Source organism: Engraulis encrasicolus, chromosome 11 (genome assembly GCF_034702125.1).
Source record: "Engraulis encrasicolus isolate BLACKSEA-1 chromosome 11, IST_EnEncr_1.0, whole genome shotgun sequence".
NCBI lineage: Eukaryota > Metazoa > Chordata > Actinopteri > Clupeiformes > Engraulidae > Engraulis > Engraulis encrasicolus.
The window spans coordinates 27378614-27449614 of NC_085867.1; the positions used below are offsets into that span (position 1 = coordinate 27378614).

At 44.4% G+C, this 71001-nt stretch overlaps 5 protein-coding genes and 1 long non-coding RNA gene across 6 annotated transcripts in view; 2 read left to right on the forward strand and 4 right to left on the reverse strand.

The window, feature by feature from the left end:
• Positions 1–3709: 3709 nt before the first annotated feature.
• On the reverse strand, positions 3710–26742 carry surf4 (surfeit 4). The gene is made up of 6 exons (XM_063210325.1): positions 26487–26742; positions 17305–17491; positions 10921–10997; positions 10299–10342; positions 9721–9907; positions 3710–5880 (listed from the first exon to the last, which is right to left on the reverse strand). The coding sequence occupies exons 1-6, from the start codon at positions 26532–26534 to the stop codon at positions 5614–5616; spliced, it is 810 nt and encodes a 269-aa protein (XP_063066395.1). The 5' UTR covers positions 26535–26742; the 3' UTR covers positions 3710–5613.
• A 205-nt stretch (positions 26743–26947) lies between these two features.
• LOC134458168 (protein couch potato-like) lies at positions 26948–34319 on the reverse strand. Its single transcript, XM_063210324.1, has 6 exons — positions 34164–34319; positions 32761–33746; positions 31680–31812; positions 30394–30611; positions 29433–29759; positions 26948–28365 (listed from the first exon to the last, which is right to left on the reverse strand). Exons 2-6 carry the CDS (start codon positions 33682–33684, stop codon positions 27736–27738), a joined length of 2232 nt encoding a protein of 743 aa, XP_063066394.1. The 5' UTR covers positions 33685–33746; positions 34164–34319; the 3' UTR covers positions 26948–27735.
• Positions 34320–34899: 580 nt separating this feature from the next.
• surf2 (surfeit 2) lies at positions 34900–41969 on the reverse strand. The gene is made up of 6 exons (XM_063211280.1): positions 41740–41969; positions 41479–41630; positions 39765–39868; positions 38854–39090; positions 38476–38615; positions 34900–35009 (listed from the first exon to the last, which is right to left on the reverse strand). Exons 1-6 carry the CDS (start codon positions 41812–41814, stop codon positions 34920–34922), a joined length of 798 nt encoding a protein of 265 aa, XP_063067350.1. The 5' UTR covers positions 41815–41969; the 3' UTR covers positions 34900–34919.
• A 214-nt stretch (positions 41970–42183) lies between these two features.
• Positions 42184–58403, forward strand: pcyox1 (prenylcysteine oxidase 1). Its single transcript, XM_063211281.1, has 9 exons — positions 42184–42667; positions 43193–43343; positions 52732–52938; positions 53659–53833; positions 54317–54528; positions 55730–55882; positions 56314–56588; positions 57263–57355; positions 57745–58403. Exons 2-9 carry the CDS (start codon positions 43232–43234, stop codon positions 58045–58047), a joined length of 1530 nt encoding a protein of 509 aa, XP_063067351.1. The 5' UTR covers positions 42184–42667; positions 43193–43231; the 3' UTR covers positions 58048–58403.
• Positions 45275–49361, reverse strand: LOC134458898 (uncharacterized). The gene is made up of 6 exons (XR_010036691.1): positions 49257–49361; positions 48118–48165; positions 47864–47922; positions 47300–47435; positions 46900–47079; positions 45275–46596 (listed from the first exon to the last, which is right to left on the reverse strand). It is a non-coding gene; the product is annotated as an uncharacterized LOC134458898 (long non-coding RNA).
• A 9226-nt stretch (positions 58404–67629) lies between the features above and the next one.
• The window catches only part of si:dkey-200l5.4 (uncharacterized protein LOC795026 homolog), a 16086-nt gene continuing 12714 nt past the window's right edge, over positions 67630–71001 (forward strand). Inside the window, exons 1-4 of the mRNA XM_063211282.1 lie at positions 67630–67787; positions 68729–68809; positions 69921–69950; positions 70424–70555. Of these exons, the coding sequence (XP_063067352.1) occupies positions 67733–67787; positions 68729–68809; positions 69921–69950; positions 70424–70555 (298 nt within the window). The 5' untranslated portion in view covers positions 67630–67732. The remainder of the gene's footprint in view (positions 67788–68728; positions 68810–69920; positions 69951–70423; positions 70556–71001) is intronic.

Sequence of the window (71001 nt, forward strand, 5' to 3'; positions counted from 1 at the left end):
ATTTATGGAAAGTAATGCCAATTTTATGTTGAACTCATTTTACCTAATGTTTATGTTGAGGATGCTACAGTATGTGTGTGTGTTTTACATTTCAATATGATGAAAAGTATTCTGGTAAAATAGAATTTTATACAGAATAGCAGTCTGTCAGTTTAATTAACATTTTTTGTATAACAAACAAAAGACATTTAATTTCACTATCTGTGTAGTTCATGTATGAAATTTGCAGTTCAAATGTTTGCATTAAAGGAATTGAAATTTTGAATACTGTAGGCTATGTATTTGTCATTATTAAAATAGCTAAAAACTTCGTAGTTAGACAATTGGATTGAACACATAGGAAATGCAGAGGATAAGGATAGATTGCATTCTCACAGAAAATGCTGGAAGCGGGCTTGCCTTTTGGGGCAGAGATGAAACAAAGTACTATTGAGAAAACAAAGCTAAAAGAAATGTTGGAAAAAAATCCATCCACCCAGTCAGAAGTTATGGGCCAAACAATTCAGCCATCTTGGATTCAGCCATCTTGAAAGTGTTGTAGCTCTGCGTTTTGGGGATATACTAAATGACATACATGGTATTTGAAGTTGGCTAAGGAACACTGCATATATAATTTTGAAAATCAACATGGGTTCGAGTGGGATTCGAACTCCCAACCTCCATATCTCTAATCCAGCACCTTTGTCATTGATACTAAATGACATACATGGTATTTTTTAAACTGGATAAGGAACACTGCATGATATAATTTTGAAAATCAACATGAGTCCGAGTGGGATTCAAGCTCCCAACCTCCATATTGCAGGACTATTACCATTGGGCCAAGCAGCTGCCTATGAAAAGCATTACAGCAAGACAATATTACATTGCATTGAAGAGCTGAACAATAGACTTCTAGAACTACAGAGCAGTTGCTCGTTAAGAATAGAATGTTGAGAGAAAGTGACAGTTGAGATGGAACCCTATATTGGCTGCACCTGTTCTGATTGACTGAATGGCAGTTAGTATGGTGCTCTAAGGCAGAGGGCAGAATCAGAAACAGTTTTTTTGTCTTTAGCTTGATGTTGCTAAAAAATAAAAGGAATTGGCACGTGTCCTGCTTACTGATCGGAGTCATACGTGTGATCTCTCTAACAGTCTCTGAATGAAGTTTATAGGTTAAACGGTTCAGTCACAAATAGACCTCTTGTGGGACATGCGCTGACCTCTTGAAAAAGGCACTTCAAGCCTCAATGGGAAAACCAATGTAAAAGCCCTGTCGTTTTTACACACCTGCCATTTAAAAAGTAATGGGAGTTGGGAGATAAAACTTGGGAGACATCCCATAGAGCTCGCTAACAATGCGTCAACTAAACTTCTAGGTGAAAGTGTTGATGTTTTATGAACGAAAAAGCCTCCTACACTCTGATCTTTAGAGTGGCGGAACCTTGGTTCATGAAGGTTCTACCATTGTTTTCAATGGGGACCCAAACTTGCACAAAATCGCCAAAAAGCGGAAAAACGACAAGAGACAAGGACACGCTATAGCAGAACAAATGATCTCCAAGCCGAGCCGGTCGTTTTAGTGTTTGAACGGTGTCTCTATCTGGAAAGGCCTAGGAGGAGATCCATTTTCTATTTTTACCGCCCTGCACAAGAGAATAAAGCAAGCAAGCAAGCATAAACTTTACTTAGAGCAGGGTTTCCCAAACTGTGGTGCGTGCACCCCTGGGGGTGCGCGGCCTGTCACCAGGGGGTGCCCGAGCTGAATAGAGCAGGGTGCATATGTGTGTTTTTTATCCAGTATGAATGAACGTCAGGTAGTTTTAATTGGAAGGATCCATCTGAAGTGTAATTTTTAACTCACAGACTTGTCATGCAATAAGTTCTATTTTAATTATGGCAGAAAAAAACATCAGATCGATTGGAAATCAGGATTACCCAAAATGTGCGGTGGTGCAACATTTGCTTAGGGGGTGCGCGAACCACATTGAAATGTGAAAGGGGGTGCGCGGGGAAAAAGGTTTGGGAACCACTGACTTAGAGATTACTAGAATCTGGCCTTGCTCTGCAAGCCCACTTAAATATCCAGTCACTGTTATTTGCTGCAACAATAGAGGTCAGACGAAATATGAACAGTACAATAGTAAAGTGCATTGCAAATACTGAAGTCATCTGTGCGTTACTGCCAGTTATTACGTTATGGGCATCGTTATTACATTATCAAAGCTTTTTTTTAGTGTAAGGCCCATAACGTAATAACATGCCCATAACGTAATAACTTATTACGTTATGGGCAGAACGTTATTACGTTATGGGTAAGGAATTTTTATTACGTTATGGGCAAGTTATTACGTTATGGGTTTTATTACGCCCAAATTATTACGTTATGGGCAGTTATTACGTTATGGGCAGTTATTACGTTTTGGGTTCTTACACACCCTCAAAGGTAGATCACTATTGCCACGATTAAATCACGATTGACATCACAACTTCGATTACACAATTTTATCACGATTTTTGATTATTTTCGATTAATTGTGCAGCCCTAACTGACATTATACTAAATCAAATGCTTTCTTCTAGAGATGCAAACAACTAATCGACTTTAATCTATTAAAAAAAACATCAAACACACCAATTCGACTGACAAGAAACCCAGGTGAAATGGGCACGTGAAGAGTGTGTGTGAAGAGATATAAACATGCCTGCCTATTAAAGGGGTATGCCACTATTTTGGTGCTTAATACGGTTAAAATCGTTGGCTGGGGTTTATAAAGGTGGTAAAGTGTCTTTTTTTCATGTTAAGCATTGTCTTGTTTTAAGACAAGTTAAAAGAGGGAGTATGTCGCTAGGCTAGTGAAATTCAATGGATTCGTGTAGCATGCAATGCAAATCTTCAAATGCTTTCTTCTAGAGATGCAAACAACTAATCGACTTTAATCTATTAAAAAAAACACCAAACACCAATTCGACTGACAAGAAACCCAGGTGAAATGGGCACGTGAAGAGTGTGTGTGAAGAGATATAAACATGCCTGCCTATTAAAGGGGTATGCCACTATTTTGGGGGTTAACACAATTAAAATAGTTGGCTGGGGTTTATAAAGGTGGTAAAGTGTCTTTTTTTCATGTTAAGCGTTGTCTTGCTTTAAGACAAGTTAAAAGAGGGAGTATGTCGCTAAGCTAGTGAAAGTCAATGGATCCGTGTAGCATTGCATGCTACACGGATCCATTGACTTTCACTAGCTTAGCGACATGCTCCCTCTTTTAACTTGTCTTAAAACAAGACAACGGCTTACATGAAAAATAAGACACTTTACCACCTATACAAACCCTGGCCAACTGTATTAAGCCCAAAAATAGTGGCGTACCCCTATTAAGCTAAATTAAATGCTTTCCTCCCATGGCTACACCCTTGCTGTATCACTATGACTTTCAGAACGACAGCAGGATCTTCAACAACATAAGAACCACAATTGAAGTTTGTTTTCTTTTTGCCTTTTTTTTTTTAATTCTCCGCCATGATCACACAAAAAGAAAATCAAAAGTACAATATAAATTTCTGAAAATCAATACAATGAGTACATTTTATCTTCTTGAACAGCAAAAACACTGAGCAACACACAAAAGCGGGTGTGAACTGGTTCTCTTCTCCAGTTTGGCTTGCCTCTGTATTGTCAGGTTCATAAAATATGGCATTTTTCTTTTTTCTTTTTGTTTTGTATTTGTTTGTGTGTGTGTGTGTGTGTGTGTGTTTTTCATTTTTTTTGCAACTGCAATCTCCCGGTTCCTACCTTGATCAGACACAGGCGTACAGAGATGAGGGAATGAACTAGCCCAGAAATGCACAGTACAAACAGTCCAAAGGAGCTGGCATTGGTGGTGGTGGAGGTGGAGGTGGAGGCTGTTTAAACCATGTTGGGGAGTTGAGACGTCGACACCCATGCTGTACCCTGCATCACTGCCACTGTGTTGCCAAAGACTGTACACACCACCAGCCTTCAGACACGCAATGCCCAGTTGACATGTGACAGGAGTCACAGATACGTCAAAAGCATCAAAAGGGGGAGGCATTCATGAAAGAAGGAAATGTGTGTGTGTGTGTGAGTGAGTGAGTGAGAGAGGGAGAGAAAGAGAGACTGACAGAAAAAGAGGAAACAAGAAAGAGGGAGGGAGAGAGGAAGAAATCAATTGAAACAGAAAGAGAAAGTAAAGACAGAAAACTTTAGCACACCATCTCAAAGTGATATATTGTGAGCAACCTCACCGGTCCTCATCTTAAATTATGGAAGAAAAAAAAAATAGAGAGCTGTGCACTTCCTGTCATAGGACGATAAAAACCAATAAACCGACCGAACAACAGCTCACACACACACAACACTCTTCCCCAGCTTGAAATGTATGCAAGTTACACTATGAACATGTACCACCATGTAATTAGCATCCTACACCCCCAACCCCCCTTTGTGTGAGGACAAGCCATTCAAAATCAACAAAAGACTTGACATCGTTAGTCCCAATGCAACTCACAGATTCAACAGCAGGGGGAGTTAGAGAGAACAAATGAAGTGATCACCCTTCACCACCACCCACAAAGCAGAGGGATGTGTGCGAAGCAGAAGGATGCTGCTGCGATCCAGTCTCAAGTCATTTGTCATGTGTCGGCAACGTTGAACAAGGGAGCAACGGGTGTATGATAACGGCTCCATTTCACCTGGCCAATCATGTGATTTAAAAAAAAAAAAAAACTAAAAATGAAAATGAAAATAATGATAAAAAAAATAATGAGAACGCTGGGGAAGTTGGGGGTGAAGGTGAGCTGGGTGCTGTAACTGAAAGTTTCCAGTGTGCAATGTTGTGATTGGTTTGCACCTTGTGGGCAGCAGCAGGGTTATGTGTAGACCAGAGCAGGGCAGAGGGCAGGGGGGCAGGGCAGGGGGGTTTGGGGCTTTGAGGTCCAGGGTGCAGGACTGCAGGGGTCCATGGGGGTTAACCCTTTGAGGAGTGCCATCACAAATGTGATTAGAATTTTGCCCAAATTTTGAGTCCTCATTATGATGTCATGTTATGAGGCCTTTGCAAGATTTTTAATACAGACGTCTATGGGAGCTGTAGAGTGTTCAAGTAAAATTCTAGAAGAACCTGGGGAAAGTCCTTACTCCTCAAAGGGTTTTAAGGGCTTTTAAGGGGTCCATGGGGGTTGAGGGGTTTGAAGGGGTCCATGGTTTCAGTGGTGTGTGTGTGGATGACTGGGGCAGTGGTGTGGTGTACAGACAGGCAGGTGGTGGTGGTGCTGTGGTCGTTGATGGTGTAATTGTTGGTAGGGTTGTAGCAGTTGATGTGGTCATTGAAGAAGCCGGACAAGAGGGACGAGAGAAGAGAAAAGAAAAGAAAAAGAGGGAGAAAAGAGAGCTTCTTTGCGGGTGCTCTCCCTCCCCTCTCTCTTTCGTTCTCTCTCTTACTCTCCTTCAGTCCCTCTCTCTGCTCCTCTCTATCTCTGTCCATCAATCCATCCAAGAGACAGAAAGAAAGTAGAATAGGGGAGGTTCTTCACATGTGCTCCCCAACTCTCTTTCCCTCTCTCTCTCTCTCTCCGTCCATCCATCCATCCATCCCGCCGTCTCTTCCCCTCTCACCACTCCTTCTTCTTCTCGTCCATGGACACCCCGCCGGGCCCCAGGGCCACCACCAGCAGCAGGCCCCCGATGACCGAGGTGGTCTGGAAGAAGTCGTACTTGAGGAAGTCGTGCATGGGCTTGTAGGCCGGCACCGACCAGAAGGCGTTGAAGTAGACGTTGATGGCCAGCAGCCACAGCACCAGAGTCAGCGCCGCCAGCTTGGTCTTGAAGCCGATCGCCACCAGGATGATCAGGGCAGTGCCGACCATGTTCTGAAGGATCTGGAATGGAGAGAGGAGAGGGGGAAAGAGCAGATGAGACATTACATCACATTACACTAGACTACATTACATTACACTACACTAGACTACACCAGGATGATGAGCGCAGTGCCGACCATGTTCTGAAGGATCTACAGTGGACAGAAGAGAGGGGGAAAGAGTAGATATAACATCACATCACATCACATTACACTAGACTACACCAGGATGATGAGCGTGGTGCAGACCATGTTCTGAAGGATCTGGAATGGAGAGAAGAGAGGGGGAAAGAGTAGATGAAACATTACAAATCTGGCCCACAGAGTAATTTTATTTGGCCCGCGACTTTGTTCCAGATTTTGATTTGGGCCCTCTGTCAATTTGAGTTTGACACCCCTGACCTAGACAATACAAATTTTGCACAGGCCAGCCGTTTTCGAAGTGTCAAAATCAGCTGACGTCGCCAGGCAACAGGCATTCTGTCCGTTGCCATAGACAGCGTGCTGCTATAGCCGTGTTGTTATTCCGAAATAGCAGATGTGGGAATGTTGGGGAGCCCCATTCAAGTGAACAGCTCACTCTACAGAATGACCTCGATGTGATAAACTGCATTACACTACACTACACTACATTAAATTATATTGTATGGCAGTGCACACCATGTTCTGAAGGATCTATATTGGAGAGCAGAGCAGATATTACATTACACTACAGTACAACATGAGGGTGATCAGGGCAGTGCCAACCAGCAGCACCTTCAGAGGGGAGAGCTGAGAAGACATTACCCTACACTACAATTACGACAGTGGAGAGAGTGGAGCGGAGCAGAGCAGTTTTTACATTACACCACATTACCTGTTCATGGCATTCAGTATGATAAGGGCAGGGACAGTTACAGGGAAAGGCGTGCTAATCACAGTGGTGCGCAACCTGGATTCAGGAGTAATTCAATCCACAATCCAGTGCAACAATCCACAATCCACAATCCATAATCCACAGCCACATATTCGAAATGGTAACCCAAGTCATTCAGGAGAATTGGCACTGGTTTGTAGCTTCTGGATCCAGGTTGCCCCTAACTGGTTACACGTGATGCTTGAACACTTCAGTAATGCGTGATAGACAGCCCCTTACACACCAGTGCCACCTACTGGCCAGACTTCAAAACACAAGAAATCGCAAGTGTTTCTTTTTCCATTACGTGACATTACACTTAGCTGAAGCTTTTATACAAAGCGACTTACAGTTATTATTTTTCAGGGTATTGGTTACAGTCCCTGGAGCAATGTGGGTTTAGGTGCCTTGCTCAAGGTCACTTCAGCCATGGACAGAGTTGTAGCACAGTGGGTTTACATACAGTGTTGAATCTCGCCCTCAAACCCGTGCCTGCAGTTCACCTAGGGAGCGCTGTCGAGACAGCAGAGCTCATAAGGCTGGCGCTAATAACTGACAATTGTGCTCGCTGTCTGCTGAAACTTGACAATATTACTGTAAGTTCTGAGAAACCAATGTGGATTTCAATGAAATGTACAATAACCTGGGAATTATGTCCTTCTGATTTCCTACAGCGTTGGCATTTATGAGTCAGGCTCCGCTAGCATCTTGCTAACAAAATTGCTTTACGGTCGTCGTGATCACAGCAATGCAGCCGGCCGACCAATCTAAACGCAGTGTGTGAAGCCACTCGTGACGTCATATTGACAATAAAGACGTATTTTACAAAGATCCAGCAAGTTTAAACATTCAAACTAACTGCCGTTTGAAAGGATAATCTATCCTGCCTTTGGGAAAAACAAGTCTGACAGGCGGACAACAGATGCGTCCGTCTATGCCCGTTCTGAACCTTTTTTGCCCAAACGCCCCCTTGGCCTCCTCATAACCTGTCAAGGCAATTTATCAATAAGCCTACCATGTACTGTATAAGCCTGGATTTGAAAAAGTACCATAGGATTTCAACAGTGTTGGGCAATTTACTGAAAAACTGTAATGCATTGCTGATTACATGTTACTGTCTTTTCAAAATAATCCCTTACACTACATTTAGCAATGTGGGGACCTAAGGCGAATTTAGCTTAGGGGGGCCATCGGTCCATCCCATATCACATTTTTTTTAACATAAAATCTCTATTTTTGTTAGGCTATTTTTTTTTTTTTTTAAATCACTTTTTTTTTTTTTTTTTTTTTTTTTTAATTACAAACATAAAAAACAGGCAAACATTACAACCCTTTCTGGACAGATTTCAATGAATAGGCTATTTGCAATTTTGCATAGGCCTACATTAAATAAACTAAAATGTGAAATTCTCTTTTCACTTTAATATGAGAGCAGTGATGTCCCCCCCTCACTGAAGTGTTATTTCATGTGTGAGCATGATGCTGTCACCTATTTGAAGTGACGTTGATGTTGGATTTCATGGAATACTTTTAAATGCCGCTTTGGGAAGAAAACAGAGTAGGCGACAGGTGAACTGTATTTCTGTCAAAACAGTGGTTTGCAGGCGTTTGCGTTTTCACGTGGATATTGTCTTCGTGGACCGTAACAGACAAACCGTAAGTTCCATAAACTAATCAATGAGACATTGGCTACGTGTACATGATGTTTTTAAGTCCGATTTAATAAATGCGATTTAAATAGATCGGATTAAGAGTTATTTTGCGATGTGTATACATGGCACTTTCACTTAAATGCGATTAAACGTCTGGGGAAAATAAAGCATTGCGATTGGACTGAGGACGCACGTGCTGAGCGAGCCAAATAAGGCACGGGGGCGTGGTTCAATGCCACCGAGATGCAGGTCATCTTCCCCACGAAAATCGTTGCCTCAGGCGGACTGAAATCACAACATTTCCCCCTTTCTCCCTGGATCATTTACAATGCTACATTAGCTACCCTGTTAGCATAGAAAAACGAGTGGTCAAATGGTAATGTGGAGTAACTTTGTTGTGCTTCATTACTTCGTGGGGCACTTTTACATCAATATATGGAAGCCACAACATTTATAGTCGCTTAGGGACTTTAAATTAAGCAAAACTTTCATGTGAAAATCAACAGGAAGTGCCGCCATGTTTTTCTCACTGGCAAAGAGCACGGTTGGTTTGCACGCATGAGCTCCAGGCCAAAACTGAGCGACTGCCACCTTGTGGACACAAGAGGGAATCACAGGAGGGAATCACAATTCAGAAACGCATCACGGGAGGGAAACACATCACGGGAGGGCGGACGGACGGACGGAGGGACGGACGGACGGAGGGACGGACGGACGGACGGACACCAAAGCCTCTTATAGAGATGCGTGGGACGCATCTAATAAAATGAAACGATGATACCAATTCTCTCCCAAAGCAATGGCAGCATCGTGTTTGAGCTCCATGGGATCCCATTCATTTCAACAGCCTCTGCGCTCCTTGGCGTTCCTCTGCGCTGTCTGGATGGCGCCACTCAGTGGACAGTACCACCCGGAAAAAGTCGCAAGATTCTTCTCTCGTACTACCCATAAACACTCTCTGGTTGTAGGGAGAGGTAAGGGTGGAATTCACTTTTGTCTCTGGACTTCTTTAAGTCGTGTCTGGTCTATTCGTCTATTCAGAGAAGTTGTTGAGCAGGGTCATCAACAGGAGGACCAGAAGTACACACTGCCCTCCTCCACCATTACATCCCTCCACCCCACCACTCCTCCATCCCTCCTCCCTTCTCCTCTCCTGTTCTCTCCTCTCCTCTCCTCTCCTCTCCTGTTCTCTCCTCTCCTGTTCTGTTCTGTTCTCTCCTCTCCTCTCCTCTCCTCTCCTCTCCTCTCCTCTCCTCTCCTCTCCTCTCCTCTCCTCTCCCTCCATCCAGCCATCCACAGGTGCAGTAGTGCTTACCGAGAAGAAGCTGGAGTCGAAGTGCAGCAGTGTCATGAACATGAGGACGAGCAGCACGCGGCCCCCCAGCTGCATGTACTGCTTAGGGGAGCTCTCCCCCATGGACGGCACCCCCGCAAACATGCTCTTGCCCTCCGACCGAGACTCCGCCAGCAACAGCAGCAGACCCCCACCCAGCGCCAGGTTCCTATAGGGGGGATGGAGGGAGGTAGGGAAGAAAGAAAGAAAGTGGATGGAGGGAAAGAGAGAGAGAGAAAAGAAAGGAAGAAAGAAGAGATGGAGAAAGAGGAAAGAAAGAAAGAAAGAAAGAAAGAAAGAAAGAAAGAAAGAAAGAAAGAAAGAAAGAAAGAAAGAAAGAAAGAAAGAAAGAAAGAAAGAAAGAAAGATAGATAGACAGACAGAAAGAGGTGGATGGAGAGAGAGAGAGAGTAAACTTTGTTAATCCCGTGTGAAATGAATGCGTCCAGCAAAATACACATAACACACATTGCACAAATCTTCACACACATCTGACTATACTATACTGTGTGTGTGTGTGTGTGTGTGTGTGTTGGAGGGGGGGGGGGTATGGTGTTTACCTCATCAGAAACTTCAAGTCCCATAGAATACTGTAGGCAACAGTCTACAGGAGAGCAGAGGACAAGCAAGGGGAAGCATTTCATTAAGAAAAACACTGAAATACATTTATAGATTCTATCCATCTTTTGTAAGCATGTCAAGAAAATTAATCAATTTGACAATACACAGCGGGACCACAACAATTGACTTTCACGAAAGGAGAGAGAGAGAGGCTGGAAAACAAGTTCCTCGCTTGGCGTCTGTATCCCTCTCTCACTCCCCATTCCACTGCTGTCGTGTCTTCTTAGCGCACCAAAGAAGAAGAAACACACAGGTCATAGTTCAGCTTAGTGCTAACTCTTGTCTGAGACAAAATCGGGAGAGATGTCTCCTCCTGGTACAGATGTCACATAATTCACTGGCAAGAGCTCACGCAAGAACACATTTTAACCAGAAACACACAGAACGATTACGGATTATACAGATACTACAGATTATAATTATTCTTGCATCAATACGTTTTGTAAGTGCATCAAGTGTGTTCCCACTCAGATTGAAACTGCTCAGTGTTCTACAGCCATATACAATAGAGAAGGACATTTGTCACTGTTACTATGTTTCTACAACATTCCAAAGCCTCACCTGTAGTGCAATGATGCCAAAGAGGCCGAAGCAAGCGTACTGCACAAAATTTCTACTGAGGATAAGGACACAGCCACCTGTAAGAGAAACACAACAGACACACGAGGACACACGCGCACGCACACACGCACGCACGCACGCACGCACACACACACAGTTAGGAACATACATGCAGACAGAAGAAAAACATCCATCGTCACAGTCACTTGACAACGTGAGATTGTGTGTTTGTATTATGAATTCAATGCTGGCATGCTCATGGAGACCCGGGTTCAAGTCCAGCTGGGCCTTTTCCCAGCCCTGTCCCATCTCTCTCTCCCGCTCGTTTCCTCTCCCATTCTTAACTATCGGTCATAATGACAGCAAAAAGCCCTATACAATGTATTTTTTTTAAAAGTCTGGTTTGTTCTCTAGGCGAGTATGCAGTATGGACAGTCACGTATGCTTTGTTGCAACATTCATACTGCACAGCGCTGCCTGTCAAGACCCAACGTGCTCTTGAAAAATGTCTCTGATGTTATAGACTGATCAACGTTTAGCACAGAGAATGCCAACAACCACAAAAACCTGTATGTGCAGTCATCGGATGGCTGCCAGCAAAAACAACCTGTGAGGACAGTTTTATACTTTATTTCAGTATTAGTTTTGTACTTAATTTGAGTAAAGGTTGGGACACGTTGGAGCCGCCATACCAAGCAGGCTTGTATTTCCAAATGCAGATTGCAGATCAAGAGGACGTATTGATTCCTTGTGTGTGTGTGTGTGTGTGTGTGTGTGTGAGAGTGTGAGAGTGTGAGAGTGTGAGTGTGAGTGTGAGTGTGAGAGAGATAGTGTGTGTGTATGTATATACGCTCAAATCTTCAACAGAACAGAAGGGTTAAACAGAGAAGTAACTAGTCTGCACATGTTCAAATTTTAATGACGCAGACAGCTCAAAATTACATTACACCATGATTACAATCTACGTACGCATTAGGGTACATTACAGAATGACTTGAACAAGAAGACAAAGGGAAGAAACATACTATGAGACAAGCACAGTAAAACGCTGCAACAGTGTAGCCTAAGCCTCCTCTTCCACACCAGTGTCATAAAATAAGCAAATGAGTGAATATGAAATGAAAATTCCATGTTGTTTCACTCGATATCCTTTTTGGTTACTCGCCTTCCTCTCTCCCTCACTGTACTGTACACACATCACATTTTTACATTACACTTAACAGACTCTTTCTTATCCAAACCGACTTACAGATACATATTACAGGCTATTGGTTACAGTCCCTGGAGCGATGTGGGGTTAGGTGCCTTGCAGACCAGCTCCCTAACCATTAGACCACAGCTGCCCACAAAAGAACAAGGAGGACTACACCCTTCTTTATCTTCTCTCTAGTGCCATACGCCCAGTACAGACAGCAATACCTTCTGCAGACAATGGCAGGTCCCATTGCAGACAATGGCGACCTGGCCAGACAATGACTTTGTAACGGTGTGGTGATTGGGGGAACTGCAATCTTTAAAAAAATATTAAATCCCAAAACACCGTCAGCAAAAATATCAGTGAATCAGTCAGTGGAAAGCATGAGACGAGGCAGTTCCTTAACTTTCACAATCTTCATTCATTAAATGTTCATTAATCCAACAAAAAAGGTATATCCAACAAAAAAGGTATTAAATCCAAACGGCATTAATCCAATATGTCCCAAGAACAAAAAATAGTCGTTATCAACTCTCTAAAAAAGGAGAGGAAGAAGATAGAGAAGATGTGTAGTGTAGTGTAGTGTTGTAATGTGTGTGTGTGGAATTGTGTGCGTTTCTGGGCTTGTGGTGGAGTTGCGTTGTAACTTGTCAAGGTGTGTATTGTTTGGGGGTGAAGGGCAAGACGGAGAGAGCAGCCAGCGAAGTTAGTGGCAATATCCAGCCAGTTCATTTACTCACGAGTCTTCTTATTGAAGAGGGAACCACCCAGGTCCTTTTAGACGATGTATTCCATTCTTCTTAGGCAAAGACAATGTCGGCACGCTTACGGCAGTTATTTCGGATATCACGAAGGCTCCGTAGCAATAGTACCAAACGTAACTGTGTTCGATCCAGGCTGGATACTCGGGCTCACAAATGTTACTGTGTTGTGTGCGTGTGTGCGTGTTACTGCTCTCATTTTGGAGTGAGTGAGGGGAGTTTTTGAAACAAGAGGAAACTGGAATGCCACACTGATTGCAATTGCGCTCAGCTGCGCTTAATTGGGACGAGCTCCGAGCTCAGCGCAGGTGAGCGGGGGAGGGGAAGAAGACAGACCGTCACATTCTCCCCCCCATGGAAGAACAACCGTAGGTTGTGAGGGTCAATCTTGGAAGCCAGGGAAGTCTTCTTCATCCGACGATTCCTCGAAGAGTGTCCGAAGACCTTCCCTCTCCCGGGCATCCAGTTCCGCTGCTGTTGGAAAGCATGGCTTAAGGTTGTGTACGTGAATAGTGCAGAGGTCCTCTCCAGTGTCCTCCCGGACCACCTGGAAATTCACAGGACCTAACTGCCGGACAATTCTGTACGGGCCTTTCCATTTTGGAGCCAGCTTGGCCGAGAAGTAGCGTGCTGCAGAAGACTGAGGATGATTGCGCACCCAGACCCTGTCCTTCGGCAGGTAAGTGACATCTCTTCTGTTTTTGTTGTAATTTCGCAGTTGTCTGCGTTTTGCCATCTTACTGCTTTGATCTGCTTTGTTTTGCAGGTCTTTGAGATGTTTTACTACATCGTAGGAAGAATCATCAGGGCACAAACTGTGACTGGACAGGAGTTTGTCCATTGGACTTTGCAGTTTGCGTCCAAGCTGCAGTTCCGCAGGGGTAACTCCTGTTGTCTCGTGGACAAACGAGTTCAAGGCGAACCGAAATTCAGGTAAGTATTGATCCCACCTTCTGTGATTGTCGTCGACAAAAGATGCAATCATGGCCTTGATATTTCTGTTCACACGTTCCGTCATGTTGGTTTGTGGATGGTATGCTGTTGTGAGCTTTGGCGTGACTGCCCAACTGTTGCAGAGCTCTTTAAACAGGGAGGAGACAAACTGAGAGCCTCTATCAGAGACTATGAAGTCAGGGACTCCCCAGCGAGTGAGAATTTCTCTCTTGAAGAGTTTGGCAACAACTGGTGCAGTGGCTGTTCTGGTTGGGAAAAGCTCAACCCACCGGGTGTAGTAATCAACGAAGACGATGAGGTACTCATTTTGTTCTGTGCTTCGAGGAAAAGGGCCCATGATGTCCACTCCCACCATTTCATTGGGTCTCTTCACCTCTGTCTGCTGAATTTTTCCGGCAGGCTTCTTGTTGTCAGCCTTTCTGGTCTGACACCGCTGGCAACAAGCAATCCGATGTTTCACGTCCGTCCACATTCCTGGCCAGTAAGCCCTGTCATAGAGTCTTTTGTAAGTTTTGAATGTTCCGCAGTGTCCACTAATAGGTGACGAATGGTAGGAATGGAAGATCTCGTCCCGCAAGGATGCCGGGATGTACAGGCGGTGGAGTGTCTTGCCGTTGTTGGTGGTCTTTCGATACACCATGTCTTCCATCACAGTGAAGTCTTGCTGCATTTTTGGGTCGTTTTCTGCCAGTGCCTTGAGGATGTTTTGAATGTGTGTGTCATTGTGTTGTTCTGTGTACAGGATGTCAGCAGTCAGAGGGAAACTGTCTACCTTCTGGATCTGAACGGTTGCAATCGACCCAGCTGGAGGTGGAACACGAGAGAGGGCATCGGGGACTACATTTAGTTTTCCCTTGCGATATTCCACAATGAAATCAAACTTCTGCAGTCGCAGAGCCCATCGCAGGAGTCGACTGGATGTTTTCGTAGACGTCAGGACCCATTGGAGTGCAGCATGATCAGTAATAACTGTGAACATTTTTGTCTCAAGATAATACTGCCATTTTTCAAGGGCCCAAATGACTGCTAGGCACTCCTTTTCTGTTGTGGTGTAATTCCGTTCTGCTTTGTTCAGAGTTCTGCTTCCAAACGCAATGACATGCTCGGTCTCAGGGCCTGTGCGTTGTGTGAGCACTGCACCAAGACCAGTATCACTTGCGTCGGTGTGGACAACAAAATGCAGGTCAGGCATGGGGTGACCTAGAACAGGTGGTGATGTGAGACATGCCTTCAGTTTCTCAAATGCCTGTTGGCAAGCTGCAGTCCAGACAAAGCTTTGGTCCTTCTTCTTCAGGTGGTTCAGTGGCTCGGCAATCTGGGAGAAGCCTGGGACAAACCGGTGGTACCAACCGGAGAGTCCCAGAAACCTTTGAACCTCCTTAAGGTTTTGGGGCACCGGGTAATTCATGATTGCGGTCACTTTGTCCGGATCGGCAGTGACACCAGCAGCATTCACGATGTGTCCAAGGAATTTAACCTCAGACAGGCAGAAGTGGCTCTTCTTGAGGTTCACCGTCAGGCCAGCACGGAACAGACAGTTAAAGACATCCTGGAGGTCGGAGAAGTGTTGGGAGACTGAGTTCGAGAAGCATAAAATGTCGTCAAGATAAACGAGGCAGCATTTCCCATTCAGTCTCTCCAATACAGTAGCCATCAACCTTTGGAACGTGGCAGGAGCATTCTTGAGTCCGAAGGGCATCACCTTGAACTCATACAAGCCAGATGGAGTGATGAAAGCAGTCATGGGTTTGCTTTCCTTGCTCATGGCTACTTGCCAGTATCCAGAGTTGAGATCAATGGTAGAGAAGATTGTGGATCCGGCCAAGGACTCCAAAATCTCTGAAATGTTAGGTAGCGGAAAAACATCACTCTCTGTCAACTTATTCAGCCGTCTGTAGTCGACGCAGAATCTATGACCACCATCCTTTTTAGGCACCAGAACAACCGGGGAGGACCAGCCAGAATGTGATGGCTCGATGATGCCTTGTGCCAACATCTCTTGGACATGGTCCTTCACGATGGCCTGTTTGATGGGAGACATGCGGTATGGCTTTTGTTTGACAGCAACGTTGGTGGTAGTGTGGATGACGTGTCTTAGCACCTCTGTTTTCCCAATGCGGTGGGTGCACACATCAGGGTTGCTCAGTAGTAAGTCACACAACTGTTGTTTCCCATCCTCTGGTATTTGAGCGGCTGACACTGCTCGCTCAATGTAGTCCTGTACGCTTAAGCGTTGTGGTTGCAAGGACAGCAGAGGAGGTGGAATGGAACTGATGAGCGACACGTGGTGTGTGTGTAGTGTCCGGTACTGTGGGGACAATGTAGAGATTAGTGCACTTCCGGGTTGGAAGAAGAAGACAGCGGATGGATTGGCTTTGAACGTGAAAGAGTTGTCTGAGACATTCAACTGTATTTGGCTATGGTATATGAAGTCTAGTCCCAGGACAATTCCGTATGCCAGTGCCACAGATGGAAGGACAGCTACTGACAGGTCAGTCACGTTTCCATGAACACCAAGATCTAGATCCATCCAGCCAAGTGGTGTTACAAGCTCTCCATTTGCTAGGTACAAAGAACCCTGTGTCCATGGGTTAAGTGCTTTGGACTTCATCACATCGGACCACAGGTATTCATGTAATAGGGTGCAGCTTGCACCAGTGTCTAGGATAGCCTTCCCATACCAGGAACCTATGTTCACAGGCACGACCAGCTGTTGAGGAGCAAGGGGACCTGGCAAATCCATGGCGGGAGCAGTCGTGGAAGGAGAGGAGGTAAGCGTGTTTTTCTCACTCTTAGATGAAACAGCAGTAAGGGCATTTGCATTGCCCCACAGGGACACATCTCCCATCATGCTCTAGTTCTACTGACCCAGATGATGCAAGACGACATTAGTGATTAATTTACATTTTGGAATGTATATTATTGCTTAACTGGGGTGGGGTGACTGTCAGTTTGAGCCCCACTCTGCCTGACCCCATCTAAGTGTCCTTGAGCAAGATATTTAACCCCAAATTGGTCTTGGTGGCAGGGTGGTACCCTGCATGGTAGCCAGCCACTGCCACTGGTACGTGAGATTGAAGAGACCTTAGCTATCTTGTCCTGAATGAGATTGAAGAGACCTAAGCTATCTTGTCCTGAATGAGATTGAAGAGACCTAAGCTATCTTGTCCTGAATGAGATTGAAGAGACCTAAGCTATCTTGTCCTGAATGATATTGAAGAGACCTAAGCTATCTTGTCCTGAATGATATTGAAGAGACCTAAGCTATCTTGTCCTGAATGATATTGAAGAGACCTAAGCTATCTTGTCCTGAATGAGATTGAAGAGACCTAAGCTATCTTGTCCTGAATGAGATTGAAGAGACCTAAGCTATCTTGTCCTGAATGAGATTGAAGAGACCTAAGCTATCTTGTCCTGAATGAGATTGAAGAGACCTAAGCTATCTTGTCCTGAATGAGATTGAAGAGCGCTTACCCAGCTGTCCAATGAGGTTGATGAGGACGAAGCACGTGGCCAGGAAGTATCCGCAGCCCCAGGTGGCCTCAATGTAGTCCCTCTGCTCGTGCCACTGGAACCACATGCGGATGCCGTCCTCCAGAAACGTGCTGATCAGACACAGGCGCGCCAGGTGAGGCAGGTACTGCTTCGTCACCCGCAGGAACTATAAACACAACAGTCAGCCACATGGCAGGAACCATCAACACAAGAACCACATGGCAGGACAAATAGACACACACGCACACACATACAAACACACAGTCTGACGGACAGACACACAGACAGGTATATTGCAATAGCTGGCCAAACGTCCTCCGGGCGGCCAGGTAACATACTCAGGGATTGACTGTGTGAATGGCTGGAACTACCAAACCAAGAACTCCAGGAATTACTTTCGATTAAAGGTAGTGGTGGCAGGTCACTTGTGGGTACCGCTGAGTAAGAGCTCTCACCACAATGACACAGCTGTAGGGGTCATCGAGTCAGGAGACCTACCAGGAACTATCAGCCCAAGAACCACAAACCAAGTGATTCATCACCCACAGCTAGCTTTGAGCACACAGGAACCACAAGTTCTCCTTTACAGCAGGGACACAATCAGGCGAAAGGAGCGAAGCGAAGAGAGAATGCACTCCTCATTTGCATAATGTTTACTTTCGCTTCACTTCACCCCTGTTTGCTTGCCTTCGCCCCATTTCGCTTCCCTTATAGGAATGAATGGCAATGTTCGCTTCACTTGGCCAAATTTGTGTGTAAGCTTATGTGTCCTTGGCATAATATGGGTACCGCTGCTGGCACATGAACCACAACAGAATGTCAGCTGTTGCCACCTCACGGCCACCTTCAGAAGCCTTTGTTGTTACCCAGTCGAAGCTGTATATTTTTATTTTTAAACTTTACCTTCATTCTTTATTCTTCCGCATGATGAAATGTCATTCAAGACCATCTGATGTGAAATAAACAGCTCTGAAGCAGAGAAGCACTAAAGCCTACTTGATCAAGACCCGAAGGAGCTACGGGCAGAAGAACTAAGCTACAACAACCACTTCAGACAGGACTTGCCAGTTACCTCATAGAACAGGAGGGGCATTCCAAGAACATGGTTAAGTGATAAACCTGGCTACATTGACCGACAGGGAGAGTTAAACCTGACAATTGATATCCCACCGGTATCATTTAGGTAAGAAAACAAGGACTCTAGGCCCCTCTATTAGTTGATTTACCACCACCTCACAGTTAACTTAACCTGGTTTGTGAGTCAGGTTCTTGGCATACTCCCAGGGTCATGCAGCAAAACAAACACACAACCACAAACACATTCCTCCAAACATTGACAAATCACGACTCGAGGAGGGTAGTGTGTATAGGCTGCTGATGTGTGGGTAAGGACTCTTATCTGATTTGTTCAAACACAAAAAAAAAAGTCAATGACCCAGTTGTGGTTAAGTAGCAGACATCGGGATGTCACAACCACAGTTGATGCCACTATGGTATGGATTAAATCATTCTAATTTTTTTAACACCATTATCTAAAAAGCATATTCACTGAGTGCAGTGCACATTAATTACCAATTAGGAATTAATTTATTTAATTGACACAAGAGTGGCATTAGCTGAGGTTGTAACATCTGATGTCTGCTACTAAAAAAAAGGCAATAATCCAATTACAAGCTTCTGCACTGCAATCATCACTCAGTTTACAGGTCTTTTAAAAAGTCTTCTGTTGCATGCCACGTACCACACCAGTTTGTGTTCTCTGCCTGCCTGCTCTGAGCATGTAACTTACATGGGTTCTGAATGTTTGTAAACACGATGTTATGAGGAGGGGAAAGACACTGGCAGCCAACCATGTGCGCTATTTTTTTGACCGACAGCGGTTTCCAACAATCAGGGCTTTAGTCGTGTGCAGCTAGTTTCGCGCAGTTAGGTTATAAACAAAATTTGGAATCCATGTATAGAACACAAACTGTCTAGTAGGGGTGGTACGATTCACAAAATTCACGGTTCGGTTCATATCACGGTGTCAAGGTCACGGTTTTCGGTTCTCTACGGTTCTTTTTTTTAAAGTTCATGATAAATGGTGCACCGGGAATATTAAACAATATTTATATAACTGCAGTTCTAAAGTGATGATGTGTAAGTTGAATTTGACCTTTTGCATGTGTCTGAGAACTGCCTCTTGTGCTAACCTGCGCTTGCACTTAAACTGTCGTCAGCTGATGTGCGCTGTCTGAGCATTCCAAATGCCCTCTTTCAATTGGCTAATAGAATCTGACTTATCACTAAATATCCTACATATGGTTGTATAGACTTATAATGTGAAAATGGTGTGATTTGTGTCATCCTCTGATTGGTCTTATACGCTAATGTTTTAATGAGAGAGACTGGATAAGATACTCCAAGAATCTCTGTTTTACATATTTTTCTGGGCAGTACATGAATTGCGGTTTGCCACGGATTGCACGGTTCAGTTCGGTATGTCTGTGAATTGTACGGTTTCGATTTTCGGTGCGGTTTGTGCCATCCCTACTGTCTAGGCCTGCCTCCTGCTAGCTCGCCGCAGTCAAAACTGTTCTCCGCCATTGTCCCTCAGTGGTGGTGAACAAACTTCCAGAGGTAACAAGACATCTCTCAGTCTCAACCTTCAAGAAGCTAGTAAGGACCCTTCTCTTATGTGCCCAATTACTGCACTAATATCTGCTGCACTCATTTCATATGCACTTAACCTTGCTATAACGTGCTTTACTTAAAACAAAAGTAAGTAAGTAAATAAAAATACTGACCCTACTTAGTATATGCGTGCACTTAATTCTCTGTATGCTGTGTGTTATGTCCTGAGTATGGGCTGTGTCCTCATTTGTGAGTCGTTTTGGATAACAGAATTAGAATCTTCTAGGTTACCAGAGTCTGCTTGCTCACCACCAACTTCCGTAATAAGGTCATGTCGCCTGAGAGAAAGAGAAGAGCTTTTCTAGCTTCCATCACTTCACTACACCGTCACACACGGGCTAGGATGCAGCACTCTACACCTAAGCAAAAAATACCATCACCTCACTCACGTCGTTCTTCTCAATGAAAGGTGGTCATGGTTGAGAGGAACTGCTAAAAGTGGTGTAACTTAGTTAACTACTGTGTTTGTTCATTGCAAATTGAGCTGTGTGTGTGTGTGTGTGTGTGTGTGTGTGTGTGTGTGCTACACAGACCTATGCCAACTGAACTCTGTGTGTGTGAGTGCGTGTGTGGTTACACAAACCCGTCGCTGTAGAAATGCTCAACTTCCTCCGTGATCTGAGAAGTGTGATAGCTACGATAAGACATTACAGCAACACCACCTCTAGTGAAATATGATAACGACAAGGATAACACTTTTAATCCTTAGTTTCATCTTGTGTTCACATCTCACATGTGGTTGGCACCAACTCACCACAGCCTTTGAGAATTAGGGTGCCAATACATTCATGGAAACAGTAATTCGGCAGGTGCTGGACAATTACAGTACATAGCGTGGTAGAGTGTGGTCTACACACTGGGCATACGCGCCAGAAAATATGTAGCCTTCTCACACGCACACGTCACGACAGACATGACAGGTTCTCTTCATCGGCCCCTTCTGGCGTCAGGTTTTGGAGGCACGGCTGCATGGTAGTGATGGTGAGTGATGAATAAATATTATAATTAACACTGGCCTCAAATGCATGACCTACATAATGACACACACTGGAGACTATCTATTAAAGTCACCAACTCACAGCACCACACGTAAATAATGTATTTAATTTGTGACCTGTGCTATATTCAGAAAGGCAGTCAACGCATGGTGATGAACACCAATAACCCAAGGTTCATTATTTTACAAAAATAAACCAAACCAAGCCAATAATAAAACAATGTTAAGAATATGATAAGTAGTGGGAACTGTTGGGAAATCTAATGGAATGAAATCTCAACACTAAATTCACAAAGTGAACAACTCGAAAACATGCTGCCACTATTTCAGCGTACTAGCATGCAGTATGATTATATACCCCATCATATCATCTTTCACCATGTGTTCCTGTGAAAGTTTTTTTTTCCCCTCGTCTCCTGTGTTGGTACAAGGAGTACAGGGAGTACTGCCTCCCACTCACAACCACGCCCCCTCCACAGTCCACATCAGCACAGCCAGACTCAGCCCACCAATCACAGCTCAACAAGTCCCACAAGCGCCCCTAGCTGGCCAATCAGCAAGCCCGTCTCAGTTCTTACTCTAGGGCGGCATTTGAGGCAGTGTGGAGAGGAGCAGAGCAGAGCAGAGCAGTGAGCAGAGAGCAAACAGACAGCAGTGTTAGCAACAGCTAGTCGGACAGCTATGGGTAGCATGGGGAAGTCTCTGCCTTGCAGTAGACCGAAAACATGCTGTCATCACGCCTCAGGATGAGCCACTGCTGTACTGCACGCCTGCATAGGACTACAGATGTGAATCAGCCTGAGGCTAATTCTGACACAATGAATAAAATAATTGCAGCATTTATGTTTTAAATGTACATGGTGCCTCATAGGGCTGGGTAAAATAATCGATTCAATCGATAATCGATCGATATCATTTAAAATTCACATAATCGATTCACAGGGCACAAAATCGATTTTTTTGCTCTTTTTCTTTTTGTTCTTTTTGTTTCATTTAGGTCTATGGAAAATACCCAGTAGGTATTAGTCAATTAGGCCTAGGCCTACTTATTACAAATTAGCAATCTGTTAACACTGTCAAGCCACAGCCCTTTGACATTTTTATATAAAAAATAGGCAACAGCATCTTTTGGGGGAAATCCTTGCACCAAAAAGGGAACGGATTGAATCGATTCGGAGTGAATCGAATTGAATCGAATCGAATCGTGATTAATCGATTCAAAACCCTCAGAATCGAAATCGAATCGATACAGGAACATAGCTGCAATACCCAGCCCTAGTGCCTTATAAACTGAAACTGACAATATAGACCAGCTCTATAGGCTGTGCAGGACTGGCTCATAGTCACAGAAGATGTGCCTCATTTAAAATTGAGTCCTTTGATTAGGCACATCTGTGCAGTGGATTAATTTTCTATTTCTGTGTCAACACACAGTCAAAGGAGCACCTTTGACAAATAAATCTGTCTAGTGAAGTGTGAAACATAATCTATCAATTCTTTATCATACAGACACACACACTCAGGTGCTGCTGACACACACTTGGAGACTTGTGTTTGACTTGGCTAAAGCCTGCTCTGCCTGTCATTTCTACTAGAGGTGCTCCGATTGCTCGGCAGCCGATCATGCTCGGCCGATAATGGCCAAAAATAGCCTGATCGGTGATCGGAAAAACATGCCGATCAAAAAACCGATCCAGAGATATTAAATTCCTCACGCAACCATTTCGCCTTTACACCTGGCGCTGCCTGCATGTAGCCTAGGTGCTGGCTCTGCACAGCTGCTGCACCAAAATAAGGCATCTTTACTTGTCTTTAACTTTTTGGAATTCCCTCCTTCATTTTCACCATTTATAATCATATCTGCATCAACAATGATCTGATTTTCCGATCCATGCTCAGTTTACATGACGCTTGTAATTTGTGAATGACGTGTCAGTCTCGCCATGTTCACTATTTTGAGTTACAGCCTGTCAGCACGCAACAACTAAACGTTTCCAAAACAATCATCAACTGTATTGTTTTTAAAGTTGTAGCCTAATGGACAGCCAGGTCATTAGTTTTGTAGTCGCTGCAACACCAAACAGCAACTAGGGAGAATGGACGGTGAAACTCAATGAGTCTGTGCAGGGAATTCTACATTCTATGACAGTGTTACAGAGAAAGAGCTTTCCTCGCAGACACGCTGTGTTGTGCGTGTTCCCTGTTCTTTCAAGTGAAGTTTTTTTTTCTTGTTTTGTGTATGTAGAATCTCAAGTGTTTCAGTCACAATGTAATTTGCGATAGACTACTTCTCGCCCGTTAGCCATTTTACGTTATAACCTGTGTAGTTGCCTCGGTCAGCACGCGACAAGTTCACGTTGTCCGCACAAGCATGCCAACGTTATTGTTTTCAAAGTTGTAATTGACAGTCAGTCGATTATTTTGATAGTCGCTGAAACGCCAAACGGCGACAGAAGTGAGAGGGAGAGAGCAGAACGGTCGCGGAGCACTGCAGCTGTGGACAGTCAGTGAGTGACAGAGAGGGGAGGGGCTCTCCTCACGAGGCTGCTCATTTAAAGCGACAGGGTTTTTTCTCGTATGCAGAAGACGAGAGACTGAGATCCAGGTGTCTGAGCTTCAATTCAATCTCAAATAGTTAAGTAATTATATGCAATAACTTATAAATTGATGTAATGTTTCAGTTTCAATTCAATCTTAAATAGTTTAGTAATTATATGCAATAACTTATAAATTGATTAATACTGTAGACTTACTTGTAGGCTATATTACCAACACTAGTCTGAAAGAGCTGAAAGATAATAATAATGATAATAATAGCCTAATAATAATAATAATAATAATAATAATAATCATAATAGTAATAGCCTAATAATAGGCCTACATTGTGAAAGCGACATGTGCAAATTAAGATTGATTGGTTTATGGGCAGAAATATTCAATAAGGATAATTAATAGGCTATTAAAAAAATAGGAAATAATTTCTGTGATCGGCAATGATCGGTGATCGGCAGATAAAGATTTTTGGTGATCGGTATCGGTGATCGGGCCAAAAAATGGTGATCGGAGCACCTCTAATTTCTACATTGCAAATGCACATGTAAGGATAGCCTACGCTGGCACACCAGCCTCACACACGCACAGGGGCTAAGCCTAGTGACCTAGCACAGGGGTAAAGCCTAATGACTCCAAATCACTGAGCACAAAACACCACCAAAAATCAGAGACAACAGGTCAGAAAAGTGATATGAGCCGCAAAGTGATATGATATGACCAAGAGTTGAGATGTAACTAAGTGAAGACAGAGTAATGATGTGTTGCGCATGCTAAATGTCTTTGTGAAAAGCGGAAGTACAATTTAGCGTGCCGTAGGTGGCCTTCAGGACAAACGCGGCTTCGATAACAGGAGCCGAGTCACACCTACGGCCTGATAAGGCCTCCACTGATGTCACCCGGCAACCCTTCATTCCATTTCACCGTGGAAACCCTCCACTCACGTCACCCACCAACCATTTTGTCTCCCGTCAACCCTCCACTCAGGTCACTTAGCAACCCTGCTCTCATGTCACCCACCAACCCTCTACTCCACTCATGATGATACCCACAAACCCTTCACTCAAGTCACCCGGCAACCCTCAACTCATGTCACCTAGCAACGCTTCGTCACCCGGCAACCCTCCATTCCACTCATGTCACCCAGCAACCCTGCTGTCATGTCACCTAGCAACCCTTCACTCCCATCACCCACGAACACTCCACTCATGTCACCAGGCACTGCAACAGACACTACAACACTGCGAGGTGGCACCATGGAAGACGTTTCCCCACACAAAGCGACACGTACCACACTGGCACGGCCCGGTCTATGTGAGTTTCCACTTCATGTTGGGTTGAAAAAAAGTGTATGGCAATCACAACGGAAGTATTTGTCTTTCACACGGTTTGTGTGCGTGTGTGTGTGTGTGTGTGTGTGTGTGTGTGTGTGTGTGTGTGTGTGTGTTGGTTTCGCTCTTACGCATGCACGCGCGCACACGCAGCCTCAGTGAGGAGTCCAGTAATATGAACTGCAGGGGATCTCAACACTTTTCTCTTTATAGACTAAAGAATGTCATGCTGGCTCCCATTACATACACTGACCTACTGCTTCAGCTGGGTAGATGAAAACACTCAAACCCATAACCTGCTCTTAACACAAAACTGCTAATATCACAAACTACTGCTTCAGAATAGCCCTTATACAAGACTCATTTCGAAATAAATATTATTTTATATATACAGTATAGACATTAACATAAATGGCATTAAATTAATCGACTCAGAAGTGCAACTGCTCTTAGGTTTAGATATGACTCATCAAAGTTAAGCTTTGGCATATTGCATTTCAAGCTACTTTCCACACATTGCCAGCAAACCTCAGATTTGTTTAGATTTTTAACAATTCCTTTGTTGTTTATGATTGCCGTCTAGAACTAGCACTTGCTGCTACTGATATTCCTAATTAGTGGCAGCTGGGCACTTAAAAAGATGCGCTGGACATTTCAGTCGTATGAATGGAGTGACTGGCTAACTGTGCAGTGCGCTATGAGACTTGCAAGTAACCCTCGAGGTTTAACATTATCATTTAATTTAAAAACTTTTGTTGCCTTCTTCAAAGCCCAATCGTGGAAATTTGGTCGGCCTACTACTGGTGTACATAACTGTCAACAGTAATAGCATAAAACAAGTCGTCGACTAGCCTACTAATGAAAACACCTCACAGCTGGCGTTCATCCATCTTACATTTCTTAAAGGTTCTGGTCAACGGTTGGGTAGTAACCTAACGTTAACAGTGCTAATTGACCGATCTAAAAAGTCAGTAACATCAACAACAAATGACACGTACACAGTTGTTGGCTGACGTTAACTTAGTTGGCCTTGACACCACTTGGCTGAGTGTGACTGATCACTGGTTGATGGTTAACTGCGAAATAAGTTTAACTTTAAGATAACGGTACAGCACACCATATTGCGTGCAACATCAAATTTAGCACAGGCAAGCGCAGTTGTAATGCAAGTTTATCTGGTTATTATGAACGCAAAATCACCCCTCGTCCAGTTGGGAAATCAGATTTGCATACGCCAGAATTGTGTCGCGAGCTAGCCACTTACTTCAGTCGCTTTAGCTGAGGGGCTACAAATGCTATCAAGCCCAATTCTGTACCGCTAGCGAGAATTAATGTTAGCATGGTCGTCTGAACACTGGTCTGACATTAACGTCTTGAAATCCCAATCGAGGCGTAAATCCAGCTGGCATAGAGGGCCAGACGAACCAACCGCACAAGTACCTAACATTAGCAGGTAACATCACCCCCCCAAACGCAAGGTACCCTGCACGTCAGGCCCCGCGGCAGTTACACGGCTAAGCTAATATTAGCCAATCTCATTCATGTAGTGCAGCTTGTTTCCAAATTTCTGCATCAGTCTTGTGGGTTAAAATGCCGTAAATAACACATACCTGATCCGCCACGTCTTCAGCCGTACTCATCATGTCTTCCTGCCCCATGTCTGATAATTAAGAGGCTTGCTGTCGAGATGAGTACTTAACACCAGATTTCCAACAATATTTAGAAAATGTTCCTTCACCACTCTGTCTGCCAGTTCCTGCCTGTCTCGGTAGACTAGGCCGCCTCCTCCCCACAATGCCTCGCGTGGCGATGAATGTTCCCCTCGCAGTCGCACAGCTCCCGCGAACGCTTCTTGCCACGTATGCTGATCAGAGCAGCACTCTACCTATGCGCTCTTTTAGCCTGGTCAAGAAATTCACACTTGTGCATTTACAATTACTGCTGTTGTCCATTTCGGCCAAATTGTTATTATTTGGCAACTATTTGTCTGTTTCTTGCTATGTCATTTATTTCAGAATACTGTGGTATGATGGGTGTCACTCAACAAAGTTGTCAGAAAAAAACACCAAACAATATTTTTATATAATATTCTCCTTCATTTTAATAGTAATGAGATACTCACAGTTCAGGCTTTAAGAACTGGGGAACAGAGGTAGAATATGAAATAAACGAGAATGCTCTATATGAAATTGTTATGGAGAAATCAATCTAAATTTAGCCTATACTATGGGCCTTTCATAGACCACTCAAATTGATCTAGAATGGTTCACATTTGGGAAGACATAAAGGATCACTAATCATGTTCTCGTTTAATGTAATTCTCAACACGTTGACAACTCAAAGAGAGAGAGAGAGAGAGAGAGAGAGAGAGAGAGAGAGAGAGAGAGAGAGAGAGAGAGAGAGAGAGAGAGAGAGAGAGAGAGAGAGAGAGAGAGAGAGAGAGCGAGCAGTCCTTCTATCTGATGAATTCTTACTCAGTTATACTTAATGTGGACAACAATGTATTTAAAAAACAAACGCAACTACTGAGTAAATATGCTTCCATCTTATAGGATAACGTTGCCGTAGCCTTTACAATTCAGGGCAGTGAATATAGCTTCGGTATAATACAAAATACAGCAGTAATACCACAGACTTGTCTGTACCTGTACAAAACCTTGACGTCTTTATAGTATTTGTATTTGTAGTCTTTTTTTTAAAGATGGGCACTGTCCAAAGCGTTCACTCGTTCACTTCGTCGTGTCCTACATAGGTTGTAAGTGACATGGTAGCATTCGTGTATATGTGAACGAGTGAGCATTTCAGAATTGGCACAAGTGAGCTCACGGTTTGTCTCCGACACACACACACACACACACCTCACTGCTCCTGCTTGTAAAGGGCGTCAGTAGTTGCAGAGGTCATACCCCCTGCCGTGACCCCTGACCCCTGGCTCTGCGTCACCACGAAGGGCAGGTCAGCCACGGTGGCCTTGAGCGTGTCACTGTAGCTCGTCTTGGCCATCCACACCTGCCTCCGCACGGCCACCGCCGCCGCCATCGCCCGACCCGCCATCTCCGCCTGGTGATGCGACAGCTGCTGGCAGAAACGCCCAATCAGACGCAACTCTTCGAGCGCGCTAGGCAGCCGCTGGTCGTCGGAGGCGTCGGAGTCGAGGTCGGCTAGCAGGCGCGTCTGGTAGTCAGACAGGTAATTCAGGTAGTTGGCGCTCCTGGCCAGCATGCCCCCTGTCTGGTACGCCCCCTCAGTTAGCGTCTCCGCCAGCTGCCAGCGGTCGGCGGCGGGTGGAGACGAGGTGTCCGAGGCGTCCTTGCTGTGGCGCTCCGCGTGGGCGTGTGTGTTAGCGTGTGCGTTAGCATGGGTGTGGGCGTGGGTGTTTGCAGAGGGCTTGACGGCCTGCAGGATGGCCGACATGAAGGTGTTGATCTGGGGCATGCGGTCATAGGCTGGGGCCTGGCTCTCACTCAGCCGGTACATCTCCGAGATCACCTGCGAGGAAAATCAATTTAGGGATATTTTTATACACGTGTACGTATGTGGATATCTTTTTACAGATGTGTGTAGCGAAGGGGAGTAGAGTTGCCCAGCCGGGACTCAAACCCAAACCTTCTGGAATAGCAAACTGGGGCTCTGACCGCTACACCAAAGAGCCAGGCTCGTTGGCATGTTACTTAGTCAGAACATACCCACAACCCTAGTGATGGTCACTCCATCACAATGTGTCTATACTCTATTTATATGAGTAGCGGAAAGAAAATATTTAAAACATTGCAACATGAACACAAATCGGAGAGGAATATGGAAATATTCAGCAAGGTAGCTTTGCTCTGCAAATGCTCTGGACATATCAGCAAATACACATGTTAGCACATCATCTGCACCAGTAACGTATGATCAAGGAGAGTAGAATGGAGTAGAATAGACTATACGTAGCGTAGTAGAGTATTAGGGCTGTAACTCAACTCAACTCACGATTCGGTTAATATCACGATTTTTGACATACGGTTCGGTAATTTTTTAAGGTATCTTTTTGATAATAATTTCTAGGTAGAATAGGTTACAAGAGGATACTAATCATATTTTATAAAGTTTAAAAATAATAACGATAGTATCACATCATATCATGTGGTTGTTTTCTCTACAAAAGGGTAACAGAACTTTGAAAGGGCGTATCACGATACTGCCTTCTTGTGTCACGATACAGTATCATGACTCTTTGCATCACAATTTCTTGGTTCGATACAATATTGTCACAGCCCTATAGAGTATAGTTTAAACTTGGAGTATAGTATAGTATAGTATAGTATAGTATAGTATAGTATAGTATAGTATAGTATAGTATAGCATAATATAGTATAGTATAGTAGAGTGCTAGATGGCAGACCTCCCTGTATGGCTTGGAGCTGGCCCGGGTTAACCTATGTGCTCTGCACCAGTAACGTATAATCAAGTAGAGTACAGTAGAATAGAGTAGTATAGTCGAGTGTAGTATAAAGTATAATACAGTAGTAGAGTATAATCGAGTAGAGTAGAGTAGTGTACTGTGGAGTACAGACCTCCCTGTATGGCTTGGAGCTGGCTGGGTTTGCCCATGTGCTCTGCACCAGCTCCTCAAACTCGGGTGGCATGGTGGGGTCGGGCGGGCGGCTGTTGTCAGACGAGGAGGGTTTGGGGAAGGTGACGCCCATGTGTTTGGCAGCACGGGCGAGGAGACTCTGCAGGTCTGCGGCGCTCAGGAGATCCTCACTGGACAGCCTGGCCTGGGCCTCGCGCCGCGGTGAAGACTCCTGGCCTGGCCTCTGCACGTCTGTGGCGGCGGCGGCAGCAGCGGACATGACGGCGTTTAGTCTGGAGGCCAGCAACGCTGAGCTAGCCTCCTCCTCCTGCTCCAAACAGGTCCGCAAAGGAAGAAACAACAAGACACACAAACAGACGCACACACACACACACACACACACACACACACACACACACACACACACACACACACACACACAAATGTGATAACTTCACTGGTTTGGGAGATACAAACCAAGCAACACTCTCAAAAGTGAAGACCAAGGTATGAAGACAGACAGTCATGGCCTGATGGATAGGGAGGTGGTCTCAAAATCGGAAGGTTGCAGATTCAAATCCTGTACTAGAAGAATGTGCTTGCCCTCCAGTACCTTCATCTATGGCTGGAAGTGTGTCGCTAACTGAAACTGTCAGATTCAAAAGTGCAATGCTGTTGGAGCCGGTGTGCAAGCCACGGGCATAAATGTAATGTCAATGTAATAATCAGTGATGGGCAAAATGCATTCATTAGTTTACAATCCAGTGCCATAATATTCCAAATCACTTGCTTAAGTTCCACCTGACCAATTCAGCCAGCGGACTGGCTGGTTGACTGATCACCTGGTTGCATTCAACAGGTAAAACAAGGTCATTTGGAATACGTGACACTTACTTGTAATAAGTCGTGAATCCATTTTACCCATCACTGGTAATCATGAAATGTACTGAGAACTGCCTCACCTGTTTGACCATGTTCAGAGGCTCAGAGCCTGTCACCACAGCGTCCCCAGTAGATCCCGACCAGTCCCTGTGCCCCTGCTCCTGCTCCTGCTCCTGCTCCCGCCCCAGTGAGGTGGTGGTGGTGGAGGTGGAGGTGGAGGGCTGGGGGGCGTTGGCCACACTACTGCTCCCTCCCGTTGCCATGGCAGCAGACGAGGACGACGAGCCTGGAGCCAGGCCTGTTACCACAAACCATAAACAATATAAGAATGACATGAATCACGTGAAAAATAGTGATTTTGTACACATACAAGGGTCTTGTCTATGGTGACAGTGGATTTGTGGATGTATTTTCAGGATGGAAAAATCAGTCATTCACTCGTGATGATTAATCAAGAATCGCAGGAGTGTAAAAATCCCAGGTTCAGAAAGTAAGAGGTCCAACCATCCCTCGCACTTCTACAGTCTAAATGTTCACGACCTGCTTTTACTGCACATTGAGTGTGTGTGTGTGTGTGTGTGTGTGTGTGTGTGTGTGTGTGTGTGTGTGTGTGTGTGTGTGTGTGTGTGTGTGTGTGTGTGTGTGTGTGTGATTATTGTCAATGTCTGTATGTCAATAATCTATGTTTAGTTTAACTGCACATTAAAGGCTGGTCAAACACAATTTCAATCTTCTGTGCTAACTCTTCTTACATAGATTTTTGAAAATAAACTACTCTTTGACTGACTTTGCTGCTGCCCCTCTCTGCCTCGGTCCCTCTCCAGCCTTCTCTGACACCTCTAGTCTACATGCACAATGCCTGCTGCTGCTGACACCTCATGCCTCTGCATCCTCTCCAGTCTAACATGTGCGCCGTGCCTGCTGTTGCAGCAGTCACCTCTGCATCTCCATCCTGCCTCCAGGCTCCTCTCACACCTCTCCTCTTCGGTATGCACGCTACCTGCTGCGGTCGCTTCTGCATCGCTCCTCTCACAACCTGTACGCTACACCACCTGCTTCTGCTGCCCCTCTTCCCTCCAGGGCCTCCAGATGTCTCTCCGTCACCACCTCTACTGTCCGCAGTGTACAGTACACTACTTGCAGTCGCCTTCGCATCTCCTCTGCTCCTCTCCAGCCTCCTCTCCCGTCTCATCTCTCCTCTCCAGAGTACATGTACGGCGCTAACTGCCACCACGTCTCTCCTCTGCCACCTCTAGTCAGCATGTACGCTACCCACCCACTGCCCCCTTGGCATCTCTCCACTCCAGGACCTCCAGCCTCCCCCCCCCCTTCTCATTTCTCCTCTCCAGTCTACAGTGTACTCTACCTGCAGTGGTGGCCTCTGCATCTTTCCTCTCCAGAGCCTCCAGCCGCCTCTCCATCATGGCCCACTGGATCTGCATGGCCTGCTGCTGAGCCTCCAACTTCTGCTCCACAACCTCTAGGAGGCGCTCATGCACCTGGAACAGCACAGAACAGAATAGCATGGAATGGAATGGAAAAGAAAGTAATGGAATAGAACAGGACAAAATAGAATGCAATAGGACAGAATAGGTGGCACTTTAAATGTCTGTAGTATGTGTATTGTATGGGTACTGCATGTGTGTACTGTCTACTTCTATACTGTCCATGTCTATACCCAAAGTATGTCTATGTCTGCATTAGGAAAGTAAGAAACGAAATTTCAATTCTTTGTATGACCAGTGCACGTAAAGAAATTGTCAATAAAGCCGACTTCATTTGACTAGAAGAGAGTACCTTATACTCATGAACGGCCATCCGTGTACTTTGCTCTTAAATTTGCGTTACGCCCCTTTCTGGGTGAAAACAAACCAACTGTCTCATTGACTTACATGCTACATCGGCTAGCCTAAATGAACACTTTCCATGCTTCAGCCACGGCTGTTTTGCTATATCATTTGAACAGCCGGCAACACGACACGTTTTCGGCATGTTGCGCGTGAACAACGCTTGTCTACAGGTCCTTATCTTTCGTTTATTAAACCCCAACACCACCAATTGACTTGCATTGCCTGTTTTCCCCCACAAATGGGCGTAACGCACATGGAAAACGTCACGCCGTTCATGAGTATAGTCACTGTGCATACAGTACATGCACATGTAAACCCAGGGATGGATTACTGCACAGGCCTACTGGGCCCAGGCCCAGGGGCCTAAGAGCTAAGGTGGCCCTGAAGCCCGAGCCTCTAGTTTTACATTCTCATATTGTGTTACAAAATCACCCTTTTAGACGCTGTGCTTTCATTATGTGCATTTCATTTCCTTTTAGACGCTGTGCTTTCACTTTTCTTACTGTCTGGCCCAGGAGTTCATGGAGTCATAATACATCCCTGTGCAATCAAATTAATGTGAGTATTAGATACGTGTGCATGATGTATGTGTGATACCTCCTTGGGCATCCTCTGGCTGCGTCGCAGCGCCTCCCTTCTCACCTCCCGCCGCCTCTTCTTCTCGCGCCGGACGGAAGCGGAGGCGCATGAGGACTCGGAGGAGCTCCAGAAGGGAGAGGAGGAGGAGGTGGAGGAGGCACACTGCTGCTGCTGCTGCCGCCGGTGGTGGTGGTGATGGTGGTGGTGCTGGTGCCCATGGTGGCTCCTGGTGGCATGCTTGGGGCAGCGGGAGGAGTGGCACTTGGACAGCCGCTTCCTCTTGTGAGGGCCGGTGGACAGTGGGTGAGGGTGTGGGTGTGGATGTGGGTGTGGGTGTGTGTGCGGGAGTGTGTGTGGATGCGTGTGTGGGTGCATGCTGGGGAAAGCCAGAACAGGCGTGGTGTCTGCTGAGGACTGCTGGATGGCGAGGTGGTGCGGCAAGAACGGCCCCCTCACCAGCCCAGCGCTGGGATCCGTTGCCACGGGAGGAGGAGACAGAATAGTGAACATCACGGGCATGGTTGAGGAAGTGGGGACAGGGGTGACGGCCACAGGCACCGGTACAGGAGCAGGTGCCGGTGCAGGAGCAGGTGCAGGCTGGGAACTACTGTCCACGGCCTCCTGGACCGGTGGTTGGGTGTCGGTGACCGGTGCGCAGGTGGTCTCTGGCTTCGGCTGCGCTCCTCCCGACTCCGACTGCGCGGCGGCTTCACTTTTCCGCTGCTGACTCTCGCGGTGCATCACCTCCTGCACTTTGGTGAGCCGGTTGATGCACGAGCTCCAGTCCATCTTGGCGCAGTGGGGACACTTGCCGTACTCCAGAACGGCCTCTTTGGCGTGCTGGATGCCAAGGCAGTGCATGCACATCTCGTGGGTGTCCTTGATGGGGATCTTGTGCTTGCGACAGGCGCACCACGTAAAACGCGGAGATGAGGTTGCCATGATGCTGGATGAGTTGATAGCTACGGGGATGCTGCAGCCGTCGAATTAGGCACCGAGAATCACTGCAAGTGCGAAAACGTTTGATTTTAGCATTGCACAGGACAGCAAAAACACCCCGACACCCCCCACTATAGAATTCTAGGGGTCATGCAGAGAGGCTAGCAACACAAACGTTAACAGTGAAATCGCTAGCCTTTTCACCATCATACAAAAGATGCGTCAAACTAATAACATTTTCCAGACAGAACACTGACTAGGCTGATATATTATTTCTGTGTATAAAGGTAACGTGATGACTTCTGTCAGATGCACGGCACTGGAGCGCTTTGTTTGATGCTCTCCGTTAGCATGTTTGTTTATGTTGCATCCGACCAAGAGAGAGTGATGATGAACTACTTAAAATTGATTGGAGATCGGTTATATTGCCGTCGGACTGCAAGCAGAAGAAATGTGTGCAAGGTGGAAGTTGAAAATCTTACCGATGGAGTGTTTCACGGGTGCATTTCGGTGTTATCTATCTCCGGGACAAATCGAGGTCTTCTGCAGACATGTGCGATTGCACTTGTAATGTTCGCCCCCTCTGGCCGGTGTCAGAAATGACACGCTCAGGCAGGCAGGCTGTGTGAGAGCAGAAACACCCCTTCTGTGTAAAGTGCTCAGTCTACTCTATGCAATTCAAAGAGAGTGGTTTTCTTCCATTATCCCTGTAGTCATTTTTCCCTCTGGAAGACACAATTAATTTCAGTCAATCAAATGACAATATTAACAGTGCACTTCTTTGGCATTAAATTATTGTATAGTGAAAGCAGGGCCAGTAATGCATTCATTGGGACCTTTCTTTGTGTTCTGCTCATTTACTGCAGATTTATCCCTTCCTACAGGGTACAGGTCTTTTCGTCGAATGGATTCTTGAGAGGGGACCATTCGAACAAAACGTTGGACCATTCGTATAAGGCAGGGGATCTTTCGTCGAGGACGCTCCCTACATGTTGATGCACACATTTTATTTCATATACACCTACATTATAATCAAAGTGATATGGTCCTAATTTTATTCATTTATATGTGGTAAATAAATACATGGATATTGACTGAATATCATGGAGTATAGTTTACTCGACAAAAAATGGACTGATGAATTCAAATCAATATAATATTGTATGATTTGTCGTACACAGCACTGCACACCACAGACAAAAGAAAGCACAAGGGCCGTCATTGTACAGTCATGTCCTTTATTTTCCATTTCGGTTGCCGGTGAATTTAAACCCATTCCTCTTCCTGTTGTTTTTAAACTTCTTCTTGAAGTCGTCTCCAGACTGCACCTGTGCAAAGAGACATCACATCATCATTACATTAAGCCTCAAATCTTTGTTGCATCAAAAAGTCAATTACACTTGGTTAAAGGGACACTCAAAGAAAAGTCCGCGACACCAAGCTCCCGTTGCTTATTTTTAATGTGACGTTTCGGGCAGCATGCCCTTCATCAGACTGTCTGATGAAGGGCATGCTGCCCGAAACGTCACATTAAAAATAAGCAACGGGAGCTTGGTGTCGCGGACTTTTCTTTCAATTTTTTCATGGTATTTTTGCTGGTCCTGCACCCAAATGTTTTGAGACGGATGTGCGTGTTTTTTTCTCTCTAACTAAAGGGACACTCAACCCATTTGCATTAGGCTTTCCATTACTAGACACACAGTCATACTTTTGAATGGTCGTGCAACACTCTCTCAATTCCCCCTGAGACAAGAGAAATCCGTATTCACCTCTTAACACTTCCTCCTACAATGGTGTTAAAATCATCATTTCGCATCATTGTAGGAGGAAGTGTAAGAGAGGTGGATTTCTGTTTAGACTACAAGCCATTTTCCCACCCTTTCAACCCCTCCCATAGGGGGTTGGACCTAATGCGCTAACAAACCTATCACAGATCAGTGTGCCAGTGCTATTGAAATCACTGGCAATAAGAGCATTTGATTAGTCATCAACGCATGCATGCGCATTTAGACAGCAATGCACTCTAGATGAAAATGCTGCATGACGGTTCGATTTCCCGGCAAACTTCAAAATTTCGGTCATGTTGCGTCGATGACATGTCACATGGTGTCAAACTATCGCGGGATGAATGCAACTGCAGTCAGATCTTGCAACCCCTGCAGTTGCTTATCCCCGTCGATGCTCGTCTGCAGACTGCCTCCGAGGTCACGCTCCCATGAACTGGTTGGTCGACAACACACTCACGTGTGTATATGAGTCTTGTCGCACACCCCTACACAAGTTTGCGCAGGTCCCCACTTCAGCTCCTCCTCTCCACCTGTCCCCCCACATCTCACACGTGATGTGTTTGTAGATCAAACTGGTGCGAGCTCATCGTCTTGTGCATATTTGCGGCCAACGTTAAATGTTTTTAATACCACCCACATCGTGACAACAAGTTCTCGCTCACATGCTTTGTCTACATCAGTCGACAAAATCAAAGTCGTATGAGCCTATTGAGGCTCCAGTAAGTCACTGGCAGAGCTGCCTGGGTGTGGCCTGTGGAACTTGAGCATTGCAATGCATTATGGGGATTGTTGTCACAAATCCACAAGCACTAAAAAGTCATTTTCTGCCTTTTCTCGGCCAAGAAGGCACCAAATTAGACATTTGTGCTACTATTCTACTACATATATGACCCACTTTGAATACATATTCATGTCTCCACCGGTGGAATGCCCCTTTAACATACAAGGGTTGGACAAAATAATGGAAACACCTGTCAGTTTAGAGTGTGAAGTTTCATGGCTCAAGTGGACCAGCCTGTTGGCAAATCTTCATTAATTGGACATTGCACCAATAAGGTGAAGTGTGAAGACTGTTGCATCTTTGACCGAGAAAACAAGTCTTTGTGATGTATCAAGAGCTACAGTATCCAAGGTAATGTCTGCATACCACCAAGAAGGATGAACCGCATCCAACAGGATTAGCTGTGGATGCAAAATGACAGGTGCTAAATGGCTGTGGATGCAAAACGACAGGTGTTTCCATTATTTTGTCCAACCCCTGTATGTACATACAGAATCGACCTTGCATTGCAGGACATTGTTGGGTAAGTGGTTAGGGTGTCAGGCTTGTAGACCAAGTGTTTCCACTTTGATTCCTGACCCGCCAGGTTGGTAGGGGGAGTAATAAACCAGTCCTCTCCCTCATCCTCCTCTATGACTGAGGTACCTGATCATGGTACCATACCGCCACACTGCCATTTGGGGCTGCCCCCTTGCATTTGTGAGGAATACATGCTTTTTTGTTGTATGTGTGTAATGGATGCCAAATAGCAGAATTTGGTGAGTGGCAAAATAGTGAAAATGACCTCACTTACTTACACTGGTGCCGTAGACCCAGGATGTGAGTGAGGTTTAGAGGGGTGAGCGTAACAGATGCCGACTAGCACAATTCGGCGTAGAACATAAGTAAACCTCCCTCCCTAATCCTCATACAGTATCGGTAGCTCTGAGCTATTGGTCTGGACCTCTAGCTCAGCGGTATCGTGCTGTGCATTGCGTCCCATCACAAAACTGAAGCGTTGACTGGCAGATCACGGATTCGAGCCCCAAGTGGCAAACTAGCCAAGATGACCTCAGTTACATGTGCAGTGAGCACTGGGTCCTGTGGAGTGCTGTATAGATACCGGTAATAATAACAATGGGAGTTTCACTGGTGGGCTTTACTTTTATCCATGGTTACAAGGGTGGTGCCATGGGGTACCCAAGTCCCCTTCCGGACAGCTCATGGGGCTTAGAAAGTTAAAAAAAAATGGACTGGGCTGTAATGGACTGATCAAACCTATTTTCAAATACGTGAGGCGGACGTTGTAGTCTCTTACCTAGTTTCGCACAAAAAATAAAATAACCTTTCTTGCATGCCGAAAATGAGTGGTCTTATTACGCCAATACCTTTAAGGTAGGTATTTAGGTATTACGCCAAAACCTTTAAAATCCCCTGCTATCATATGTGAAATCCAGAGCACATGCCAAACGGAATCAGGATTTAGCTTGACTCGCTCCATTCACTCCCATTACATTTTTTGCCAGTTAAAAGCCCCATGGACCGGAAGTAGAAGTGCCAACTCCACAATATATTATTGATTTTTGAGCACATTATTGCGCATCCATGGAGGTTTTTGGTCCCGTGGAACAATTCTAATAATTGCCTGTTGGTTTACTAACCCATCAAAATCCATTCTAATGTGTCTGCATGCGTGTCCTTTCATTGGATAAGATCGTTTGACAATGCGGTCTGATTTTGACAGCGAACACAGCTTGGAACAACTCCCTAAAACAAAACTAACGGTTTACTGCAAGGCTGTAATGTTTGCAAGCCCGGAGAGATTGGATATATTGTGCGTTTCGTGCACTTAACTAGACATCTTTACATGGGGTCGCATTCGGACGGGATTAGTATTACCGAGGGTAATTTCCTCTGACCGTTTCACAGTAGGTAAAACTCGCTGTGAAGTTTACCGACATACTCGGCTATTTTTACATGACAAGGCGCGTTCGGAGGGGACTAAATATCCCGGTTATTATTACTTTACCCCAGGTCCCCCCCATTAAACTAGTCCCGTCGGGATTGGGCTTTAGGTACCCCATTACTATTTTGGTAGCAGTTGCTAGTGGTAAATCATCCAGAGGGGTTATGGGCAGCTCAACCGAAACAAGAAGACCAGTAATTCTGTGGGAGCACAAAAATAACGTTGCAATGGGCAGGGTGATAAGGTGGATACTTGTGTAAGTGTTTGTCTTAATGACTGACCTTTTTGCGTTTCTGGGGCGCATTCTTGTCCTCCTCCATGGAAACCTCCATGTCTTCTTCATCCGTCTCAAAGTCATCCTCCTCCTCCTCTTCCTCTGCTCCATCCATCTTCTCCTGCTCCTTCACCGTGAACAGGGTTGCTGTGCATTGGAGAGCACAGGGGCAAATCAAATACAACTCAAGACAGCCCAACATTAAATAACAAGTTACTAAAGTAAATAAACAACATTTCAATCAATTCAAATTAAACTGTAATGTTAAGTTGGTACTGACATTGGCAGAAGTAGTGTAATGGAATGTCAAGTAGTACTGACGTAGCACAATGTAAAGGTAGTACTACTGACGTGGGTATTATTGTAATGCAATTGTAGTACTCACGTGGGTAGAGGTCAGACATGCTGTCTTCGGAGTCACTGCCCTCTCCCTCGCTAGAGCTGGGCTCCCACACGTCTCCTCCTCCTCCTCCTCCTCCTTCTCCTCCACCTCCTCCTCCCTTTTTCTTCTTCTTGTGACTGTTCTGTCGTTCGCCATCTCCGTCCTCTTCATCCCTTGGTCTCCTCTTCTGCTTCAGACGAGCCGGCACATACTCCACTCCCTGCTCTTGACACTCTTTATCTATGGAGGGAACACCACGCCACATGCGCAACATGAGACACATCTGAACAAGAGCTCACGCTCTGATGTTCTGACTGTCTCGGCAATGAGCCTGGACTGGTCCTTTGCTGAAGTGGTCAGAGCCCCAGTTTGGTACCCCAGAAGGTCAAGGGTCGAGGCCCGTCGGGGCAACTCTACTCCCCTTCACTACAAAAACCCAAACATCAGTCTTGACTAGAAATAGTGACCCTGAGTGTCTGTGCATATTGGGAGTACCAATTGCACACTAGAACATACAAATTGCTGCTTGTGTATATACATAATACAAGCATATTCATATTCAAGACTGAGGTAAATGCACATAATTATCAGTGCATAGCAGTGTATAGCACAAGAAAGCATGTGACAAATAAAAAATCTTGAATTTTGTGGCCCTGCTGCGGCTTAATGGTAGGGAACTCAGGTCCTTTTCCAGCCCTTCCCCGTCTCTCTCTCCCAACTCGCTTCCTGTCTCTGCTTCACTCTCCTGTCATATAAAATACCAATAAAGGCTGGCAAAGGCTTACAAAATAATTTTAAAATCATGAATTTTGAATCCAGAATCTTGAACGTAGCTTCAGTAGGGAGGGCTAAAAAAAAAAAAGTCAAAAGATCTGTCTTGGAAGGTTGTCATTCAAGGAGAGACGAATACTCACATTTCTGCAGGGCTTTCTGGAAGCGTTTCCCATTGACATGCCTTAGTACATGATGAGGAAGGCGGTTGAGGTGACGGAGGGTCAGCTTGCAGAAGAGCTGCTTTCTATAGGAGCAAACACGATACAATATAAATTAAAGCCGCAAGCGGCGATGACGGGCCCTCGCACGTACATTTCAGGGGCGGGGCATGCCACCTAGCATGTTGCTATGCCCCCCCCCCAAAAAAAAAATTGAGCCTGTACGACGTTCGGTTCACGAGATATTGAAGAAAAACTAATTAGCATGAATTAGCATTCAAAATTAGCATTAGCATTGTCATGATTAGCGTGTTGCTATGACCCCCTAAAACAAAAATGGAGTCTGTACGACGTTCAGTTTCCAAGATGTTGAAGAATTACACTTTTCCTGCAGTTCCATTGCCTACCACATGGTGGCGCTATACCTTATCTACATTTCAGGCTTATAGAAGAGTTCGAATTCATCATGTGCATACATGTGTGCGTTTGCACTGTTTTAAAACACTCCCAACTGAAATGGTGGCCAACTTCCTGTTTTAAAATGCCAAAAAAGTCAAAATATCTCACTTCCTGTTGGGCGTGGCCATATCGTTGTATGGACTTTATTGTGCGCCTTAGTGAGATACACAACTTAAAAAAAGTCCCGAGTCTGTAGCTCAAAGTAGATATTGGCCCCGCCCCTAAACGGGTTTGGGGGCGTGGCCTCCATTTCAGTTATATACACAAGTAAGTATTCATTATATGCATACATGTGTGCATTTGCACTGTTACAAAACACTCCAAACTGAAATGGTGGCCAACTTCCTGTTTTTGAAGTAGATACCTAAATTCATTGAGCCGCCATCTTGGCAAATTACGAGATATGAAAAATTCCTTCGCAATATATCATCTTCAATGCCTTGAGCTCATGTCCACAGAATATGAAGTCAATACGATGTACGGTGTAGGACAAGTACGTAAAAGTACGTAAAAAATGCAAAAAAATGCCAAAAAAGTCAAAATATCTCACTTCCTGTTGGGCGTGGCCATATCGTTGTATCGGACTTTATGATGCGCCTTAGTGAGATACACACCCTAAAAAAAGTCCCGAGTCTCTAGCTCAAAGTATATGGTGGCCCCGCCCCTAAACGCTTTCGGGGGCGTGGCCTCGTACCCGTGTTCCATCAGGGGTTAATATTCGGCGTCTGAGTAGCGGTGGGAATCTCCAATGTGTGTACCAAGTGGCGTAAGTGTACGAGCACCGGAAGTGCCCGAAAAATGGCCCAACAGTGCTAAAGACTAAGGAGAAAAATAATAATAATAATAATAATAATAATCCTACGGAAAACAATAGGGCTTCGCACCGAGAGGGCGAAGGGCCACCGCGTGGCCCTTGCACTTCGGTGCTCGGGCCCTAATTACAGCACACCACCATGGAATGATTCATCAAAGCAATATTATATATTTACACACACACACACACACACACACACACACACACGACAGTTCAGCTGCTGTCATCATTCTTCCAGTCACTATGTGAAACAGTGCATATGGCATAAGGTCAATCGTTGCTTTTCTTCATCAGTAATAGGAAATCAGTTGTACGAAAACATAACGTTACAGCATACTCCAGTAGGCAGGCTATGGTTTTAGAGCAGACAGACAGACACTGAAGTGGTCACTCATTACAGGAACTACTCCTGTGTTTACTTACGGTTCTTTCGAGCTGGGTACCACGTGGGGTTCATACTGACTGTACTCGAATTTAGCAGTCTCGCTCAGTTTCTTGTACTTCTTGCCTGAAGTGAAGTTCTTTAGCTCCGTCAGGTTGCAAGGAAACTCGTGTCCATTCAATGTGCATTTAATCTGGGGTAGGGAAGAAAGTGCGTAATGGTATTTGCCTGTTGTCATTAAACACATAGGACAACACGTCATGAAGGTTTACAAATCTTTAACATGGGATTCCTTCACAAACCTTGTTTGCTTCCGTGGTCTCTAGAAAAGGGTGGTTCTGTAAAAAGTTTTGTAGATCTGTTGATAGAGCTGCCATGATAGCGTATGTTACTTACAATCTTTGGAATGGTGAAAGATAAAGTTTGTATTACATGACCAATATATGAATTTGTTGTTGCAGGAGGACGGTTGAGTGAAAACAGCAACACCCACGGATCACCATGCTGCTGTTGTTTTAGGACTCTTTTTCCGGGTCAGGTAGATAATCAAAAACATCAAAATAAAAGACTGTAGAAAGAAAACTACCTAACTGGGACTTAAAACTCTATTTAAAGATATGAAAACATTTCGAATACAATAATTAATAACAAAAATGTTCAATAGATACACTGTTGAAATAGTAAAGACATATAGGCTTACATTGATTACACCAACTTTTAGTTTGATACAAAGCGGGAACTTTCACTTTAACAGATCCCTGTGAAACTTTAGCTCACAAATTGTATATATTGGTCTATTTATAATGCAAATATCTAAATTGCACCAATATTTATTTAAGCTGACGTAATGGGCTGAATCAATCTCGGCCTTACTTTGGCTGGTTCATTCAATTTGCTTATTACGAGAAGTAGGCCTACTCCCATTCGATAGGCGGCGATAAAATGTGTTTTGACAATACCTCGCACGACCACCAGTCCAGACGCCAGTGTATTTTTTTCCGGAATGGTGACTGACAGTCGGAGTAACCTTGTTGTGTTTTACTCTTTACTGGAGATTAAACTATAGTTGCACTTGCTGGTTTCGATACTTTGGGAAGCTATTGAACTCCAACTGGGTCCAGCTAGATAGATTTGGTGTCAGCAAGTTGATTCATTCTCTGTTAGCCAAGATGTCAAAGTTCCAAGACAGTGGAAGTTAGTTGACAGACAAGAAACTAGCTTCTGAAATAGGTAAGTGTCTTAAAACACGTTATAAATGTGTAAAGGTAACGTTACATGGAATATGTTATTGATGTTGCGTAGTATACAATCATCATCAGTCACTAGTTTGAATCGTAAAAGAAAGCTTAATCCGAGATGATGAATGCTGTCTACGAAATAATCTTTAAAAAGTTACATCTTCACTTTGTTGTCAATATGTAGGCTACATGTGGGTCGATGTGTTGTTATGTTAAGCGTGTGAGCGGGATACTTGCAGCCTAGCCTACGGTATGCATGTCAGAGGTACTTAACTTGCAGCCCTCTTGATTGTAGGAGTAAAGTTCACGCCAGTTTCCTGAGGCGCACCCTGCCCTATTCCTTCTGTAGTAGCCTGGTAGTAAGGACAGACGTTTGAAAACGCATTGCAAGTTGCTGCTATTACTACTATGTTATATGTGCTGTGTTACTGTGTTACTTACACACTACTTATCTTACTCTCTTATACTGTCACTTCTGTATAGTCATTGTTTATGTGTTTGTTTTTTCTCCTTCTAGGTGTAATTTATTTAAAGCATTTTTAGAAGTCAACCAACTATGTTTCACCTGAATCTTCCACTTCGCACGCTTGTGATCTTGGGGTTATGTCAGTTTGGCCGGCGAGGTTTGGCCTCAGCCCCTGAGCTCAGAGAGCAACCCAAGAAGATAGGTGAGCAGCAACAGCATCTGACATGTCGCTGTATTGAAGTGAAGCAGGTTTATTTTGCATAAGCAAATACACCAAATATCCACATATAATACTGTATGTGTTCTTGATGTTGGAGGGAGGAGCACTGCAGTAGTCATCACAAATCATCAAAATAGGGAAATTAATGGTTTATGTTTTAGTTATGTTTTGTGGCTGATGAATATCATTCAAATGAGGGAATGCGGCACAAAGTAGAACGTCTGTAGGCTATAGTAATTCAAAAGAAACGCCAATTAGTTCTGCTTCTTAGTCACTATACAGGTTGGAGTTGTCATCCCTCATCCACGGTATACAAAGGCTCCTCCACTAGTCCATTTCCACTAGAGAAAGATGGCCTACTCCTCCAACCTTATTTGTGCTGCTGGTCTTGCCCATGGAGGGTGGCAAAGTAAAGGCGGTAGCACAGCACCTTACTTCTCGGTTACAACCGTATCACGCGCCAGTCGTAAAGTGTTCACGGAAAAAATGTGGGAAATTCTGGGTGAAATTCTGGGGGAAATTCTAGGCAGAATGTACAAGGACGTGGTGAATTCACGATATTGCCCGTGTTTCGTGGTTGATTTACGGTTTCAGTCTCGTGGTTGATTTACGATATGTTATTATTTTCCAGGGAAACGTTTCACTAAACATTCCAATGATATACTGTCAACATATTATGTGAGAAAGAGAGATAAAGAACACGTTTTTATCACAATATGTATTTTAATTTTTCTTCCCGCATCTTGCACATTGTACTGACTCCTGTTGCTATAAACAAATTTCGCATAGCAACGAATCACGTCGTCAAAACGCTTTTCAACATCACGTTGACATTGATTAAACATCGGGCTTCTTTCCAGGACACCCGGACAAATAGTAATAATAATAATAATAAAAAACCTTATGGCACCGTTGTTCACTTGGATAATAAACCTTATGGCACCGTTGTTCACTTGGTAAGACATGATATAGTTAGAAATGTCTTAAACAATGTAAAACCGCAGCATCATAGGCCTATTCCCGACTTTTAAAAGTGTCAACCACGGGCTATAGCCTATGCAGGATTTTTTTTTGCAAGGAGATCAGCTTAGAAATAGCTATTGATAGCAACGAATCACGTCGTCAAAACGCTTTTCAACATCACGTTGACATTGATTAAACATCGGGCTTCTTTCCAGGACACCCGGACAAATAGTAATAATAATAATAATAAAAAACCTTATGGCACCGTTGTTCACTTGGATAAAAAACCTTATGGCACCGTTGTTCACTTGGTAAGACATGATATAGTTAGAAATGTCTTAAACAATGTAAAACCGCAGCATCATAGGCCTATTCCCGACTTTTAAAAGTGTCAACCACGGGCTATAGCCTATGCAGGATTTTTTTTTGCAAGGAGATCAGCTTAGAAATAGCTATTGATGATAAGAAATGTGTGAAATACTTTTGAATAGCAAAAGCTGTTTGTTTATTGGAGAGAAAAACTCCCATGTCCAAGGTTTAGGAGTGACCACACTATTTATTTACCAAATACCTGCCTGCCTGTCTATGCCCAGCTTGCAAAAAAATAATTCAAAGGCCATGAGAAAACATGGATTTATTTAGCAGCAAGGTGGTCAGCTTAGATATAGCTGATATTGATGAGAAATGTTTGAGATACTTTTGAAAAGCAGTAGGCTAGGCTGTTTACTGGAGAGAGAAAAAGATTTCTTGTTCAAATACTCCCATGTCTGTCTAGTTTCGAAGTGGCCACACTATTTACTTACCTTTACCTGGCCTTTTAAGATGCTCAGCTTCCAACAATTAATTCAAAGGCCATCAGACAACTTGGAAAAGTAAGCCTACTATTCATAACCAGTGTTTCTTTGTACAAGTAGACTATATATTGTTGAAAGAATTGAATCAGACAGGAATGAAATGTAACAATTTATTTTTAAGCTTGCATTCAAAACAGTCACCTCACATTCATAGTGGAATAGCAGTAGAACAGCACTCAACTACCACAGTTAGAGCAGCACTCATTTGTCTGATGTGTAGATAGCTGTGGAATTAAAGTTTCTACCAATCTACAACATAACAGACATTGCAATGCATTACACACACACTATCAAATGCACACCCACAAAACTGTACACAGGCAGATGGAATACATGATATACATGCAACATATCCGTAAAGAGATGCAGATTATTGCCTACAGCTGAATGCATAAAGACACTAAAAGGACAAAAAACAGTCAAGTGTACTTGGTCAAAAACTTATGGAACAGGGTTAGCATAAAAGTTTGAAATGTGTTTGAACAATGTCTCCAATTTGCAGTTAAACTAAACATAAAAATAAGACACTGACAAAAATCTCTCACAGACACACAAAGCGGAGTAAACTAATTCTTTCTCTGCCACATTCACTCACACAAGCAGTGAAAAATACAGACTGATTCATACAATAAATAGATTAACAGACACACACACACACACACACGCAGACACACACACACACTGTGCAATAAGAAGATTAACATACTAATTGACAAAAAATGCACAAACGCACACATGAGCGCAGCGCGCTTGCACACAAACACAGCAGCAGGAGTACAATCAGTGGTTATGCAGGTGATGTGAAGCAGCGCAGATGACGTATACAAGGTGCAATGACTAAAATCTAAGTGGCATGGTGAAAGAAGAGTTGGGATGGTGTCCTTGAATTATTAATGTGGTTTTCTTCAGTGCGTGGAAAAATCTGATGGCTTGTGGAAAGAAGCTGTTTCCCTGTGTGCTTGTGCGTCACCGCATGCTGTGGTAGCGCTTCCCTGATGGTAGAAGGGAGAACAGTCAGTGTGGTGGGTGAGGTGTGTCTTTGATGATGTTCATTGCCCTCTTGGAACAATGTGACGTGTACAGGTCCTGAATGGCTGGTAGGGGTGATCTTATGATCTTTTCTGCCGTCCTCAACACCCTCTGTAGCGCCTTGTAGTCTTCAGCTAGGTGGCTGCTGGCTGCTGATGAGGATGCTCTCAAAGGCACCCCTGTAGAAAGTGGCGAGTGCAGATGTGGGGAGGTCGGCTCTTCTCATCCTTCGCAGGAAGTGGAGTAGTGTCTGCACCTTTTGGATATGGTGGAGTCACGTTGTGCAGTTGGCTGAGGAGGAGAGGCACAGTGGTTGGTGCTGGGTTGATCAGGTTCAGATCCAAAGTTGCTGGTGTCGTCAGCGCTCCCTCTGAAAACTGTCTCTGTGTCTGTAAAAAAAGAGGCATGTTAATGCTGGGAATGAGACAAAAACAACAACCCCTTATCTCCCTAGAGAAAGACATGAGCATGTAGGCCTATATATGCTTGTGCAAAAGCCCACACACACAGCTACTGTCTTACAGCACACACACACACAGACAGACAGTTTGGCGTGCGCACACACAGATTGACAGTTTGGCGCGCGCGCACACACAAACACACACACACAGAGAATATGGTATGGCGCGCGCGCGCACACACACACACCCCTTTGCCTGGGGTCAAGTGTGTCTTTTAGAGGTTGGCCTTACCTGCACATGTGTGAAGAGCAGGAAGATGCGAGGTTGAGGATGGACAGGCAGGACACAAGGTTGTCCTCGTGAGGCATGGAGCCGCCCTGGTCCTGATGCTGGTTGTCCATCACCATCATCATGTGGCTCATCAGACCCATTATGGGCACATCAATGCTGAACAGAAACGACTGCTTTCATCTGCACGCATGCATTCAGACACACACACAAAAGAGAGATACATAGAATATACCAAATCAAAATCACATCCATCATGACCTGGTGCTCTCTCTCTCTCTCTCTCTCTCTCTCTCTCTCTCTCTCTCTCTCTCTCTCTCTCTCTCTCTCTCTCTCTCTCACACACACTCCTCTTCCCCAACCTTTGCCTTAAGTGAATGGATTTTTTTTTTAAATGCCTTACCTGCACATGTGTGAAGGGCAAGAAGGCAGGTTGAGGATGGAGCTGCCAGTCAGGGGGTCCGGAGCTGTCCTGGTCCATCACCATCATGTAGATCATCAACCCAATTACGACTCTGAGAAGGAAGAATCTCTTACACCTGTGTGCACACACACACACACACACACACACACACACACACACACACACACACACACACACACACACACACACACAACAGGAAAGATTAGGTTATATGGCACATTCAAAATCAGCCCCATCACTTTAATGACAAACACAAGACACGTCTGTCCTGTACTGGGGTCACCACTGTGCACCTGTGGCCTACTGTACATCCTGTCTGTCTGTGTGCACCCCTAACTAAAGACAGACACACACTACCACTCTCTTGGCTGTATGACAGACACACACACGCACATGCCTTTCCATCTTTTGCCTTAAGTCAATGGTGTGCTTTTTTTGCAAGATATGCAAAACACAGCAGCACAGGAAGAAATGACTGTATGAAATATGTGTTGGTCCAGTGTAGGACAAAGCACCCAGTTTTAGGTTCAGTGATTTACTTACCACTGTGTGCAAAATGTTAGTGGTGACATCAACCCTCCTTCTGAAAACTGCCTCTGTATCTGTCAGAAAAAAATAATAATGTTAAATGACACCATAGGATACCCTTAACCAAAGGCAGACAGACATACACTGCCACTGTCTTGGTTCTATGACACACACACACACACACACACACACACACACACACACACACAGAATTCCATCTTTTGCCTTGAGTCAATGTTTTCTGTTTTTTTTTTTGCAATTGGCCTTACCTTCTGCTCGAGAGGCATGGTGCTGTCTTGGTCCTGATGCTGATTGGTCTTCACCATAGAAAATAGAAAAGATCAAAAGGTGTGACTTGACAGATTCCACACACACACACACACACACACACACACACACACACACACAAACACACACACACACAAGCGCGCACACTCACACACACACGCGAGAGATACAGGGTTTATGATACATAAAAAGCCCACCTACATACTGAACATAGTTGTCTGCAATTTCCATGTCTACCTCCATCACTCTGGCCACCATATTCCCAAGCCTGTTAAGATATTTGTCTGTGTACCTCCAGACTCTGTGTTGGGGCCACCACTGTGCAAATGTGGCCTACTGTACACCCTCTGTTTGTTTTTGTGTGCACTATTGAAGCTTTGAATATCATTGCATCTGTATGATGATTACACAGGCTGCTATTCTATTCACCTTGTCATGGAGAAACACTAATGACAGTTCAGTTCACACAGACATGCACAACACACCACAGGAAGAAATCGTTGTTTACAACATACGTATTGGCCCAGTGTGTAACTTGTATGGGGTAAATACAACATATTTCATGATCGTATCGTGGTAAAACAAGCAATCAAACCTCCGACTGTCATCATAACAGTCTTAGAATATTTCAAACGAGTAGCAAACCTAGCTAGCCCCTCGTAGTGATTAATAAGAGGTATTTGCTTAATGGCTTCGTGACGAACATCATCAATAATGTAAAGCAAGCAATCACAACATCTGCGTATCGTTGCAAAGACTTGTCAACACGTTTAGCTTTACAAAGATTTGTTAAAACGAGTGGAAGCAAGCCCTTAGTGTAATTGCTATTGCCATTGCCTTCGTGTAGCTTTCAAAAGAAGAAATGTTCAACACCCTTGTCATGTTAACATCTTACCTACACGTTGTCTGCCCATAACTTAGTACTGTACAGTGTGACAAATAAACACAACGTCTGAAATAAACAGAAAATTACGAAGTGAGTTCCGTTAGCTTGAAGCTAAAATATTAGCCAGATGAGCTAGTTGGTTGTCCCGAGGTGGTTAAATGTTTGCTCTCCGACTGAAAGTCAAGTTGTAAAGCAAACGAGATGTATATTTAAGCATTTACATCGAAAGCTTACCGTCAATTGAGTGATAGCTGCAGTAAAATCCATCCAGTACTTTTGAAAAGTCCCGCTTGTGTTGTCGTTTCGTCGGCCCGTAACTGACGCGGAGTGCCACTGAAATCTCTGTCGCAACTCGAACAGTGATTGGTCAATTCTCTGTAGCTGCCTGGCAAATCTCTGTCGCAAAACGAACAGTGATTGGTCAATTCTCTGTAGCTCAAACTCGACTGACAGGCTGCAGGCCATAACCACGTAGTTACTGTACCCTGTACAAGGCGGATGAGAATTCCGGTGCATATCACAAAAGCTGCCGTTCCCTGGTTCTGGTTCTGTCGCGGCCGTCCCCGCCCCTGTGCAAAAATGCCAACGCAAATGCCAACGCATGCATATCGTAAATCAACCACGTAGTTTTCAATGCATATCGTAAATCAACCACGAGACTGAAACCGTAAATCAACCACGAAACACGGGCAATATCGTGAATTCACCACGTCCTTGTACATTCTGCCTAGAATTTCCCCCAGAATTTCCCCCAGAATTTCCCACATTTTTTTCGTGAAGACTTTACGACTGGCGCGAGATAGGGCTCCTCGGTTACAACTTCATGAGCCATTGGAACAATATGGGAAACAGAATTTTACGCTTCAAAAAACAACTAATTGATGCTTTTCAAGGCACACTGGTTAATATTTGCCTTTCCCTCAAGACAGGAAGCTTTTTATCAGTCAACATACATTTTGACAACAGTACAGTATTTCACACTGTGATGGAGTGCCCATGACAAGGGTTGTTGGTGCACTCTGCATGACTCTTTGGTGTGGCACTCAGAGCCCCAGTTTCATACGCCTGACAGTCTGGGTTCGAGTCCCGGCAGGGCAACTCCACTCCCCTTCGCTATACACACACAAATTACAAAACGCTGTGACCTAATGATTTGGGAGTTGGTCATGGGATCAGATGGTTGCAGGTTCAAATCCCATCCCAGTAGGAGGAAGGTGTGTGGTCTTCTTCATCTTTGGCTGAATTGACCATGTCACCATCCTCACATTAGCCTTGGTCTCATTAGCCGCGCTTCAGCGGCCCAGGGCCGCCCGGGGCTCAGGAGAGTGGCCGGCTCGGAGCTGCCGGCCCGGGCCATTTTTTGCCTGATCGGACTCATAGCCGACCCCAGGCACATTCAGGTACACGCCTTGTTTGTGAAACGTCAGTCGGGCACAGCCCACTTTCGCCCCAAATCACAGAAGGACAACAACAGAACAACGACAAAGAAGGAGAATAAAATGGAGCAAACTCTGCTGGAGCAGGTCGCCGTTTGGCTCGTAGCCTACGGACAAAGACGACAAGAACTGCAAAGAAAATGGCTTGCCTTTCAAGAACAGTTTTATTACATGGCAAAGTTGTCGATTCAGAAGCTGTATGGGACGCAGCGCATGTTAAGAAGACAAAGACGCATGAAAATACGAGCAGCTCGACAACTGAGAGTGAACAGAAGGAGACGTGCGAACATGCCCAGTTAATCCCCCCAATCGCGCACAGAAGCATGAGCCCCGGACATAGCGAGACATGAATGTGCAGGTAATTGAATAAGTTACCATGTGAAAGGAGACCAAATCCCTGAGACATAGCACCTTCATCAGTTGCTATAGAAAATTATGAGCCCCGGACATAGCGACACACCCCCTCGTTGCGGCGTGCCACCTGTCTATTCATTCATGTTATTTCCATCCATTTGACATTAAAGCCCTTGTGTAAATTTCAAACTGTGTTTGGCGATCAGTCTGAAACGTGCGATATAGCCTACCAGACCTTCGGCGATAATAGCGCAAAAGCTAAATAAGCCGACATAAATGTCATGTGTGAGTATTTGTGAGACACTTTTTATTGGTGTCCAGTGGAAAGCATGCCAAATCACGATAATGGCACAAGAGTTGGCGGCTAAAAGCAGAAAAAAGCCGACATGACTTAGCTATGACATCCCAAGTTTAAGTGTAGTGGTGCCCATGATCCGATAACAACAAAAAAGTTATGTTGACTAAATAACTTTAAAAACACAAACAGAAGTGCCAAGGTTGCATCTTATGAAATTATGCCATAAGAAAGCCAAACACCCCAAACTAATGCTTAACCATAATTTGCCCAGAATTTAGCGATAAGTCCCCCATGCAGCCACATTTTTACACAGAGGTTGACCCCGCCTCCGAGCCTCGGCGGTGCTTGCTGGCCCATCGAATTCGACGGGCCAGGGAAATCGGCCCTTAGCACAGACCTGTATTAACCTAGACTGGCAATGGGCGGTTCTAGCCAGTGGCAGCTTTTCGGATTGACCGGGCGCAGCCATCTTTGCCTTTTTCGCGCCCTGTGGGCTCCTCCCACAGACGTAGCCACGCCTAGTGGAGACTATCGCAGCTGTGTGCCATAGGAATGCATACGATTTCAAACGGTGATTACAACGTTATCAAAGTGGGTTTCAATCATTTTTTGTAAGATTTTGACAAGTCGTAACGTCTAAATTCTCACTCAAATAATGAAATAACCCTCACTACCTCCAAACGTTTTATTAGAGAGCCTGAAGCTGAGCGGTCTTGCCAGATAGGGCGGTTTCCCGCCCAATCGGGGCCGTTGAGGAAGGCGGTCTGTGGGTAAAAATGGACGAACATAATCAGTGTTATCTGGCAACCCCGAAGCCGACTGTTTTCGTTGCCGCTTATGCAGGTTTGTGGATATTTGTGACACTGAATCGGCCATGCTTACGTGTGTAAAGCTTATTTTATGTACTTAACTCAGATGTAATGACAACTGTGTACATTGGTATGTATATTTCTTAAATAAGCCGTACGTTTTCAGTGAAGCTACCGGTAACTGTGCAATTATTAATACCACCCCCCCCCCCAGGACGCTGAAGGTAACCTAGCAACAACACGGCACAGCACATTGCAGCTGTGAAAATAACTAGCCACTTGAGAGCGAGACTTTTCTAGAACATGAATTTATAGTACAGCTATTGTTCTAAAGACGTTACACATGGCCTGGTCCAACTTAACTAGTGAACCAGTGTTGCAAAAAAAATCTTTTTAAAAAAAACCCATCGATGCATGACGTCATTACGTAATTACGGGAGTCTCCACCAAGATGGCGGACTACGATTCTGAGGCTCTGAGAAATCCGAAAATTTCGAGGGGCATTGCCAGTCTAGGTTAATACAGGTCTGTGGCCCTTAGCCCCACAACCTGGCCCGGCGGCCATCTTTAGCACCTAGCCCCCTTTTGATGAGATCACCGTCAGCCCCCTTTTGTCCGGGCCAGCCCGGGGCTGGCCCTGCAATGAGACCAAGGCTATTGCTGCAGGGACTGTACTCAGTTCCCTGAACCTAAATCACTGTACGTAACTTTGGATAAGCACATCTGTCTGCTAAGTGTAATATAAACTAACATACAGTAATGCTATCATGCAGCCATATACTGTATAATGATGTTATCATGTTGTCCTGCAGCGATAGTCGGTGCCGGGATCGGAGGCACGGCAACAGCCTACTTCCTGCGTCAGGAGTTCGGCGATGGCGTGAAGATCGACATCTTCGAGGCCGGCACCGTAGGGGGTCGCCTGGCCACGGAGACGGTTGCCGGGGCGGAATATGAGACGGGCGGCGCCATCATCCACCCGCTCAACCTGCACATGAAGCACTTTGTGGATAAGTTGGGTGAGTCATTCCGTGTCAATTCAACCATAGGGACGCAACCTGCGACGCAAATTTTGTGCCAGATAATCCTTCATATGTTGGAAGGTGTATGTAATGTATTTGATGAGCAATGGTCAATTATTTCAGCCAAATTATGACTACCTCTTAAGATTTAGCCAATTATAGTACAAGAGGGATGATATCGTAAAATTGAAGCTTAATTCATTCTGATGCATTTTGATGTACTGGTAAGGATGAAGGAGGAAACATGAACATCTACAGCAAAATAGATATGAGGAAGTGCTTCCAGTACTAGTATACTAATCTAGTATCCCTTACTGGGTAAGGAAGAAGGCTGCTGGGTGAAGTTGATGGCACGACAGCAAAACGTTTTAATAAGACATGCTGAATGGCATGCATAGACATGTTTTGGTTTATGTTGAAAAACCTTTTGTGTTTGCACAAATACCTCTGCTAGTGTAGCTGAACACAGAGAGTACACGTCACACACTGACGATTAAGAGGCTTTCAATCACATGATGTGTAGGTATAACTGACATTTGTATATACATATAACAAAGAAGACATTCTATTCTATTCTAATATTTGCTATTCTATGGTATTCTACTCCATGTGAATTCTATCCTATTCTGTTCTGTACTCTGTTTTACTCTATTCTTCTCTACATGCTGGTGTTGGAAATCATGGTTGGCCTTTCCCTTGATGCTGTGTGTATTTCAGGGCTGAGCCCACGTAAGGATGTGCCCTCTAAGATGGCCATCTTCGACGGAAAGGAGCTGATGTTCGAGGAGAGCGATTGGTTCATCGTGAACATCCTCAAGATGATCTGGAGATATGGGTTCAACTTCCTGCGCATGTACATGTGGGTGGAGGGCGTTCTGGACAAGTTCATGAGGTGAGTCAGTCGCTGAGATCAGGAAGTGCCCCCCCAATGACCCGCAAGCAGAAGTCAGTTTGCAGTCATCTCAGACTTCCATGTTGTTGGGCTTGTCTGCTTGTGTCAGTCTGATTACTGTATGTATGTACATACTTAAAGTGGCCACCTTCTAAACAGCATTCATTTTCTCTCTCTCTTTAATACTCCCTTTTCCTCTGTTACTTCTATATACGATTAACTTTCAACTCATTCAGCTGTACTGTTCACCCTGTTTCTCCAATATGCTGTCCATCTTCAACAGACACAGCCTGACCGTTTTTGACAGTTTGTGGAAACAAATTTTATTTTCTTGGACAATAAAAGGTATCCATCTGTCTTTCTTACTTTCTCTCCCCCCTTCCCTCCCTCTGCCTCTCTTATCCCCCTCTCTCTCTCTCTCTCTCTCTCTCTCTCTCTCTCTCTCTCTCTCTCTCTCCCTTTTTACTCCGCTTCTCACCACAGGATCTACCAGTATCAGCAGTTTGGCTACGCCTTCTCCAGTGTTGATAGGCTGCTGCACGCGATGGGCGGGGACGCCTTCCTCACCATGGCCAATCAGACTCTGGAGGAGGCCATGATGGGGGAGGGCTTCTCTCAGAGTTTCCTGAATGACATCGTGGCCCCGGTGGCTCGCGTCAACTACGGCCAGAGTGTCCGCATCAACGCCTTCGTAGGTAAGGAGGTCGCACTGCCCAATGTACCAGTTGTTGGCACCTCATATCAACATAAAGCCTCTGCAACTGCACTTGTTGTCCTGTATATCTCCTGTGCACTTTGTATTTGCTTGTGATGTGGCTTGATTATGTCCTCTTTTGAAAGTCGCTTTGGTCAAAAGCGTCTGCCAAATGCAATGTAATGTAATGTAATGTAATGTAATGTAATGTAAAGCCCATATTCAAAAAGCCCATCGGGGAAACTGCCATAGTTACTGTGACACAGAAAACACTGCACACAACGATAGTGCATTTATGTCTCACCAAATGAGGGAGGAGCATTGTGGTGGGGCGGTACAGTGCTCAGGGGTACCATGCTCAGGGTCATGGAGGAGGATGTGAGAGAACACCGGTCAATTAGTCCTCCTGCTAGGGCTGCACAATTAATCGAAAAACAATCAAAATCGTGATAACATAGTGAAATCGAACTCATGATTTTAATCGTGATTTAATCGTGGCAATAGTGACCTACTTTTGAGAGCGTCCTTGAAGCCAGAACATACTGACAGGCTGGTGTTTCTGGCCAGAAATCTGTCCACCTAAGTTTCATGCTATTGCCTTTTACATGTTTATTACAATTCATTTTATTTTGCTCATCCCGTATATAATTAATTCTTGGTTATATTTCATGTTATAATTTTTTTTTAAATTCAGCAAAAATCAATAATCGTGATTAATAATCGTGATTTCAATTTTGACCCAAATAATCATGATGGTTATCATTTTTTCCATAATCATGCAGCCATACCTCCTGCTAACCTGTCGAGTCGGGAATCGAACCAGTAACCATTCGGCTTTAAGCCTGACACCCTAACCATTTACCCATGACTGCACATCATGTCCAGTTTTGCAAAATTCCACATTGCCTCCACACATCTCCAACCTTCTGGCTAACTTGCAATGACTTGGCATATTAATTTCCTTAACCCCTTAGCGCAGCACTATGGCTCTCTGTAATGTCATAGCAATGTTGTTATGATGTAGTTAAGCATTTTCAGCATGGCAATAGGGTCGCCGTCGACCCCTGCTGCAGTAAGAGGTTACTTATCTTAATTCCCATACTTGACACCTCAGTTTCCCCCTAGGGATCTATAAAGTAACTCTACTCTACTTTTAATACAGTACGATATGTAACCACCTCCCTCTTCCTCCTGTTTGGCAGGTGCAGTGTCTCTGGCGGGGGCGGATGCTGGGCTGTGGGCGGTGGATGGAGGCAATAAGAGGGTGTGCTCCGGCCTCCTCTACAACAGCAAAGCTGAACTCATACAGGCGCGCGTCAATGCCATCGCTCTCAAACACAGACCCTCCAAGACAGGTACACGGATGCACAGATGCTTGTACACACATACACATACACATATGTAGACTCTCCAACACGGGTAAAGACACACACACACACACACACAGACACTCAAAACAGATCCTCCAAGATGGATATACTGTATGCACACATACACAGACCCTCCAAGACAGGTACAAACACACACTCGAACACAGACAGGTACAGGCACAAGTACAGACAGACATTCATACCAAGATGGTGCACAAACAGAGTGAAGTAGAATTGAGCCGAATGTTAATTTTTAAATTAAATTGTAGTCATAGACTTTTTTTTTTCTATTTGCACCATCATTGGATTTTGTAACAAACTAAAGAGATGTTTTAATAGTGTAAGAAGGCGTATTCCGAAGAAGGCGTATTTCGAAGAAGGCTCACACTTCTTGTTCTGCCGTTCTCGTTTCCCAGGCAACTCTGTCAACCTGTACGAGGTCAACTACGTCAGCCAATCAGGCTCTGCGCACTCCCTTTATGACATCGTCATCTTGGCCACGCCCCTGCACCAGGGTCTATCGGACGTGTCGTTCGTGGGCTTCTCCCCGCCCCTGCCGTCCCAGTTCCCGGGCCGCTACCACCAGACGGTGACCACGCTGGTGCACGGCCTCCTCAACGTCTCGTTCCTGGGCAGCAGTGCCGACCCTGCCTCCTTCCTGTACTCAGACATCCTGACCACCGAGCACAAGGTACAAGCTTTCTTTTATTCCAATACAGTGATGGGCAACTTGGATTCAGAAGCTACACTCCACTGCCACATATTCCAAATGATCTGGTTTCACCTGTCCAATTCAAATAGGTGATTGCCTGATTGGTGCGCAGGTGTTCTGGAATATGTGGCACTGGATTGTAGCTTCTGAATCCAGGTTGTCCATCCCTGTTCCAATGTTTGTTAATCTTTTCAATTTATGTTGTTAACAAAGGTACCTGTCGGGTAATGCTATGTATGTACAATACAGGGCCGCAAAAGGTGTGCACTTTCAGTACGCCCTGTATATCTCTATGATGGCACTTAATGACTGTACTGTGTTTGGTTTTTTTTGGCGTCAGCAGTTGTGTTATGATCCAGCTTTGTGTATGTCCAAGATGAATTTCCCATGAGACCTAGAATAAACAATTCTTCAATCTTGAATGGGCAGCAGTGGCCTAATGATAAAGGAGATGGTCGAGGGTTGTTAGTTCGAATCCCACCCTTCCACTCCTCACCTCACTCTCTGGCTGAGGTGCCCTTGAGTAAGGCACCTAATCCCACACTGCTGCAGGGACTGTAACTAATACCCTGTACTTAAAATCACTTTGGAAAAAAAGCGTCAGCTAAGTGTCATGTAATAATAATAATAATCTTGAATCTTGAATCTTGCAGCAGCTGGCGATCAACAGCCTGAGCTCTCTGGACCCTGTCAGCATACCTGAGGGGTACAAGCGCCCACCCGCCTCGCACCCTGGCGTCTGGAAGGTCTGTTACTGTTGCTGTTATTTATTGTCTAATAATTGGTCTTGCTATGATATTGTTTTATGCCCATTTTATTGTCTCATTGTGATATTGTTTCATGGTTTTCTTGGAATATTGTCCTGCCCTACTTTTGTTTGATTCATTTGGAATGTTATATCAAAGGTTCTTAATTCTTAATTGCTTTGCTTTTACCCTCACACTTTCATTGTTCAGTGTCCCTGGGCTGTCTTGAAAGTCACTTTAACGTAACATTTATTTAAATCAAATTGAATGTATTAATTCATTTATTAATCATTTCTATTTATTTGAATAAAATGTATTTAAATATGTTCATACATTTGTTTAAATAAATTAAATTGAATTAAAATTCATTATTATATATATTTTTGTAGGTCTTTTCACCGCAGCCTCTGACCCCCGAGCAGCTGGACGGCATGTTTCTTCGCCGCGACGGCGTGTGGGAGAAGCGTTGGCTGGCGTACCCGGCGTACCGCCCGCCCCACCGCGGCACGCCGCCCTTCCAGCTGGCCGAGCGCCTCTACTACCTGAGCGGAGTGGAGTGGGCCGCCAGCGCCATGGAGATGAGTGCCATCTCCGCACGCAACCTGGCGCTGCTGGCACACCACCGCTGGCACCACGACACCAGCAAAGTGGACCAGGAGGACCTCCACACTCGCCTGCGGGGGGAGCTGTAGAGACGCGCAAGAGCGGTGCAGACATATACAGTATACTGCCGCTGTAGAGACCGGCAGTATACTGTATCGCTGGCACCAGCACGCCAGCAAGGTGGACCAGGAGGATTTACACCTCCACCTGCAGGGGGAGCTGTAGAGACGCGCAGGAGCGGTGCAGACATACAGTATACTGCAGCTCTAGACATCCAGGAAGGATAGACTTGCAGTATACTGTATGTACCGCTGACACCGGGACGCCAGCAGGAGGATTTACACACCCTCTTCCTGCAGGGGGAGCTGTAGAGACACGCAGCGTAGAGACAGAGTATACTGAAGCTGTAGAGCAGCGGTTCTCTAACTTTTTTTTTTCTCTTTTTTTTTTTAACAAGCACCCCCTTGACCTCATCATAAGCCTTAGCTGTGGACTGATGGAGCAGGTACCACAGGGTGGTGGTGCCACTGGTGGGGTGGGGGTGGGAGGTTGGGGATTGTATGGCTATGAGCCATAGCCCAAAGGGACAACAGGAGGTTTGGCAGAGACAGGGGGTGGGGGGAGGTCTGTGGAGCCCAGCAAGGTTGACAGTAACTTGGGGGCAATAGGGTGGGCAGGGGTGAGTTGCACTGGGGTGGGATTGGATTGGGATGGGGTTGGGGGTGGTGAGAGGGCCTGCTGTGCAGACAAGAGTCTATGGCAACTCTTCCTTTGCAAATCTAATAGTGCACCCCAGTCACCTATGATAATTTACTTGAATACAGTAGTGCAGGGGTGGGGAACCTTTTTCATTCGAGGGGCCACTTCAAATTCCTCAGAGGGCCGTGCAAACCAGGATTTCCCCCTGCACTTTAGGCCTATATTGAAGGCAGCCAGCTTAAAAAACATACCCCACCTTCTCCAGGTCCCTTGAATATAACTTAATTGTATTGCAAATGTAATTTCTAAGATTTCTTTACAAAATATGTCATATTTCATGTGAAGCTGCATAATATTAAAATTACATCGGGGGTGGATAAAACGGCCTCAAGGTCCATAAACGGCCCTCGAGACAAAGGTTCCCCACCCCTGCTATAGTGCCTCCTATTTGCCTTAGCAGGTTTCCCCTTGTAGATGCAGTGCCTGGCAAAAACACACACTAATATTTTATTGGACACTCTTTAGCTTTTACTATGGCACACATTCCCAGTGGCAGTGTTTTGATGCACTTCTCCGATGTATCAACATTTATTCCTATTCAGTGTTGCATTCATTTTTCATCAAGATCTCCAGCACATCCCAAGCATTCACAATGGACTTAAAGCGATGGTTCGGAGTAGAATCACCCTAATGCCATTTGAACCGTGACACCCATCCACCTTTACACCCGAAGTGTTTTCTGCCGCAGGCTTACATCAACAGAGTTGCCGTGTTATTCGATGTTTATTCCGGATAGCTTGACTCAAGCGCATATGGATCCTGGGCACCGTCTCCAAACTTTCCCCACAAAAATAACATGTCATGACACCAAACTTCTACAGTATAACAAATATGGTTTGTACTCACAAAAAGATGAATTTGAAACTTTGTACATAGTCCAGGAGTTTATTAGTAACAACACACGAGACGATTAGCTTTTCTGCTGCTAAACATCCGTCGACGTCACTTCCTCCAGCTGGGACTTTGTTGATGGAAACCAGTTCCTCGTCCGTATATTCGGGTTCGAATAAATATGGATTTCCTTCAAAATCGCGAGAGTCATCCTCACGTTCCATGCTGGCAGTGTATTCTTCCATTCTTGTGTATTTTAATGGCAGCAAAAAATGGTCCAGTCCTTAGCTATCTGGCTATGTGTCGGCAATCGCTTCCGGCAATATTATGCCATGCTGTGGACAGTCCCAGCTGGAGGAAGTGACGTCGACGGATGTTTAGCAGCAGAAAAGCTAATCGTCTCGTGTGTTGTTATTAATAAACTCCTGGACTATGTACAAAGTTTCAAATTCATCTTTTTGTGAGTACAAACCACATTTGTTATACTGTAGAAGTTTGGTGTCATGACATGTTATTTTTGTGGGGAAAGTTTGGAGACGGTGCCCAGGATCCATATGCGCTTGAGTCAAGCTATCCGGAATAAACATCGAATAACACGGCAACTCTGTTGATGTAAGCCTGCGGCAGAAAACACTTCGGGTGTAAAGGTGGATGGGTGTCACGGTTCAAATGGCATTAGGGTGATTCTACTCCGAACCATCGCTTTAAGGTCTGGACTCGGTGGTGGACAATCCATGTGTGAAAATACACATATTGTCTTGTGTTCCCTGAACCACTCTTTCACAAAGTGAGCCTGATGAATCCTGTCATCTTGAGGAGAGAAAACAGAGCAAAACAAAACAAGAGCAATCGTTAGAGCAGCAATTCTGAGTTGCTTTTCAAAATGACATCTCTAAAAACGTTTCAGTTGATCAACTTGTTACAGTTGAAATTATAGGACCAAAATTGTTTTCGATATACCACACCCGTAGATATTTTTAACGGAGGCCCCCATTGTTGATTTTATGGTCTTTATCAAATGTAATGGTATATTTCGTACAAGATTATGGCTTGATCAGTGAAGCAGTTAATGTTATGATAATTAGTTATCCCCCTAAAATCATTCAGATGCCATCATCAAAATGGAGGCACCATTCAGCCCATCAAACACATCTACCTTGAAAGACTTTTAGAGTTTTTAAGGCTTTTTGTAACAGCTGTCAAATTTGAGGTATTTCTCAGTCTACAAAACTCCAGCTACAGTGTTTGGGAGAGGATGTAATGCAACATGTGTTGTACTGTATTCTGACATGCACTGAGGGATATTTTTTAAAGATGAAAGTGTAGAATTAGGAGGGAGACGTGTTGTTGGTGGTGTCATGACCTCCCATGCCGCTCATCATGGCCCGGATGGCTCATGGCTTCGCCTTCTTTAGTAATCTCCTCAGGAAATCACTCATGCAGTGATACTCCCAGCCATGTGCAAACTCTGGAAAGCCCGTACTAGGCAGGCAGTGTGAGGTGTGTCTCTGGTGTGTGACGGTTAGGTGATGGTTCCTCAGGCAAGCAGACATACTGTATACAGTATATGGTGTGCTTATGTCAATCTGTGTAATTGGTGTAGTAAATGCCTCAGCCACTAGGTGGTGCACTAGTTCTTCCTGATGAGAGTAGCCAAGTGACTGACACCTGATGACAGGATCTCACACACATTGTTCTGTGAAGTGACTACCATGCAAGTTCTGTAAGATGTACAAACTAGTGGGCTAATAATTGTGTGTACTGTTTCCCAATTTCCTATAGAAGATGCCAGCTGTCACACGCATTATATTATTAATCTTTTGACTTTTCTTTCTTTCTTTCTTTCCTTCTTTCCTTCTTTCTTTCTTACATTTAGCCTTTCTGTTTGTGATGACCATTTGGTAAAGTATTGATGTACTTTACAAGATCTTGTCGTGTAGTGTTCAGTGGAGCTCATAAGAGACATCATTGTGCAGTTTTCCCCTGGCCATATGTGTGTGTGTGTATGTATATCTGCAGGTGGGAACGAAGGTCCACTATGTTATAATCTGACTTGGAAGATCAGAAAGTTGAACTAAGATATGTCTAGTATTTGCTGTGATGACGAATCACTTGCAATAAGCAAAGTGCCTTGAGATGGTTCAGCAATAAGGTGTGTGTGCGTGCGTGCGTGGACGATGCACAGTCCCCAAGAGCCTTGCAGGAATCCCTAAAGGTTCTTCTTTGAGGAACCGAAACCTAAACTAAAAGTGTCAGAGGATTCTTTATGTGACATTGGTTCTTAGAAGAAGAACCCTAGGTTTTTGATTCTGCAGCATACCCATGAACCCAAAAGTTGTTTGAGGAACCTTCTATTGACACTGTGGAAGAATCCCTAAAGGCTCCCTAAATGAATGTTTGGGTTCTTTCCAGAACGTTTAGGTTCCTCAGGGAAGTTCTCCCAATTTTCCCATTTGTTCTCCCAATTTGTATAGGTTACTGCTGTAGCAATAGGACCAAATAGGAGCAAAGGGAGACGCCTGTGAGCTAGGGACAATGTCTGGCCATCAGCCTTTGGCAAACGGGTGCCACGTCATCATGTCATGCTCTGTGTGTGACAGCCTCCCAGCATAGGCCCTGTGTGAATGGAGATGGGTAGCTGTGGTATGTGTGTGTGTGTCTGTGTGTATGTGTGTGTGAGTGTGTGTGTGTGTGTGTGAGAGAGAGAGAAAGTGTGTGTGTGTGTGTGTGTGTGTGTGTGTGTGTGTGTGTGTGTGTGTGTGTGTGTGTGTGTGTGTGTGGCTTGCTCTGATGCTTCTGCTACCCGTGCTGTGCTTTAAAACTTCATAACAGCATGATGTTGCTGTCAATAACTATGGAATTCTGACTGTTAATGGTGACAAGAATCTGACTATTTGTGACAACAAGATTTTGACTATTCATAATGATGAAATTCTGACTGTGTACGACTATAAGATTTTGACTGTTTTTAATGATGAAATTCTCAATTTTGTTTGTGACTATGAGATTCTGACTGTGTACGACGCTACAATTTTCACTGTGTATGACTAGAAGATTCTATATGACGATGAGATTTTGACTGTTTATAATGATGAGATTTTGACTGTTTACAATGCTGTTGCTGTGTGTGGAATTAGATTATAATGTTACTAACCGCAGGTGAGGATAAGTAGCATACGGGTCTGGCGGATGGATGAGAAAATATTTTTCATAGCCCCTTCCCCTGTGTTTTTTAAGCCTTTGTACTACTACTGATCAGAAAAGCAATAACTGAGAAATGGAGCTGGAGTTTCTGTAAGGACATTGTTGACTTGTCTCTATTTGAAAGAAGAAACAAAACAGCAAGACAATTGTCTGTCTCTCGATTCATGTGATTAACATTGGTGTTATGTCAAGAGCTTTGAAATTACAGATCAATAAAACACTGAGTGAAAGAAGCATGCAACGTTTGTACCAAACCAAGTCCCTGCTCAAGATGTTCAAAGCAGCATAGTATATCACAACTTAATGAGCAAGCATGTGAATTTAAATGAATTATTTGTTGCTTAGATTATTTGCTTAGAGATTTTTTGGCAGTTTGTGGTCATAATTCAATGAAGAGCCTCTTTTATGATTTACTTTGTGAAGAGACAGTTCAGCAAAAAAAAATCTACAATAAGATTATATAGCTTATATCAATTTCTCTCTATAAATAATATATTGGTAATTTGAAAATTGATTCTTTAAAAAAATGAGTGAAATGCTGCAATGTTATTAGGCGAAGACGAAGCAGTGCTGCTTTTGCTAGGCAGTGGGCATGCGCACTTTGCCAGTTTGATGCATTCTGGTTAGAATTTTCTATCCACAATGCATCAAACTGGCTAAGTGTGCATGCTCGCTGCTTAGCAAAAGCAGCACTGCTTCATCACGAACAAGCCTAATCATTCACTGGATCTTCGTTAAAATTATGCATGCGTGTATGTGTGTGTGTGTGAGAGAGAGGAGAGAGTGAAACCTACCTACCTAAAGCATGTTAGAATTTAATAAATGTTAATATGTTAAGAAGGTAGCCTATTTGTCAAGTGTCTTCTTGTAACACAGTAGCAGAACTCCTTGTGGTACATAGATGTATTCAAAACTCAGTAGGCCTACCATAGTTTACATTACACTTACTTGGCACTTGTATCCAAAGTGACTTAGTTATTTACAGGGTATTGGTTACAGTCCCTGGAGCAATGTGGGGTTAGGTGTCTTGCTCAAGGGCACCTCAGCCATGGATGGAGGTGTAAGGAGAGGTAAGGGAAGAGGCATTCTATTTAGAACTAGGAACATCTTTGGTAAGGGTGGCCATTCAAACCTGCAACCCTCTCATCTTCAGACTACACTTTTAACCACTAGGCCGCAGTACATACAGTATGGAATGTGCTGAGCATGGGTTTGTGAGTGGCTTGCGTGTGTTCTTGGGTGGGAAACAAACACTATTGGGTTGACCACCGTAGTGTGTTAAGTCCTCCTTAGGAGCGCTAGCTCAGAGTGTCCTTTCCAAACATGCTGAGGTCAGGCAGCCCTGACGAGACGAGAGGAGAGGAGAGGGGAGGAAAAGCAGATTGCACGCGTGAGATTTGTGGGCTGCCGAGAGGCGGTGGTCAGTGGCTTTACTTCTCAATCAGCGCTGATGTTCCTCAGGCCACAGGGACAGAGGGACCCACACCACACCCAGTGTTGCCAGATTGGGCTGTTTCCCGCCCAATTGGGCTGCTGATGATGGCCGTGTGCGGGTAAAAATGGCATTTAGCAGAAAAACGTGCCCCATTTATTGCCATAGAAATCAATAGAATTGGGCGGGATTTTGTGCTTCTAGGCGGGTTTTGAGCATTTTTTGGGCTGGAAATCATCAGCCTCATCTGGCAACGCTTACCACACCACACCACACTACAGTACACTTCCACGAACAGGCTGGCTTAGGCAATAGGGACCATGGAACCCATGCTACACTGCACTACACTACCATGAACGGAATTGTGTCCTGCATCGATAGCCTGCATCAATGTACCGTGTATGGAAATATTTGTCATTGATATACTTAAATCCTGTTTCTATTGCTTTTTGTTTGTTTAATGATTCTTGCCTACATGTGTCACACTGTAAACACAGCATTGTGAGCTTCAGGGCTAAAATGTTGAAAAAAGAAAGAGTATCTGTGCTGTGCTGCCCCTCTGACCTTTTGGTCCAAATCAGATCATATGATGATAATGATTGAAGTGAATACCGTACACATTAATAATCTGTCAGCCATGATCACCCTCAGTCACTGAGTAGCCGCTGGCCAAGGACAATATTGCATGCTTGTGGTGTACTACATAACTGTGATTAATAGCTGATTCTTCACCAAATGGTTTTGAATGGGGTTTTGGAATGAACAAGTTTTTGGAATGAAGGAGTGGATGGTTCCCCTGAACAGATATTGGTTAGATAATTTCACTAGAAATGTCAGGAAGAAGTACGTAGGGTTTCATAATAAACCACAAAGTTGGATTCTGGTCTCTAACTGACCTATAGGTTATTTGTGGGTCAAAGTCCCATGGTGACCTTGCTAATGGTGTCTGTGAAGATCCTCAGTTCATATTAGGAGAATTACGTTTATTACGTCACTGAATATAGGCCATGTTTATAAGTTTGAAGATAATAACAATATTAACAGTAATAGATATGTTTCCCGGTTACAAATATTCATGCTGTGAGGAGAGGCAAGATGCTAAGCAGCCAATCACGTAAGCACATTTTTGAGTGACAGCTGTTTCAGAGCTAGCAGAAGGATCCTCAACTGTGCGTGCAGACAGGAATATTTATATACAAGAGACCTATGGGTGTAGTATGTAACTCCGAGTTTCCCTGAACTTAAGGCCAGAATCAAAGAAGTCTTTTATTGAAATGGGAAGCATCCATGTTGCTTGCAATGTCTATTCACTGTGCTTGTGTTTTGTGTGTCCCCTTCCACTGTAAAATGTTCAGAATCCCTCAGTTGAACATGAAAGTTCTCTGGGCAAGTTTAGGGGTTCCTCCACAGAAAAGCTGAAGGGTTCTTCAAAGAACACTGGGGTTCTTGGTTCTCTTAGGAGCTTGAAACCCTCAGGGTTCTTTCAAGAACCAAATTGTTAACTTCTATATCAGAGAACTTGTAAGGGTCCCACAGTGGCAAACAGAGGGTTCTTTGGAGAACTCTTAATTTTCACAGTGTTGCTTTCAAGTCCTCTCTTAGCTTGCGTGAAAGCACTACTTGGTGCAAATGTTTCAAGGTAGGCCTATATACACTGTAAATCCGGACTTTGATTAGAATTCAACTTTTTAGTGTTCATTACTTATTTTAATACGTTTTGTAAAAATCTATGCCATTACTAAATCAAATTAGTTGCAGGGCGACTTTTTGAACAATCACCAATCACAATTGGCTATTCATTTTCTGATGGAATCATTGAGAAACAGTCAGCTACACTCCTCCAAATTCTCCTGATAAAAATGCCATGTGAAAAACAGTCCAAACAACATCTTAGTAGTAAGTCGAGTCAAGTCAGCTTTTGTTGTCAATTTCTTCAAATGCACAAGTCATACAAGGAAAATTAAATTACGTTTCTCTCTATATATCATGCCAAGACATAGACATACATACTGACATTTTACAGACTGACAAAGTGCAAGACAGGACAGGTAACAGTGATGGACTGGTAACAATAAGTGATTAATAATAAATACAATGAACATTTAACATTGGACATTTAACATGTAGACAAGGTAGGATAAAAATAGAATGGAAGACATTTTTTATTGTATGTGTATTTTTATGATATTGTTGATGTGTGTATTGTAATGTGTCCAATGTGGGCCCTGAGCCTGCAATAAAGTGTATATATATTACAATAAAAAGACAATAATAATACTGACAGTAAAATTATATTAGTAAATAATAATAACAATAGTTATATACAAAAGTGGTAAGATTGGAGTAGCGGAATTGTAAGCAGGATGTTGTATTGCCTTATTGTTCAGTGAGGTAGTGTAGGAAGGTGCAAGAAGACACATAGTGCAGTTCAAGGGAAAGGGTAATGTGATTCTTTCTTCAAAAGGGGGGGGGACAACAAGCAGCACTGGTGCTTTGTATAGTAGAAGCCTTTGGATGAAAATTAAATGTGTCTCCAAGCTCAAAGCAGAAAGCCGGTTGCTCACAACTTAATTCTGCTCACAAATATGGCCTGGAGTAGATAGGCCTACATGAAAACCTGCAAAAACACTACCATGTAGTGTACATTGTTGATTTCATACTGATTATGTCAGGTTTGATTGTCCTATGTTTGATGAGCTATCAACCGAAGAGAACAAAGCATGTTTGTGTTTGTATGTCATCATGTCTACCCAGTTCACACAATCATCAGCTTGTTCACCATCTCCCCAGCATGTCCTCCTGTGTCGGTGTGGTGCCTCGCCGTGTCCACCACAAACGATGTCAGTGACACATTCTGGCATGTCTCTTTTAAGTTGCCGTATCGATCGTGAACAGGAAACAACTCTGACGGTCAACAATATGAGTAATGCTACCAACTCGACCCCCACCAGTATCACAGACATCACCGCCACACCCCGACCGGCCCGGCACCCAAAAGAAAGGAGCATCTGACCGCCACGCCAACAATGCTGCCCATTCTGTGCCCAAATAATGCCCCGTCTGTGTCTGTGTGTGTGGCCTGTGCCACCCAGCTGCCTGCAGGTAGCCCACACAATGGGGCAGTACGGGTGTGTGTGTGTGTGTGTGTGTGTGTGTGTGTGTGTGTGTGTGTGTGTGTGTGTGTGTGTGTGTGTGTGTGTGTGTGTGTGTGTGTGTGTGTGTGTGTGTGACTGTCACTGTCACTGTGCGGGTGTCACTGTGTGTGTGTGTGTGTGTGTGTGTGTGTGTGTGTGTGTGTGTGTGTGTGCGTGAGTGTGTGCGTGAGTGTGTGTGTGACTAAAGTGTTTGGTGTCCGTCAGCACTGAGAGAGTGGCATGTGATGTCCCTTGAGGTCGGGGGGTGGGGGGGTAGTATAAAGACCCTTGTGGGTGACAAACGCACCTCAAAGTGCCAGCCGACCCCTAACAGCACTCTGGTGACACACACCCACACGGAGTGATACACACACACACAGGAGTACGTTGTAACCCACCTCAACCTCGGGCAACATGCGGATTGCTCTGCCTCTGGTGGTCTTCCTGGCCGTGGCAGGTTTACACTACGGTGAGCATAATCCTCTTCTCTCCTGCCAAAACAAACTTACTCAGTTATTGTGAACATAGTTACTTATTGAGCTTTGTTACTTAGTTATTGCAATTGATATGAACCCGCATTGTTATCATTATATAGTTATTATTATTATTGCTATCATTTTAAATTGTGTTACATTATTTTCTGTAATTCATTCATTTGCAGTTAGTCAAAGTTTGAAATAGGGCACTCTGGCTAAGAGTCAGCAATGTTTCTGCAGTTTTCTTGACAGTAATTCTGTTTGAATGAAGATGTTGACGTATGTGCACAATGCATTGTAGCCTATTAGTTACAATATCAGGCATTTTTTGTTTGTTTTAGTTGTTGTGTTGTTCTTGTAAACTGATGATGGTTGATATGATGTTACTCATCAAATATGGTAATATGGCCACGTATTTCTGTACTGTTTATTATTATTACAATTATTTTTTATTTTTTATTTTTTTATTATTATTATTATTATTATTACATCTATAGGCATTCACTAAGTAGCCAGTGCAGCTTCCCTGTCCTCTGGGAAGCGATGACAACATTTATTGATAATGAATCCTCATTAATAGCCAATGCCGCCTCTCTGTGGTCTAAGGGAAGTGATGACAACAATGCTTATTGATGATGATGATGGCCAGGGCTCTAAATTAACACCAGCCAACCGACCAAATTCTGGTTAAATTTCAGTTTGGCTACTAGAAAAGACCAACTTACTAACCGCGTTGACCCATTAGTCAGTGTGTGTTTGGCTTGTAGGATGAACATCTTTGACTGGTGATGAAAAAACGTTAATTTAGATTATGACGATGATGTTGACGATGGATTATTATTATTATTATTATTATGATTATTATTATGATTATTATTATTATTATTATTATGATTATTATTATTGCCATTGTTATTCTTCTTGTTGTTGTTAGCCAGTGCAGCCTCCCTGTCCTCCAAGGGGAGCGATGGCAAGGACAACAAGGAGGATTCATCTGAGTCATCTGAAGAGAAAGGTAGACACACACACACACACACACACACACACACACACACACACATTTTGGGGTGCCAACGGGGGTTGGTGGTTGGGTTAGGACTTTAAGAGCTTGTCTTTGACATCAGGGGGCCTTTTGAAGTCCATTAATATTACGTTTTAAAAGCATTTACTTGCTTTTATGGAGCTCAACTTGCAGCATCCCTACCCATACTGTACACACACACACACACACACACACACACACACACACACACACACACACACACACACACACACACACACACACACACACACACACACACACACACAGACACTTGGAGAGTATCACATGTGTGAAAAATTATCTCCCCTCTGGTTTAGCGAATATTCAGCACATTTTTCTGCGCTAGCTGCATACTGCGTGAGGGTTGTGTTGTGTGGTGTAGCTCTTATGGGTTAACCCTAATCACGCCAGCAATGAGTGTTGTGTTTTATGGGTTAAAGCAAATGTCAGCAGTGCATGATATGGTTCTCACCCTGAGATGGCTCTCACCCATGAACCAGAATTTCTAAGGTCAGGTCAGGGCTGTTAACCTTTAAGAGTGTGGGTTTTTGAACATTCATAAAAAGAATGTGTTCTATAACAATGCAAGATTCTAAAATTCCAAATTTTATTGAATGGCGCCCAGAATTCTATAGAACTTTCACTGCCCGAAGATTCCTGTCACACCGGTGTGACGGCACACTCTTAATGGTTCGGTCTCTCTCTTCTGTCGTTTTTTATGTCTCCAGGAAAATCTGTCTCTGTCTGTCTGTCTGTCTGGCTGTCTCTCTCCCTCTCCCTCCCTCTCTCTCTCTCTCTCTCTCTCTCTCTCTCTCTCTCTCTCTCTCTCTCTCTCTCTCACTCTCACTCCCTTCTATTCTCTTCTGTTTCCTTATGTCCCCAGCCAAACTGCTTCTCTCTCCTCTTCTGTCTTTGTCTCTTCTCTTCTCTTCTCTTCTCTTCTCTTCTCTTCTCTTCTCTTCTCTTCTCTTCTCTTCTCTTCTCTTCTCTTCTCGTCTGGTCTCCTTTCTTTTCTTCTCTTTCTTCTCCTGAGTAGCCGGTCAAACTGACTCCTTCTCTTTCCTCTCTTCTCTTGTGTCTCCAGTTGACCAGTTGACCCGGCTGCGGAAAATAGGTAGGCCTAAATAAAGCATCATCATCAAAAACAACAACAGAGCAGAGATCAAGAGATTATGTTTAATGTTGTTTGTTCTTACATGTTGCATTTATTTCGGATTTTATTGCTGTTTGTTCATCAGCAAACTTTTGAAAATGTCCCTTCCCCTGTCGAAGTATGTTGACTGAAGGTTTGATGTGATGGGCTACCGTATGTGTGCATGTCTATGTGTCTCTGGCGGCCTTTACATTGTCCTGTCAAAGAACGCTGATTAAAAGTTGATGGATGTCTGATTGAGTGTGTGATAATGTGTATGTGATGTATGTGACTATACTTAAGTATAGGCCTATAATCTATGCGATGTATGTGGTCTATAGTGACCTTTGTAACCTACCTGTATGTGGTCTACTGTATGTGAGCTGTGTGACCTACTGTACCTGTATGTGGTCTATGTGACCTATGTCATGTGACCTACCTGTATTTGTCTTCAGACCAGCTGATGTTTGAGGCCGCCCAGCAGGAGAATACAGAGGGCAAGACGGTTGCCCCCAGTAACGCCACTCCCACTCCTGGCTACGGGGCCGCGGAGGTCAAGAGCTCTGAGGAGGTGGAGACTGCAGGAGGTAAACCGCCCTCAGCTGACACTGAAGGTCACCAATCCTGGGGCCTAATGAAATGAGGACTCCAGGCTCTTCTATTAGATGATTTACCTCTGATCTTAACCCATTGTGTCCTGGAGACACATATACGCTGCATTCAGGTTCTTGAGATTTGAGCTGTTTTATTAAAAATGTGGGTAAGTTAGAGCTGAATGAACACATTCTACGGCAAAACGAGGATCCTAACTTTTAAATGTAACTCATTTCATGTTTGTATATGCTTCGGAGGCTGAGATATTTATGATTTAATGGGCAGAGGGCACCCTTTCCCAAAAAGGGCTTAGGACAAAATGGGTTAACCTGGTTTACTCCTGAACCAGCTTCTTAGTGTAGGCCCATGTTCCTTTACTGATCTTAGATTTAGAACACTAGATGTCGTGTTGACCACCCCTTTGTATAGGAACCAATGG

Bases quoted from the DNA above. Each gene is read 5' to 3' on its own strand.
- surf4 (XM_063210325.1), bottom strand. From the start codon at position 26,534: ATGGGGCAGGAAGACATGATGAGTACGGCTGAAGACGTGGCGGATCAG. The intron at 10,998-17,304 runs GTAAGCGCTCTT...TTTCTCTTACAG, and splicing joins CAACCTCATTGGACAGCTGG to GTGGCTGTGTCCTTATCCTC. The intron at 5,881-9,720 runs GTAAGCACTACT...TCTCCATTCCAG, and splicing joins TCGACTCCAGCTTCTTCTCG to ATCCTTCAGAACATGGTCGG.
- LOC134458168 (XM_063210324.1), bottom strand. From the start codon at position 33,684: ATGGCAACCTCATCTCCGCGTTTTACGTGGTGCGCCTGTCGCAAGCAC. The intron at 31,813-32,760 runs GTATCACACATA...GTGCTGTTCCAG, and splicing joins GCCAGAGGATGCCCAAGGAG to GTGCATGAGCGCCTCCTAGA. The intron at 30,612-31,679 runs GTAGAGTACACT...TTGTGGTAACAG, and splicing joins TGCAGAGGCCACCACTGCAG to GCCTGGCTCCAGGCTCGTCG.
- surf2 (XM_063211280.1), bottom strand. From the start codon at position 41,814: ATGGCAGCTCTATCAACAGATCTACAAAACTTTTTACAGAACCACCCT. The intron at 39,091-39,764 runs GTGAGTATTCGT...TTCCCTCCATAG, and splicing joins CCAGAAAGCCCTGCAGAAAT to ATAAAGAGTGTCAAGAGCAG. The intron at 35,010-38,475 runs GTCAGTCATTAA...CTCTTTGCACAG, and splicing joins CGCCCCAGAAACGCAAAAAG to GTGCAGTCTGGAGACGACTT.
- pcyox1 (XM_063211281.1), top strand. From the start codon at position 43,232: ATGTTTCACCTGAATCTTCCACTTCGCACGCTTGTGATCTTGGGGTTA. The intron at 43,344-52,731 runs GTGAGCAGCAAC...GTTGTCCTGCAG, and splicing joins AGAGCAACCCAAGAAGATAG to CGATAGTCGGTGCCGGGATC. The intron at 53,834-54,316 runs GTGAGTCAGTCG...TTCTCACCACAG, and splicing joins GTTCTGGACAAGTTCATGAG to GATCTACCAGTATCAGCAGT.